The following is a 72,089-nucleotide window of genomic DNA, read 5'->3' on the forward strand; positions in this document are numbered from 1 at the left end:
ACTCTGAGGGAGATACAGGGAAAACAGTGATGGAACCAGCATTGGAAAGGCAAACCAGGGTTTAAATGATCGTGTGTGGTTGAATCCTGCTTTCATAAAGTAATCAAGGATAACATCCACCACAGTTTAAATTGTGTTTGAACTGAGTCACTGAGTCTACTAAATTTAATTCCTACAAATAAAACATAATGCTTATTCTAGAAATTCAAATGTCCTTCAGCATGGTTGCAGAGTTAATGATTCCCAAATATTGGAAATAATTTTTTCCAATGGATGTCTGCTTAGGAAAGGCCTGAAATATTTTAAAGTTATCAAAATGATAGGGACTATGACTCCATGGTAATGTATTTGTTCTGCATACAGAAAGTCCCAAGTTCCATCCCTAGAATCTCCAGTTAAAAGGTTCATGGGGTAGATGATGTGAAAAGCCTCTGCCTGAGAACCTGGAAGACAATACCGACCTTCATAGATTAATGGTCTAACTCAATGCAAGGCAGCTTCATATTTTCAGGGGGTTTTAATATAAAACTGGTGACTATTTTGTTTTTAAATTCTGTATATAATATGCTTCGTGAGATTATATTACAATATAATCATATTTGGTGTACAATTTGTGTTTTTTTTAATATTTAAGGCTCAAATATATCCCAGGATTTATTCTGAAAAAGTGGGAAACTGTGCTTGTCTCCCACCAGATGTCACACATGCAAGTTCAAACTACTGCTCACAATCCCCTGCAACCACAATTTCTGAAGTGCTGCTCTTCTCTAAGCCACATCAGATTCAGGCCAACTGCTGATTGCCATTGTAGACCCTTATTCCTCAGCCATTTGCAAAATTCAGCTTTGCGTTAACCACTTAATCCTTGCCTCTTAAGCATCTTCTTCAGCAGAGATATCCCTGTGATAGCTCATCAAAAGCAACAGAGAAAAAAAACAAAATGTAGATATGTGTTATGGCTTGTCTACATGGTTCCAGCTGAAATAAAATGTCACTGTAAATTGTACAAATCACTCTGAACAAATAACAGGCTTCATGCCTGGTGTAAAACATCCACAGATAAGATGCTAAGAGCATCAAATAGAGCTTTGGGACGTGGTTTTGTCCCCTTCATCTTTAAGCTTATAGCTCAATCCAATTACACAAAATTTAACTTCTGCCAGTGATTTGTGTTTCAGAGGCTGATTTGTTTGTACAAACTGGAAAAGAGTAAGCAAAACACACAAAAAAGCACAAGGAATTCGTCCAAAGAGCAGGCAAAATATACGATGTCTAATCAGGCACAGTTGCCTGCCCTTTGCTTAATACCTAAGAGATCTTCCTTGACCCATCATTAGATCAATAAAACAACACTCTAAAAATGCCATCTATATACCATCTTAGGGAAGATGTTCTTGATAGTTTCTTCTCTCCCCTCTAGCGATAGAACTCCCTGCTCAAGGGACTCAGCAGTGTTTAGAATCATAGCAAAACTGTTTTTTATCTGAGTACCAGCAGGAGTTAGGGCCAAAAGCCTAAAGTAGGTGGAAATCTCAGCATTTGTTTTACTTTAACTACAGCTGCATCAAACAGAAGCAGCTCGGCATTTTTAGAGCAAAAATGTTTTCAAGAAGCAGTAGGTGTTGTTTGAATCCCTTTCACTGCAATGTATTGGATATCTCTTTTCTTATCTCTTTTGTGTCAGTTCTGAACATGCTTGCAGCCCCAATGGGCTGCTATGCAACATCACTTTTCAAAACCTCTTTCCTTCCATAAAACAAGTATGTAATATAGCTAATCAGATTTGTCTATGGGATTAGATGAGATCACTAAGAACAAAAAAAATTCTGAGCAAGGGGAATTCATATGCAAAACTGAGAACAACAACATTCGATTTATATACCGCCCTTCAGAACAACTTAACACCAACTCAGAGTGGTTTACGAAGTATGTTATTATTATCCCTACAACAATCACCTGCGAGGTGGGTGGGACTGAGAGAGCTCCAGGGAGCTGTGAGACCCAAGATCACCCAGCTGGCTTCAAGTGGAGGAGGTTCTCCAGATTAGAGTCCAGTTGCTCTTAACCAGTACACCAAACTGGCTCTGTCTCTGAATAAACTTTGCTTATTCTGTCCACAAATAGTCAAATATAAATTGTTATGTGATCTCTCTTGTCTCTCAGTTGGGGGTGGGATTTTTCCTCCCTCAAATGGTTCTGTAATAGCAGTTGATTGAAGCTACAAAGACATTCACTCAGGAGCATCACCATCACCACATGAATGCCAAGGAGTGCCTTTGTAAAGATGCACTGCAAGTACTTTCAGTCCCTTTGAGGCTGCCCTAAAACACCACCAAAAGTGACACTCTTTTTGTAACTGCTGCAAAAGTAGAGAAAGTTTCAGCTCCACTTTACTTTTAACAGCTTCAATTAGTTTTAAATCTAATAAAGCTATTTCAAATTCAGTTTCTTTTTGGAAATTTGATAGCTAATCACGACACTTTGTGATGGGAATATAGTCCACAGCCTGCAAGGTGCTGTGCATAGAATAATGTGGGTCATTTATACTTGCGGGTTTTCTGTGCTAAACAGATCCTTTTGAACTGGGCAGAAGACACATGGGGACCTGGGAGCTTGGAATGGGACCCAGTATTAAAAATTCCATCTTTATCACTGTGTGTGCAAAGTGCTATCAAGTCACAGTTGACTTCTAGCAACTCCAAGGGGTTTTCAAGGCAAGAGATTAACAGAGGGGTTTTTGCCATTGCCTGCCTCTGTGTATACCACAGTATAGTGTGTTAATTGCTAGGCGCAAAGATCTTTGCTAACCGAACAAATGGCCAGCTTTGCAATTTCTATGGGGGGGGTCGATGAAAAGGCTTCAGACTTGTGGAAGAAGACTTCAAAATAAATACTTTAATAAAATAAATAAATAAAAATTAGTGGAGTGGTAGAATAGGGGTCAGATCCACCCCAATGTGTAGGACTACAAATAGGCTGTAGAATGACCTACATGTGGAAACGCATGCATGGATTGTCCTTGGTAGTTGTGCAGCTCCACTGCTTTTGGACTGAGTAACAGTAGCAAAGCTAACTATAAAAACCATACAGTATAACAAAATGCTATGCCCTTTCCATGTTTCATATTGATTTCAATATAAAATGCATCTAAACTCCTGCTTAGTCACTCCCAGCCATTGCTTTCTGACTCTAAACAAAATTATTCCTTTAGGGGAGATTTATTCACACCTTTTCAGAAGATAAAAGGAAATGACCATTTAAACTGGTGATACATTATAGCCTGAAATTAAATGAGTCACACATCATTTTCCCAGGAAGGTTTCCATGACAGCGACGAGACTTGAGGACTCAATCTTGCAAACATTTGAGTGCACAAATGACTGAAATCACTAACAGTACTATTAAATACAAAGGAGCAGGCCATGTTTTCCTTTTGGTATATTGGACTTTGTGTTTATTGAGTAGATGCAGCATAAAGCATCTCTAAATACTATAATGATACAATTTATATAGTTATTTAATGGTAGAATGTGAGCAAAAAAGTCATAAGAAAACACTTTTAAAAGAGACGTTGGCAGCCTTTGGGCAACTACTGAGAAAAGCAATCTCTCTTTATCCCCCTCCCCTCTAATATTATACTTTTATTCTGCTCTTCTTCCAAGGATCTCAAGCGTGGATGTGTCTCCTCCCTAATTTTATTTTTATGATCACCCTCTGAGGTAAGGTCTTTTCATATGGAGGTTTTTCCACAGTTTTGGTGCAAATCTATAGCACTTTTTCTCCAGGCGTCCTCACGCCCTCATTTTCCACTTGCTGTCCTTCTGTGGTTTCTTCATCATTTTGCCATGCTTCCTCCATTCAGATGAAAGGTGGTTTGAAAGCATGGAGAAACAATGAGAAAAACATGGAAAGACAGAAAATGGAAAACAAGGACATGAGGAAGCTCTGAGAAAAACAACTGCAGCTCAGCACCCGAACTGTAAGAACCTTCAATTTCAAAAGATGCATAGGTTACAATGAGACAGGGTGACTGGACCAAGGTCACCCGCTGAATACATTGCTGATTTGGATTCAAGGTCTCCCTGGCCCTACAGCAGGCCAAACTGTATTTTGCCTTCTCATATAGGGCTGCCAGGTCTCCCACTATGGCAGGAGATCTCCCACGACCAACTCCCACTTCCCACCAATACTTCATTGGCCAACAGGAAAAATTAATTTAAAAATCACTGTTGGAGTGATGGCATGACATTAATTCCGTAGAAAACCTGGAAGTGCCATCATACCACTCCACGAATTGCCAGAAATGCTACAGATTTCCCATGGTGTTTTTGACAATTTCTAGAGCAGCATGACATTGCTTCAGTTTTTTCTAAGGAATGATGTCACATTATCATGCCAATGGCTCCTCATCCAAAGTGCCTACCCCTTCCCAACTCCTGGCAGCATCCCCCAATACCCCCAGTTTCCTGGAATATAATGTTCTTTTATTTTAAATTTCTTTAACTTTAAACATAGAATACTTATTAATTCATTGCAATGGATCATAACTCAATGGCAGAATGCATTTTAATGAGTGTTACAAACACAGTCCTTTCTTAAAAGAAAAACATTCTGTGGCTACTCAAAGGATAATATAAATATTGATAGGTTAGAATTTAACAGTAGTTTTAATGGTATTAATAAGCGCTTAAACTGACACAGTTGCAGCTGTTATAATTATAAATGTTCAGTTTTATCTTGATTTTTTAAAATGTTGTATAGATATGCCACCAAGTGTATTTCTTTTGCTACAACAATCCTTTTGAAATTTGTTTTTAGAATTAATTACTTAAATTGCATTAAGACCTTGCTTGGACTTAGCCCTGGCTTTTATTTCCAACACATGTGCTGAGTTTTGGAAGAAAAAGTATCCTTGAGCATACACAAAGTGCCTTTCCTTTACCACTGAATAACTCCAGCCTCCTCTTGGTAATAAGAGCAGATTATTTCTGGGCAGAGACTTCAAATCCTGACTTTCTATCCCCAACTTCCAGCTATTTTTAAAACAAAGGTATATTTTTAAACAATTTACCAGATTATTGGAAATGGCAATTACATTTTTCATGTTGATGTCAATACATGTAATACTTGTGTAAAAGAAATTTGAAAAAAGTAATTTCCTTCCCCCTTCCCCATTTTACATTGCAAAAAGCTTCCATTTCAATTCTTGACTGACTTCCTCAATACGAGAGAGGCTGGATCTGGAAACAGCAAATATTAAGTGCATCTATTTTTCTTTTAACATTGAAACTTCAAGAAAGAACATTTATTTTGTGAAAGTTTATTTTCATGCCTCCATAAGTTATGTCACAAATAATTAAAATGGAAATGGGAATGGAGTTGTGCTGGTATAATCTTGAAGGATTCAAATTAGAGGAACATATATTAGAGGGCTCCATCCCAATTTGCTTCTAGGCCCAATTCAAGGTGCTGGCATTGACCTTTAAAGCCCTATATGGCTTGGGGTCAGCATACCTTAACAACCACTTTCTCGCATATGAACCTACCTGAAGATTCCGGTCATCTTCAGAGGCCCTGCTTTGGGTACCCCGACCATCAAAGACTAGATGGGTGGAAACCCCAAAAACAGCCTTCTCATTCGTGGTGTCAGAACTTTAGAACTCCCTTCCCAGGGAGAGTCATCTGTCTCTATTTTGTTTTATTTGGCGTAACCCCATAACTGTTATTGGTCTTCCTCTCTGTTATTGGTGTTATGTATCTGTACGCATTTTATTGAATCATTTTATATTATTTTAAATGTTTTCAATTTAAATTGTTAAAATACTGTTTTAATTTTTAAAATATTTCCCATCTTAGGGACCCTATTTGAGTACAAAAGCAGCATACAAATGCTTGTTGTAATAACAACAACAAGCTCTCATCACAGGGACCCCTGTTGTGACCCCCCCCCCCCAATTTGTCTCAGCAGGGGCCTAGAAATAAAAGAGGGAGTCTGCATTAAACCAGTACCAAATGGCAACGAGTCACTCCAATGACATAACAGAATGCAAGGCAGCTCCTCCATCAAACATGCAAAGCCTATCCCAAGAGAGAATAAACAGGAGGGCCATGGTACAGGAAGATTTCTGTTCTTCCCTGTTCATGTCAATCCCAGTCATAGTTCTATTTTTCCAAACCTATTCAAGGGAGCAGTTTTGGTACTTTTATGCAAACCAGGAAAACCTCTTCTCTACAATATTTAAAAAAACATTCCTTTTCAAACTTGCCCATCTCCAGTAAGATTGGATTTTTATCACTAGATGTCAGTTTATTACTCTCGCAATCACTCTCCCTCCTCATTTCTGGGAAAAGAGTATAAAATGTTATCCCTCAGCCCCAATTTTTGCAGCCAGTTTGGAACTCTTCCAGTTACTCCAAATTTACTGTTGGCCTCTTTCGGACCTCCTTTGCTGTGCTTTCTTTCCCCTGCCTGGTCAATTTCCAAGCTCTGACTCTGCTTCCCTGAAATCAAGGAATCTCTCCCCCCTCCCTTGTCATTCATGATAAGGCTTGTATGTCTTTGTTTCTTCCCTTTTAGTTTTCCCTTATAGACATGATGCTGTTAGAGAAAGGCGTTGGTGTTTTGTGTGTTTTTGAAAAAAAATCTCTTCCCCCCCCCTTTTTCATAAGAATCGTTTAATTTTGCTTCTTGACAATTCAATAAAAACCTTTTGTTTAAGAATGCTTATTCTCCCTCATTCTTTCTGGTACTGTGCTCAATATAGATCTCCATATACATTGGTTTAAGATCCTAAAACATTGTTTAAAATATCCTGCAATACACGTTTGTTCTGTGTCAGAACAAGAGATGTCTTTGCATGTTACAGGGACTTCAGGTGGATAGTGATTTGGGTAACATTTGGAAATATAATTTGTGCTATAAATACCTTGGCCATCCCAGTGATTCAATACTGTGTTGGAATTGTAGATTGGACACAAGTTTGGTAGTAGAGTATGAGCTTTTCTGAGTTACTTCTTCAGATACAGAGCTGTGACTCATGAAAGCTCACACCCTTCCACAAATTTTGTTAGTCTTATAGGTGCTACTGGACTCTTGCTTTTTTCTGCATTTAATTGGGAACCTCAATTGATGGGCAAAGATGGATTGATACAACACACAGCATCCTGGCTGCAGAATTGTACCAATTGAAGTTTCTGAACTATTTTCAAGGGCAGCCCCACATAGAGTACATTGCAATAATCTAACTAGATGTTACCAGGGCATGCACCATGGTGGCCAGATCTTTTCTGCAGATGACTAACCAGTCAAAGCTGGTAAAACATACTCCCAGTCAGAGCTGCCACCTGTTTATCCAGCTGTAGGGCCAGGACTAGCAGTACCCCCAAGCTACAGACTTGCTCCCTTAAGTCAAATGCAGCTCTGTCCAGAATACAAGTCACTTCAATTCCCGTGAGAACAGATCTAGATTTATAACTTACAGTGCCATCATAAGACATCATACCCTTATAAATCTATTGAAGTTAATGGTCTTAAAAGAGTGTAACTCTGCTTAGGGTGGCACTGAGAGCTTTGGAATTACTTTTTCCCTCCTGCCAAAATACCATTTTACCACCCTACCACAAAGAGCAAACAGCCAATTACAAAAGGAAAAAGTTCACCATGGTGGAAAGCAGCAAAAGAGAGCTAGAATGTTTCTAAAATAGCTTATTTTATTTTATTTACTTCATATCCTTGTACTTTTTGCATAAATTCCAGTGCAACATTCTGGCTACTTTATTATGGCATTTTTTATAGTAAATTTGTGCACCTGCTGATGAGACGGTCAGCTGTTTTGTCTGCTTTGTTACATAATCTACACTTGCTGTCATTTGTGGTCTTTTCAATTTTCACTTTCATAGAGTTCATGCTTAATGCTTGTTCTTGTGCAGCTAGTAAAGCTCACACCCTGGAAATCTAGTTGGTCTCTAAGGTGCCACTTGACCCGAATATCCTTTGTGTTAGCCGTTTCCAGTTACTCTTGGTATTTGGTTGCTGCTGTGAATTGATACTTACTAGGCACTGCAAAATGCACAATAGCCAAGAGAACCGGAATGGCTTCATAAGATAGGAGACCTGGCAACTATTAACAAAAGCCTAATACATTTTTTTTAAGTTAAAGAAAAATCTGTCTCCAATCCTGTTACATAACATAAGGTATTTGTCCTTGACTGGTATTAATCTGACATGGCTAATTTTGATGTAATTAATCTAATTGTTTTGAATTAGTAAGTGCTTTTTGATATTGATGAATATACCTAATTCTCAATGTGGCCCCATGTGTGGGTACTTCAATTCAGAGACTGGAACCATGAACAGAAAAATCAGATCTTTCTACAAGCCTGAGAAAAGTCCAAGGTTTGAAGAAAAATCTGAGATCTGGAAAAATAAAACACTGGGGGTTGACGACCTCCTCAAAATAATAGAAAGCCTGTAGCTTTAAGAATCTCAGCGGCTTTGTGGAGGTTTCTAGGCACTACAACAATATTAACAGTCTTCAAGTCTTAGTTTCTATCAGTAAAAGGAAGGGATAGAGGGCAGAGCTTCTCCAGGTTGATTTTAACCTTTGAGGGATGACTCATTGGGGCGAGGCCAGGAAACAACCACTCCAACTCACTGCCGTGTGACTTGGACAATGTACCAAAATCTGGAGACTCACTACTATTCAAGAGCAGCCACTGCATGAAAGCCAGTGTGGTGTACTGGTAAGAGCATCAGATTAGGATCTGCCAGGGTACTTGAAGGACTGCCTCCTGCCATATTGTCTAGCCCATGTGACTCACAAGCTGTTCTTTCTGTGTCGCCCCCTTCAGGGGTAAGGCGAATGGCAACCAGATATGGCCTTTTCATTAGAGGCACAAGGCTTGTGGAATGTCCTTCTACTTGAGACTCACCAGCACCTACAATGCTTTCTTTTACATGCCAGGCCTAAGCATTTCTATTCATCCAGCCTTTAAGTGGTCGATTTTTTTAAAAAAAAACAACAACGTTATTTTAGTCTGGAATCTTATTTTAAGCTAAGATCTGTTTTTATGGTGTATGTTTTTATGTTGAGCTGCGGTTCCCGAATGTTGGGTTTTAATTAACTTCTTTTATTTAAAAGAATTAGAGGATTTACTTAGGGGATTTCCCTAATGCTGGATTTTAATTAATATCTTATTATTAAATAGGAGGGAGGGGCTTTTAATGGGGATTCAAGATTCTCTGAACCAGCCAGCTAATAAGGTGTCATTTTTTTTAAAAAAAATACCAACAATTTGGAAAGAATGACCAAATTAAGTTCAAAAATGCAATCATAAGGAAAAAATACCAAACTTTAAAAGAAAGTTAAAATGTATATGGCAGGGTGTCATTTCATGTGGTGCTAGCATTCCTAAGATTCAATAACTTTTAGAAAGGTTTCTGAAATTGAATTATTCAGTGAGAGATTTCTGAAGTGCCACAAGCATTAATCTATTTTACAAGCATCTGGATTGTTGAAAAAGAACATCATTGCCAATATTCCTCTCAAAATGAATGTTGCTTATGGAGATAAATGTGCTTTTTCATATGTCATGAATCTGGCTATCAAATGGGAGTATGCCAGTGATGAGGTGGGCACAGCATCTGGAAGAGGGATCAAAAGCCAGAAGAGTTTGCTGTTCAAACAGGAATATTGGAAAGAAGTCAGAAGCCAGGATGACAAAGGGCTGGGTCGCTGATAGTGAACCTGTTGGAATACTGTTGGAATCTTCAAAACCAAAGCCTTGAAGATTCCAACACTTCACTTGGCTGGCAAGGTAAAAGAACTCATCCATGCAGAACATCTTCATGGACACTATTCCCTTTTGGCCAAGCACTAATTCACAGGCCTCCCCCGCATAGATGCATTTCAGAGCATTTGAGCTGGTTCATGTTTACAGGTATTTACAGGCAGATGCAAAAGCTCTCAGTTTAGCAATCCATCTAACTCCATATATGAAACCAATGCAAATGAATCCATAAAACCTGGGCAATTCTTAATCTTAACTATTTCAAGTGAAGACTGATTTGTATGTGTCTGAGGGAAAACTGAGGTGATCTGGTCACAGTGGGGCATAAGAAAGTCAATATCATGATCAGACAGGTTCCCTCAAGCTGTTGCTGGAGGATAGTAGCAGCTGAAGTCCATTTTTTAGTGGCTGCAAGTTCTGAATTGATTAAGTCACAGCTGGCCTACTTCAACCTGAGACAGCATTGCCGTGTGCTCTAGTTCTCAGGTGGGCAGAAAGTAGATTATATTTCACCAGGGTACTACTCAGCAAAAGTCAGTAAATCACATAATCCCTATTGCTTGCTGAAATTGTTGGGAAGAATAATGGACTAGATGGATCTTGGTCTGCTCCTGCAAAATACTTAAGTTCTTAAACTGGATTGGATACTTTGAGCTACTTTGTACAGACTACCAAACTGCAAAGAGGTTCTGTGTATTCTCTCTCTCACTTTTTGTTGTTGCAAATTTCAAAAATATCGATGTATTGTCGAAAATATCAGTGGAATATGGAGATTCTAATAAAAGAATAATCACCCCACAAAAGACTAGAATTAGCCAACACCTAATTGTCTCCATCCATTGAATTTTATGCATAAGTAGGAATGTGAAGTTGTTTGTACTGAAGGTGTCTGTACCAAAACCAACATGTCAGGTATTATTCAGCTGTACAGAATATAGCTGGTTCACCAAGGATATATTCATGTATACCAAATACTAGAATGCTGAATAAACCTGAATTATTTGGGTTTATTTGTGAATCGCTGCACCAGCATTTTTAAGATGGCTGGCTTTCCCTAATCTCTTCTCTTCTTTCCTGGGCTTTTTCCCCCGGGGGGGGCGGGGTGAGGTAGGAGGGAGGCAAAGTGAGTAGGTGATCAATGGTTGGAGGAGCTCTACTTGTATTGCCAATCAGGGATTCTTTGATGGGAGAGACTTTTTCAAATTTTTGCAAGGAGGCCGCGCTGTGAATGTTCTTTATCTCTAGAGGCTCTGAGAGTCTGTGCTTTTGGAATTTACTGCTGTGGATTACTGAAGTGCTGCCGCCTGCCTGTATAGAGGATTACCCAGCTTGAGGGACTGATCCCTGCCTGCCTGGAGGACCACCTAAGGATCTTCTACCTGGTTTGAGAATCTAGAGACTCATTGTTCCCCTTCCCCATTTTGAGGGGTAAGAGAGATTGGCCTGATGTTGAGTTGGAGGGGATAGAGTAAGGGTGAGGAAAAAGGCAAGTTTTATTAACTAAAGTTTATTTAATAACTGCTTTTGCTGTTCTTGGGGGAGTGCTTTTGCTTGTTAAGAGTATTACTTGCTGTTCTCGTGGGGATGATTTAGCTTTTTTTCTTGTTTTTGGTAAAGACAAGAGTCTTACAGGGGACTGCTTTTTACCCGTAAGAGGAGCGTTGTTCTGCACTGCTGTTGGTGCCACATTGGGGTACTTTCTTATGGGGCTGTCTTACTTCATAAACCTTTCATAAAGTTTTTGACTTAGGTTAGGTGTAGGCTTTGTTAAAAAACCACAAACTAATTATCATCTTAGGGACCAATAGAGTTTTGGCCTGTGTTTCTAGGCCACTCCTGTATCACTTGCAACTAGCTCTAGTCAGGTTCTATCATTCCACCTCTAAGCACATGTCCTAGGTATTTCTCATGGCTCATTGCTATTTGACACTTTGAGGCTTTTACAGTCAAACCAGCCTCCTTTATTCTTTGAAAGGCAATAGGCAGATGTTGGAGGTGTTCATTCCAGGGTTGGCTGAAGATGGCTACATCATCTATGTCAACTGTGTGAGGTATGTTAGCCGTGTGTATGCTTGACCCAGAGTCAGCAGCTAGCTTCCATTTTAAAGCAGGGATACAAACCTGGTACTCCCAGATCCTAGTCCAACCTAGTCTAATCACTGTATCACACCAGCCCTCACCTCCCCAGCTGATGCTAAATTCACTTTAGTTGAAACATGGAATCTGGCATAAAGTTGATTTACCATATCCATATGAATTTGTGACCTTTCAGAATTAAGTTAAGTGGTGTTTTGATTATCTTGTGTCCATGTTTAAATATTTTAAGAGGCAACTTCTAATTCTGTTTTCATCTGATGTCTACTTGAATTACATAAGTTACCTTGATCATAAATATAGGGCCATTTTTTCAATTGTAGGATTCTGGCATAACACTGAAATCTCTTAAAACAGGCATATGCTCCACAAAAGGGAAAGAGAGAAACATTTCCTTTACAATGAATACAAATCAGGGACATAGCCAATTATACCCAAGGTATTTTCTCTGATATAGAAATATCAGAATAGGATATGGTTGCCGTATCCTGGTGCGGTCTGGAGAAAAATGTCTTGCCTCTTAAATACAGACTTGCTGTGTGAGAATGGGTAGTTGAAGGTTTTCATTAGCATGGAGGTAAATAATATCACATGCCCTGACCTGGATAACCCAGGCAAGCCCAATCTCATCAGACCTCAGAAGTTAAGCAGAGTTGGCCTTGGTTAATAACTGGACCTCCGACAAAGACCAGGTTTGCAGAGGTAGGTAATGGCAAACCATGTCTGTTAATTTCTTGTCATGAAAACCCCATAATGGTCACCATATGTCAGCTATGACTTGACAGCACTCTCTACCACCAAATAACATAGTCAATACCATCCCATTTAGCCTCTGTTAAAGGGACAGAACATTTTTCTTCATGCCAGTTGACAACCTTAGACATAGCAATAATAGATTTAGAGGGTATATTCTGCAGAAGCCTGAAGTCCTGAAGTAAAAGGCAATGTCTGTTGATCACAAACGCTGCCATTCTAAGCATTCTTACTAGGGAGCTAAATGAAACGTTACTTCCAAGTAGACATGCTTAAGATTACACTAAAAGTCTCCCAGTACTTATTTCAGGCTGGCAATACAGAGTCTTCCTATTGCCTGTAAATTCCTGCATCTGTTATTTTTCCTAGTTCTCTTCTCAACTTGAAGAAGGCTGAGACCCAAGTGCATCTGGTTCATGGTAGACCTCAAGACTGCCACCCAGCCACAGGCCCTGAAGTTCTCTGTTGGGGGCCTGGAGTCACTGATACAATATGAGTCTCTGCTGTTATCACAGTACGCATCTATTGTATTCTAAACATAATGCGAAATGGGATTTTTAGTTGATGGTGTTCATTATTAGTAGGTATGTTTGCCAACTTTTAGCTCCAGAGTAAAGATTGTAATTTTGACAGTTGTAAATGAAGGCTTCTGATTTAGTGAGTTAACCTTCAAATGCAAGGCAGGTTTAAGGATTAGCAATTTGCTTGGATAAAGGAAAACGGAAAAATATAATTAATCACTTGCTTGTCCCCCCAACACTAGTTTACAAAACCATAGCGAAACTTTATTGAGATCAAAATTGAAGGGTGACAAGGTTAATATGTAGCTTTAGACCTCATGGTTTCATTAGCAAACACATTACAGGGCTGTAAAGCTGAGCTGACAGTAATGCTAGCCCCAAACAAAGTAAATAATTACTAGTTGGCAAATGAGGAAGCACTTGCAGAGTTTGTTTACATTTGGGTTTTTTGGAAAATTCACGTTGGCAACCAGTCAAATACAGTTTGATAGTAATTGTGACAATTGCTCGCAGATGCTGTTGGAAGAACAACAAAAGAATGGATTTATGGTTCTTCTCCCCTGCATTTCCCCCCTTTGTTGCCTCTTTCTTTTACCAGTTTGGATCAATAATAAACTCACAGCCACAAAGATAAGTGGGTTACATGGCAGATGGGCTTTGGAATGTTTAAAAATCTCAAGTTGCATTTTGTCTTTTAGCCATAGACCAAAAGACAGCCATAGACAGCTGTGTTCAAGCTGTGCTCATAAAATCGTTGCTCCCTCAAAAATGCCTGTGGGTCGCTGAGAGGGGATCATAGGCCTGCATGGGATTTTTCATGAGAAAAGCAGTGGTTCAATGCCTGTGCACTGTTAATAAACTTTATCAGATGCCAGAGATACAAAACTGTGACTAGGATCCATTCTTTTCTACACAAATCATTGTGAAGGGAACTTTTACGTGCTGCCTAGGATTCTGATAAAAAAGCAGCCCACCAAACTGGAAAATAATATGGTGTGATTAATCAAATGAAAAATCATCACCATCATACAAAAGGAAAAAGTCATATCTTTTTCCAAGCCCTCAAGTTTACCTATGACCTAAATGAAAATTTGTGCATAGCTCAATACTTGATTTTGAATTCCTATTTCCTCTTGAGGTAGAGTAGAATGTGTATACTGGAAGCCAGTTTTTTATTGCTAACATATTATTGCTAAATAACTGAATTACTGTCTGTTCAGTAACTGAAGACCAGTGATATCATTATATTTAACCTTGTCTCTGAAATATCTCTGTACCAGATTGCAACATTTTATAATTCCTCTAAAATGAATAGCACTCCAAATTTGTGAAACAAAAGAAAAAGTGAATACTTGGGGACACAGACACACTGCAAAAGAAACAAGGTTGCCCAAGAGTTTCATTTTTTAAAAAAAGACCCATCGAAGCCAAGGGGAGAAAATCTCCTGATTCCCTCTTCTCACTGCCACGAGCATCCTACTCACTCTGAAATTTCAGGGCAAGTTATACTCTGGGACTTGGGAAGGATGAGCTGCCAACATGGGAGGGATGCAAAGTTTTGAGGATTCTCTTTCAGCTCTGAACAGCCTTCTTATCATGCTCTGTAACGTGGGAGGGTGGAGAATGTCAGAATCAAAAGCCACGAAGCCCAGCTCTTTATTAATTCATTAGATTGTGTACCGCTGATCAAGCCCAGCTTTGCACAGCCACCATGAAGTGCAGCAGGGTAGCCATGGTGAATGCTCTCTGTGCCTGCGCCTGTGTGTGTATGCAGAAGGGGCAAGTTGTTCAACAGGCACTCTTTCCTCCCCCATTGCTGTTGCCACCTCCTCTCTTACTCCATCCTGCTTGTTAATTTCTCATATTGTGCAGTAATCTTAGGTACCATTCCTTGGATACTGTAGGACTTGCTCCTGAGTAAATCTGCCTATGATCGGGCTGTAGGTCACTCTGGAAGGAAGGGGCATCACAGCAAATCTGCAGCTATCTCATCTTTTTCCAGTCTCTGTTTGCCAGTTTAGAGTGTATAGTCTAGTTTAGAGTAACTTGCTCTGAAATTTCAGAGGAAGGGGGACGTGCTGGCACTAAAGGAGGGGGAATCAGAAGACTTTTCTCCCTTCAGTGGGTTGGATCTTTCTTTTTTTTTAAAATTAAGCCATTATACTGATACAGAGATATAAGAATGCACAAAAATAAAGGGGGGGGGGGCTGTGACACCACCGATGATGACAGCACCCTTGCTTGAAAAGCCTGATTATTTAAGACACATGTAGAACAAAATGACTCCACAGCTGTAAAAACACAAACGTGATAACAGATGTGTGGAAGAACCATACTCAAACCAATTCCAATCTTTGTGGATCAACTGCTACAAAAATCCAGAGTAAGTCAAGAATACAGTGAAACCGAATGGGAAGTCTGAAGGTGGAAACTGGATTAGCCAGATAAGGAGAAAAGAACTCAGACATTTATGACATTTCCTTCCTGACTTGATTTCCAATTAAAGTAACTTCAAGCGTCATATACAAGAGCTACCTAGATTGAAAGTCCTGTTACTGAGTGCCAGGTTAGAAAATGGCAAGTTATCTATCATCTAGGATTTGGTCATCATGGATTAATATGATGGACTACATTTTTAACTACTTCAGCTGCAGACATGACCAGACATGGTGGTTGGCTGATGGAGGCATTGCCTTTATGAATTGCCTTTATGATTTATGAATCCATAAATCCTGCCCAGATGGCCTGTTCCTTGATCATTGTGTGTTTATTCCCAGTGTTGATGTTTCAAAACAGTATTGGAATTATTTGGGTGTATCATCAACTCTGATGTTTGCTGAGATGGTCTAATGTTGATGTTGGAGGCCCCTGGGATAATATTTCTAAAACATCAACATCCATATTGAGGCTGTGCTACCTGGAGCTGCTGAGGATTTCATGGCTATCAAAATTAACTTTAAGATTACAGATATTGCTGGATTTGCTCTGGATTACATTTTTGGGCAAGTCAGAACAAAGATGAAAGAATTGTACATGATTTAGTGTTAAGTACTGATGATCCAGGAAGCCCAATCTCATCAGATCTCAGAAGCTAAGTAGGGTTGGCCCTGGTCAGTATCTGGGTGGAAGACCACTAAGGAAGGCCAGGTTCACTAGGCAGAGGCAGGCAATGGCAAAATACCTTTGAACATCTCTTGCCTTGAAAATCTTATGGGCTTGCCATAAGTCAGCTGTGACTTGACAGCATACACACCCAAAAAAGGTTTAATGAAGAAAAGCACATGATCCTCACAGGAATTGAGTGTCAATTCAATTACCTATCTACCAAAGAAAGATAGATCCAAACAGTTTTGTGACACATTTAGGGAATTTTCTACTGATACTGCTACCTGTTATGTTACATATTTGGGTGACCTCTAGGACTAGGAGGTGATATGGGTGGTATGTCTTCTCCTGCATGTTAAAGGATCATGTCATCCAGTTTCCTGGTTGTCTGAAAAACTAAGGAATGTAAAGATGCTGGGATGAAGGCTACAGCTATGAAAGAGGAAATGTCAAGCTTAATCTGATCAAACTGTAGCTAATTTTAGAACCTAGTCAGTGGCCATGATAAACAGCAAAATCACTTTTCTATCACCATTAGATTGGCACAGTGTTGTCCAGTAGTGCTATTTCAAGAAGTGAGAAGTTTCTTCCATCTAAATCCTAGGAAGCAGATTCTTAGAATCATGCTGTGGCCAATTTGCAAAATATTTAAACTTGCTCAGAGCTGACATCCACATTAACGACATAATTTCATGGAAGTTTTTGTGGATATCTTTCAGACAATGCAAACTGAAGATGTAGACAGAATACCTGATATTCTGAAACTCGATATCTGTCCTTCCTGGCTAGTAAGATATGCCAGGATTGATTTAGATCTATTAATATTCAATGTCATCAACGTATAATTAATAAAGGGATCAGTGCATTGGGCTTTAACAGAGGCAATTATAAGAATTCTTGAGGAAAAAATCAACTTTGAACTCAGACCAGTGCCTAGCATTCCATTCTTAAGTAAAATTCTGAAAAAGGTGGTGGCCTCTCAGCTACAGTTATTTCTTGGTGGTATTGATTATCTATACTTCACAATAGTACTCCAGTGTTTAAAGGTTGGATCTAATTATTGCACCATTAAACTGGCTTGGGCACCCTGGATCAGGGTCAGGCCAAGAGTCTGAGGTACCTTAGGCAAACTATGACTTTTGTACCCTCCATTCAATTAGGTTTTGTTTGTTTTTACTTCAGAACAGCTGAATGGGCCTGGTAGTCTGATTGGGGAATGGTGATGGATTTCGGATTTGAACTTTTTCTTATACCCTTTGTCCCTGATCTAGATTCCTCTTTCCCATAACTGTTATTAGCCCCATCCATAGAAAAACACATGTACAGTTGCTACAAGTCTAATAGCAGCTAAGGTGGTGTGATTGAAATATGGGAAATGGCATGAGAGAAAAAGGGATTCACATTGTTCTTAACTCCCAGAAATTTGAGATTTTAAAAAATGATTGGAGTTCCTAAGAAATATTACTGCCCAAACAACCACTCAAGTGGTTTTGAATCAGCATACTGATATGGTTACATGAAGATCAATCTTTCTTAAAAGAAGCAAAAATTTCATTCGAACAGAATGGAATCTACAGTTTTTGCATTTTTCTGTTTGTGATATGTAATGGCACAATATAGTGTAAAAAGAAAATGAGTTAGATCCTGTGATCTGTCAGAAGGAAATGCTATTGGCTACAGATATTTCTAACTTCCCTGCCTTCAGTAGTCCCATCTGAATCTGGGAGAATTGATTCCTACATCACAGGACTGCACTGAGGAGGTAGAAGAAGTGAACTTGAATTAGCAGAGTTTTGTCAATGGAAAAGGTAAGAGAGGGTGATTTTACTCCCTTCCCAGTACAGCCTACAATCCATGTGGCTATTAATCCATGAAGTCCTGCAAACCCACGTATCAACTTTCCCAGGATTGAATGGGACTGCTGGGGGGAGGGGCTGGAACACAGGAATGATCCCTAATCCTTGCACTTATGGATGGCAAGATCCAACCATACTATTCGATTCTGATTTGTTAACATGAATTAAGCATCTTCGTGCTCAAATAGGAACTACAAAAAATGCACTGAGACTTAGGCCCATATTACATGTGACAATACTTTCAAAATGTCAGACTCTCCCATTCAAATGTAAATCAGGAATGAAGATAACAAAGTGGGACAAAATAGCTGAAATCTTCCACTTCTGTGGTTTCTTCTCTCTTTCACGCTTTTCTCCCTAGCCAGGCTTACTACTAGTATCGGAAATGAATGGGATGGACTTTGGGACTGAGAGTGAAATAATGTGCTTTTGCTGGTTTACATGTGAGTCAATGGAGCTGTATTTAAGGATATGAACTTTTGCCATAGAAATACTGTAGTTCCTGGTTCATACAGTGCCTGCCTGCCATCAGTCTTTCCTTTTGAGGTCCACTGGTTGGTATGTGCTATTCTTTCAGCATTTATATTTGTAGTCTGTTGGGGAATTACAATGACACATGCCCTTTTCTTGGAGCTCTACAAATAGAGAGATGTACTAAAACCTGTATTTGGATTTCCAGCAAGTAAGAATCTGAATTACTGAAATTTTGATGGCTGACATTTTGAGAATCATTGCTATGCTTTATATATTCTCAAGAAGATTCCACACATGCCTGTTCCTTCTAGCTATAGGAAAGCAGGGTAGCTTTCCATGCAGCTGACTGACATTTGATTGACATAAGGCTATAAGGGGGTTCACTTGCCTTTTAAACTGCACAGTTGGAGCTGTCAGTTAAAGCTCTAGTCAGACATTATATTTTTCTGTGCAGCTATTGGCCAATGGCTTACTTTTTTTTTACCCATAAGACAATGTCATCATGTTAGGCTGAAGGAATTGATCAAAACAGGACCAGACCAGAGCAAAATCTTCTGACTATGGGTTCTTCTATCAGAAAGCCTCTGCATCATATCTGTATGAAGTGTGTGAAGTCATGTTATCTGGCATTTGTCAACTCTTGTCATCTGACAAAGTAGTGCAATGTAAGTTGAACAAATTGAGCCATACTCATCTACCCTAAACATCCAGCCTTGCAATTATCTGGTCGTCTGTATCAAGTAAAAATTTCTCCAGGTGATCAGACCCACTGTACTTTATATAAAGTGTTTCTTTTCTTCTTTTAGGCCAACAACTAATATGGATGCTAAGGATGTTGTGATGGGATAACCTTCATGTAGATATATTTACAAGACTGACAATCCTCAGCAAGTCTACCTTAAGTCTGAAATATATATGCCATGGTAGATAAAAATAACATGTCTACTATAAGGCAGCTAACAGTGCAAAGTTTTAAAAACAATAAAACAAAATAACAATAGGCCAATGTGTCCAAGCTAAAAACAGATGTAAGAATGCTGCAGTAAAAACAAGCAATAAACATTTCATGCATGATTAAAAGCATGAGTAAACATGATAGCCATCATCTGGTGCCTAAAAGACACATTAAGGTAGGTGTCAAGAAATCTTGATGACACTCCATAATGAAGATGTGACCACAGAAAAGCCTCCCCCACTATAAACTTTCTGTCTAAATTCTGAGAGTGGAGATACTCAGATAAGGGGCTATGGTAAGCCTTCAAGGGAAAAAGATTTCTTCCAATGAAGAAAAGCTTCTTCTGGAGGAGAAAAGTCTTTCTTTGAAGAAGGAAGGCGTGATGGACTGGTTCTGTCTCTCTCTAGGACAAGCAGCCAATGAGAGCTGGCAGAATGCTGGAGGTGGTGACAGTTGAAAACAGCTGGGATCTGTTAGAGCAGTTTGAAGAGAAGGATTATCTGAGTTTGAAGGAGCAGCGTGAATACAGCTGACTTCTGAGCACTGATACTTTTTATTATTGATTGCAGGAATCAAAAATTCAAAGATTAGAAATAATATATCTCTGTGTTTGGGTGAGACATAGTGAATTAAGGGAATTGAGTGCCTGTCTCATGAAATCCATGGGAAGGGGAAAGAGGGGACCCTGTGTGGGTTTGAGTTAGGACTCTCTGCATGATAATTAGGGATGAGATATGTGGCATATTGTGGCCGCCCAGAATTGCCTGTGAAGCCCAGAACCTCAAAAGCCCAGAACAATCACCTTCTTCTTCCTAAATGGTTGCAGACAGAATGGTAACATTACATTTTGGGATAATTTCTTTGGCATCAGTCTTCACTTAGCTATGGAACCAACATTCCTTTTTCTAATTTTCTTTCTAGTTTCAATATTTCTTCTTCCATTCAGGTACAGTTTTCTTTCTAAGCTGGTTTTTTTTGTCCCTTTGTCTTTTCCTTGCTCCAAACATCTTTTTCTTTAAAAACCTTAACCACTCTCATACATCTTCACTCAGTAGTCTGATAACAAGTAAAGCGGCAAAACTTTCAAAGCTGTGAAGGTGGTTTCAATGCTCTGCAGCTCAAGCAGGTGAGCTAGTTTCTGGTGGAGTATACTTACAGTGAAATTCTACGCAGAGTTGCTCCAGTCTAAACCCATTGACTTCTCTGCTTAGAGAGTAGAGTAACACTGCTAAGAATTTCACTGTTAGCAACTCCAGCAGAAGCTGAAGCATTTCCTGTTTCTCCATTTAAGTATGTTACAGATTCATTCCCCACCCCCTGGCACTCTTGTCTGCATGGTAATCAGTAACTCTTATCATCCTATCACTCTCATCACTCTGTGATCAGCCATGTTCTGTACCACTTTTACCACACCACCATTTACAGCAGGCCATCACTAAAAAATATAGTTATTTATGGGGGTGTCAGGTTCTAGGGCTGTCATGGCCTCCAGTTAGGGTTGCCAAAGCCCAAACCAGGGATGCTCCAGAGCACTTCCTTGTCATGCCGGGAATTGTGTCATTCCCAGCATGACAAGGAAGTGAAGGCCTCGGCATGGAACTGATTTGACATATTTGAACTGATTAGAAATAATAATAAATAATAAATAATAATCAAAATATTTATCAAATGAATAATAAATTTATTATTAATTTATGAATAATATAATATACATAATATTTATCAAATATTTGATAAAAATAAGTCCCCAACACTAGCTTGTGGGGCAATTTTTATCAAATCAGCCCTTCCCAGGAGCCATTGCTTCCTTGTCACTCTAGGAATGACATCATTCCCAGCCTGACAAGGAAGAGCTCTGTAGCTCACAGGAAAATGCTGCAGGGCTCCTGGGCCCATTCCCCACACCTTTCCCTCCCACTGGTCTGGTGAGAGATGGTGGGGGCAGAGGCTGGGAGCAGGGGATCCCCCCCCCATCCCAACCTCCAGTTCCTCATTCCCTAGGCCTTCATAGACCTCGGTCCAGAGAGTGGCTGGAGACACCTGGGGCCTAATCCTCTCTACTCAGCCTTCCCTCTGGTTGCTTGTTTTACCTTGGTTGCCAGGTAGTACCTGCCAACTGGCAAGAGGGTTCTGAGGAAGGCAGCATCCTGGGAGAAAAATTAAAAAGAAAAATAAGGCCTTGTATACTCACAGGAAGTTCTTATCATAGAGTTGGTTATTCCTAGATCTACCAAGAAACTATTGCAAGAACTTCAGTTTTACCATATAGAGTTTCCTAGAACTACCTGTTGTTACTTCTCGGTAGCAACCTAGGCTTGGCAGACCTAGTTTTATCTTAAAGTTTCAGGCAATGCCTAGACTGGGTTTTCCTGAAGTGATGTCATGACATCATGCTGATGGTGCCCCATCCCAAATCCACACCCTTGACTCCCACTGGGTCCAGCTGTCAGCTGGCAACCCTAGCTCTCCTTGTCTTGTTTCACTTATGTCTGCACAAGCAAGTTCAATCCTATCCTCAACAGCCAGCATCTGGGCTCTAAAAATGGCAGCACTGCTTTCATGCCCACCCCTTTCCCAAACTCCCACAAAGTTTGCCTCTCTTATATGAGGCCTTGGAAGGTGAGAGCTGTTAACAGTTGCCCCAAACTGGCTGAGCCGCTGGCTCTGTTACAGTGAATGCACAGTGAATGCACGTACAATCTTTCTACAATGTATACTTGATTGTACTTTATACATGTTCAGTAATTCTCAGGTTGCATTCAGTGCATGTACAGCTGACTTTGAAAATGAAACTTCACATTTATTTAGGTACAGATTCCTGGTTTCAATTGTAAAGTGAAGTTTCTTACAAACAGGTGTACAGATGTACATGCAAGCAGGGGCGGCACCAGGGTTTTCGGCGCTCACGACTGGCCGGCTGGGCGCACCGTGTGCATGTGCGCGCGCATGCTGGCATGTATGATGATGTCATGCGTGACATCCTCATGGGAGCGCACGCACCACCGCCCGCCCAATAGCTGCAGCGGGCGGCTGTGACGGTGCGCGGGTGGCCTCCGAGCTTTCCCGCTCGGTTGCCTGCACCACCACAGATGCCTGCATTTGCTGGTGGTGGCGGCACAGGGCGGGAGGGATAGGAGGTTACAGCTCTGTGGCATGCGCTCCCACCCCCGCGCCTCCTCCAGCGCTCCCTCCGGCACCCCGTGCCTGAGGCCACCGCCTACCTGGCCTCAATGGGCGCACCGGCCCTGCATGCAAGTTGTAACATATGAACAGGGCTAATGTCTAAAATCCCCACTGGCTTATAACAAAGAACCCCATAGGCTGGGCAATTAATAATCAGAGCAAAGTCAACAGCAGTCCTTCTACCATACTGCTTTTTGAGGGCTATGTAATTCCTTGCAACCCCTTCTTGCAATTAGGGATGCAAACATGTCCTCAGAAATGTACTCAAATGGGGTACAAACTGCAAACATTCTAGATGTAGGACCAAATGTTTAAAAACAACTTTACTGGAAATCTTGTGAATTATGAAATATTCTTATCCTGTCAATCCCACTGAGCATGACATACACTTCAGGATACCCTGAGTGCTTTACAACATTTCCTGTTTGAAAAAGTTCACAACACACACACTAGGAATGGCCAGCACATGACTGGCAACTGATGGGATACTAATTGGCTGGGTCAGGGTGAATCTCATTGCCAATGTCATGATGTCATCCATGATGTACTGATGTCAGTTCCAGGTGCATCAGCATATTGGGATGCTGCTCATTGCCCCCTCTTTTTTTCTCCCACCGACAAGTTGAATGGTGACAAGAAAGGCCCACAGACAGCATGGGATCTGCAGCCACCAATGGAAACTTGCCATCCCTACCACTCACCACTCAAATATAAAATCCTTCTTTCCAAGCATGAAGGAAGTCTAGGAAATCAGTTCTTCAGGAAGGTATGAGAGCAATCCTAAGTAGGTCTACCTAGAATTAAATCCCATTTTATTATGGCTTACTCCCAGGAAAGTGTGCTTAGGATTGCTGTTTCTCAAACATTTTATTCATGAAAAGAATTGCAAATATATTGGAGGGGGGACCAAACTGAACAGGAAAATTGATGTAAATTCAGCTTTTAAGAAAAAAAACAAAAGAATCTTTTAACAAAGAAAATAAAGATGGTGCTATTGTGGGGAACATATTAGGTATGCAATATTGTGCAATATTGATTACCATATTTTAATCAATGTGTGCATGCTTTAAACAGAGTGGCTTTGATAGGCCCTATGGGAACCTTTTTGCTTTCAGTTCAAAGGTTAGTAACCTAAGCTCCTGAAACAGGTGAAGAGGTGATAACATAATTATGATGCTGAATTAGATTCTCCAGAGGCATGTCAAAAAAGTTAAGGACAGCAGGGCACGACATATAGATTAGCTTATTTATATATCTATTTAAATAAACAATGGTTGATTTGCACTGTCTTATTTTAGCAGGAATATACTATAAGCACTTTAAAAATTAAAGACTATATACAATTCTAGAGCACTATCAATGCAATCCTACAGAGAGTTACCCCAATTTAAGCCCATTGAAATCAATGCTCTTAGACTGAAGTAACTCTGTGTAGAGCTTGTACTATAAAATAACATTAGTTCAGGCTTTAATTTTATAAAACATTTATATCCTTGTCATCTACAGACTCAGAGAAGTTAACAATTAATCTGAAAAACAATTTTACAATGATTTGCAAAAAATTCCCAAATCTGCCTAATCTAAAATTCTTATGAGTTTTCAACGTGGCCCAATATATGAATATTTAAATCTGGAAACTGGAACCACGGACAAACAAGACCAAAGGTTCTTCAAACCTGAGAAAAATCCCAGGTTTGCAGAAAAATCTGAAATCTGAAAAAAAACCCTCCAAAATAAAAGGACTGCTGAAAATGACCTCTGTAGTGGTTGCTAGGCAACCACAATAATATTACCAGTATTCAAATATATGCGATTAAAAGGCAGGGCATGGCTCTTTCCCAGGGCTATTTTTGTCATTTTGGGAGGACTCAATGGGGCCAGACCCAGAAGCAACAACTGGGCAATTTGTATGACTCATTTGGGTCTGACTGCTTGCTACTTTATCAACAGCAGGCACACTATGAAGCCAGTATGATGCAGTGGTTATAATTTCAGACTAGGATATGAGAGACACAGGTTTGAATCCCTACTCTGCAGTGGAAGCTCTCTGGGTGAATTGATTAACTTGATTGATTGATTCAACTTTTAGACTGCTCTCCCCACGAACAGGCCAATTACATACTCTCAGCCTAACCTACCTCACAGTGTTGTTGTGAGAATAAAATGGAGTAGAAGATAATGATGTATGCTGCTTTGGTTTCCCATTGTGAAGAAAGGTTAGATATAAATGAAGTAAATAAATAATAAATACAAATGAAGAGTGGAGGGCAGATAAAAGATCATTTGGTTAGTGAGTAGGAAGGAAGCGGGGAAAGGTGAGGATATTAGGACAGCCAGATGAGAAAGAGCAGATGGTGTGGGGAGGAAATGTGGAGAAACTGATGAAACTCCACAAGTCTTTGCAGGTTCCCCACTTCTCAATATCTTATTATCTACATGGCCCCTTCTATTGATACTTAAATCCAAAGGCTAGAGCCATATACAGACAAGACAGAAACCTGAGAAAAGCCCCAGGCTTACAAAAAAAACCCTGACATCTTTTTAAAAAATCATTGGGTGGTTCCATATGGGTGAGAAATGGGCCAGATCTACCCACAGGAAATAGTGAGGTGATTATTTCCTGTAGGTATGTGAAATTCAGCAGCAAATCTAGCAAAGAAGTACATTTTTTTCATTAGACAGTTAACTGACCTCTAATAATAACATAGTAATAACAGTCGACTTATATACTGCCCTTCAGGACAACTTAACACCCACACAGAGCCATTTACAACAATCACCCTGTGAGGTGAGGTGAGGCTGAGAGAGCACTGAAAGAACTGTGACTGACCCAATGTCACCCAGCTGGCTTCAACTTGGAGGAGTGGGGAATCAAATCCAGTTCTCCAGATTAATGTCCTGCCACTCTTAACCACTACACCAAACTGTAGTGATTTTTTATGGATGATAGACCCAGTCTCCAAAACCAGGTCTACCTAATGAGCTGTTAGCATCTCCCATCCCTTTAATTTTTAAAGGGTTATTTATTTTCTATGGGAGTAATAATAATAACTGTGCTTTTATGCCATTCTTCTAGACATATTAATGTCTCACTCAGAGTGGTGAACAAGTTAGTATTATTATTATCCCTACAATACAGCTGGGGAGCTGGGGCTGAGAGAAGTGGCTTACCCAAGTCCACCTACTAAGCTCATGGCAGTAGTGTGATTCAAACCAGTAGAATGCTGATTCGCAGCCAAACCACTTAACCGCTGCGATACTTCAGCTCTATAGTAGACCTGATTTTGGATAACAACAAGTATCCTCCAAATCCAAATCACAAATTTAATACAAAATCTTTTGAGATGCACACCACTACTCCAGAGATAAGGGCAGCAATGGTGGAGAAAGACAACTATATATGGATGGAGATATTCTGATCATTAAAAAGGTTATACTTATATATTTAAGATTAATAGTTTTATATTTTGTATTTTTAGTTTTATAATAGTTTTATATTTTTTATATTTTTGTGTTTGGTGGGGTGAAATTAGTACCACTGTCCTAAACTGTAGCTTAGTTTGCAAATAAATCTGCTGGTTTGCTTCCCAGTCCATTTTTGACATTCACAATCTAGATCAAACACAATACTTTTTCCTCTTAGAGAAACCCCAATAATTATTTGGTCCAAGTTTCTAGGCATGAACATGATGTTACCCCAGAATCCCTACAAGTGCAAGACCATAATATGCCAAGGGTATAGGAACAATTCATCTTGAAAAAGACCAAAATCAATGTAGTCTCATGATGGTCTTTGCCCCCTTGCCTAAGAGCTTGTCTTGTGACTGCAGGAGATCACTCTAATACTAGACTAGAGATGGGTACAAACTGGGAAAAATCCAAACCATGTGGTTCGTGGTTCATCACATTTCACGAACCATGAACTTTCACGAATTTGCCCCAGTTCACAAACTGGTTCATTTGGTTCATGAAAACATCACTTTCAGGGAAGCTGGGAAGTGGAGGGGATGAAGCAGCAGCTTCCCTGCCACTTTGTTTCCAAAGAACTTGGGTTTTTTCCCTCTTTTTCAAAGCCTGAAACATGCCTGGGAGGGAGGGGAAAGGAGCCATTTAATCCTTTCCTGGCTTTTAAAGCCAGGAGGAATGTGCAGTAACATTACAATGTTGCAATGTTACAATGTTACTACATTACAACCCTTTCTTGCCTTTGGGGGAAAAAAAGAGTGTGTGTGCATACCCCAAAGGAGGAAGGGAAAGACCAGCCATTTAACCCTTTCCTGGCTTTTAAAACCAGCAGGGAATAAGCAAACTCCTGCAAACATGGGAAGCAGAACAAATAAGTTCCAGTGCGAAAAGGACCTCAGCTGATGGGAGGGGGATGCCCCTCCTCTCAGCAGAAAAAAGCAGCAGGCCCTTTGAAAGCAGCAACGCTTTTCTTGCTGCTAAGTAAAGTGTTGCTGCTTTCAAATGCCTCCTATCACCTGAAAAGCTTCTGGGTGAACACCTCTACTGTAGGAAGCCTATCTCCAGTTGCCTAGGAAACTGACTGATGGTGCCGGCTGTCTACAGTGACGAAATGAAAAATGAACCGGCCTAAAGTTCATTGTGATTAGTCAGAAATGGGCTCTGATGAACCACCAGTTAGCAAACCACGAACTGGCCTGGTTCGTGATGAACTTTGGTTCGTATTTTGGTTTGTGCGCATTTCTATACTAGACTACTAGAATGGCAGGCCCTTATGAGTCATTAGCAAACACTCCAGAAAATTTACAAATTCCCAGATATGTAAATAATTTTCTCTCCTCCACAACTACCAGATATGTTTATTGACTTGACTCCATGTGATTTATCTATTATAGACAATGGGCATTAATAGGATTTAGTGATGCTCCTATTCCTTTAAATGTATGGGTTTTAATCTTCATATTCTACTGTATTATTGGTTTTTAATGTTTGTATTCCTATTTTAATACTGCATTACCAGTTTTAATGTTTGTATTTATATTATTCTAAAATTGAACTGGGGGGAAGTTTGGGAAGTAGGTGTAGACTCCGATTTGGGCCAAAGAAAGGAGTCTTCTAAGACTTTCCCTACCTAGTCAAACAGGGAGGTAGCACTGGAGAGTGAAGAGATCCCTAGTCGGGTGTGGTTAGATTCTGTCAAAAACTGAAGGAAAGCACAGGTGTTTGAAGAGAAGAGATTTGGGGTACTAGAAAGTGGGTACCAGCATTCTTAAACCCCAAAGAGAAAGAGGATACTAAAAGAAAGAGTGCTTGAGTGTTTGGGGGAAACACAGGAACGAAAGCCTCTATACATAAGAATTTAAGAATTTGTGAAGAGCATAAAAACTAAAGTATGCACATGTACTGTTTTTACCTCAGAGATTTCTATATTGAATTACCTCAGAAATTTTCAACCCCCAATTTCACCTTAGCTTTTATCTCTAAAATAAATAAAGTTACTTTTAGAATTTTAAAAATGCCTCTAGTGTCATTTCTGCTGTTTAAAGACAAAGAAGAGGAAGAAAGGACATTAGTTAAATAAATAAATAAATAAAAATACCAAGAAATCACATGGATTCAATGGATATATATATATATCTTCCCGTGTAGCAAATTAGGTTCGTTTCCCACTCCAGAACTGATCTAAACCATGGAATTAAAGTATCTCTCCTCCATTTTCTAACTGTTCCCAAGCCAACTCCCCCCTCATAATAAGATTATTCCCTTCCTCTTGGTTACTGATAGTTCCTTTCCTCTACTTTTCTGCCCCCCACCCATAGCCTCACTCATTTGTTCTCTGTTGGGGAAACTGTACACAAATATACATGTGGGTTCTATTTGAAACACAGGTAACACACATCTAGATAATGTGGTTACTACAAATGGGATTTTTTAAGAAAAGTGTTGTGCTTGAAACTGCATTTTCCAATTGCTCTTCTCTCTGTGTCTTCTTTCTATCCTTTTATGGTAGACAATAAAATTGACCTTGCTAATTAGGTCTCTGTTATTTCCTAAAAATCACTCCAGCTATGCCCTTGTATGTACACAGACTTAGGATCACTAAACAAGGGTTAGAAAAATGCATGTGCAAGAGTTACCTATGATTTCCAGGGAACATTGCCTATGTGTAAGCTGCAGGCATGCTTTTTTTAAATAAAATAAATTAGAGGAAATTACTAAGAAAGTGTCAATGAACTATAAACTTGTTTCTCTCTCTCTCTCAAAGTAATGATCACCTTCTGAGCTCCTAATCTATTTACTGGTAGCACCAGAGATTTACAGAATTTATTTCAAAGTTTACATGAAAATAATGCAATCAATGAACAAAAATACTCTTATTTTCTTCTTTTCCTGTAGGAAGAGAAATGGACATTCAAAGATTTCTCTTTTCCTTGAGCAATGTGTGTAAATATATTTGAGCTATATTAAAATAGCATTTGATATAGGCTACTATTTTTGAAACAAAGTTGTCATTCTACTCCTCTTGAATTGCTCATAAATTCAGGTTTGAATAAAGAGATCAGATTACATTAAATGCATTTTTGGTATCTCTGACTTTCTGCAATGAATTAAAACTGGCTGATCATGTCTCTAGTGCATTTCATTTTCCGTTGATTCATGTACTGCAATATAACCTTCAGAATTCCCTTATGCCAACAAACTGACTAAGATATACTGAGTGCAAGAGGAGATTAAGGTAGCTATAAGATTGAAAACTATATCATAGCATCAAATAATGCAGTAGAGATATCATGAATGTGTAAACAAAACCTGTTAATACAGAAATAACTTTTGGTATAATCCAATATTGAATTCAAGGGAGAAGTTTGTTATGAAATGACTCTGTACAAAGGAAAAAATGTAATATCGATGTACTATTTGAGATTCATTCCTTTTTACTATAACACAAAGCATTTGAATTCCTTTACTTTGGTTTTTTTAAAAGTTTTTCATAAACTGAAGTAAATCGGGTAAATTAAGAGGTAGGAAAATAGGAGGATCTTTAAAAGCTGCTACATTTCCCCCTTTTAAAATAATTAAGCCATTTATAGAAATAACTCTTCATATTTTCCTATACAGGAGCTTTTTGTCCTGTGTTGTGAAATCCAATCCATCTTTAAAGGCTTTTTCAAGCTGGCAAAAATGCATTACTAAGCTGGGAGCTTCTATTGTTTCAGAGGTAGCTATGGCTCTGGATGAATGCTTTCAACAGAAGTTAAAAGAGATAATGAGTCTTTAATGATACAAAATCAGAGCCTTGTGTGCTTACTGAAGCCTGACACAAGCTCTAGCTCTCAACCAGCAAGAAGAGCTTAGACTATCTCCAAGTTTTCTAAGCTCAAAATACCCACAAAAGTGCTTTCTTGTAGAAGTCTCTATCTCCCAAGATACTATCAGTAGTAGATGCCTGTGATGCTCAACTGTTAAATGACATGAAGCATCAAATAGCGGTGGTGAAAGTAAACCTAATTTTGAAGGTTTTTTTCCCTCTGCAAATCTCTTAATGGATTGAAGGTAGATATCATTTTCCAAGTAGATTTCCGATGTATCGCTTTGTGCCCTGCTTCTCTAACCCATATGTTTTTCTTGTCAATCTCACTTATTCTTTCATATCCCTCACCTAATATATACAACTGGAACTTCCACATATGAAGTTTTAGAGTAGCATCAGTGGGCCAATATTAAACATTCATAATTATCAATACAGTTAACAACATTAGATTTATTTAAAACAAAAATATATTTCTATAAATCTATGGTTTAATATCTTGAAACCCCTTTCACTACAAACACTGATAATTTACTATATTAAATGAAAAATGGGAATCTTGAGGCATTAAGGGAACATTAGGTGCTGAATAATGTAAACGGAAGACAAATGGCAACCACCAATATTCTTGGTATTGTAAGAAGATTAGCACATGATTCCTTCAAAGGAAAGCATCTTTGAAACTCATACATTCAATAGTAGAAATTTATTTGTTGCCAGAAGGAAAGATTGAAGGACTTTGTCCTATGGAAAAAGCTATTAATGGCTAATATAGTTTAGGAGTGTGTATGAATTTCAGTGGATATTGTGCCTTTGAATAAGCTGTTTGTCCTGAATGGAATCATGACTGAGAGCAGAACCACAAGTGACAAAAGGCACAGATTGGACACTTGTCAGCTTCCCTCAAGTTTTGATGGGAAATGTAGGCATCCTTGTCTTGCAGCTTGGCTCTCTGTCTGCTGTCCAATGGACTTTTCAACTGTCACTTGTCCAACATTCCACCAAGCTACCTACATTTCCCATCAAAACTTGAGGGAAGCTGACAAGTGTCCAATCTGTGCCTTTTGTCACTTGTGGTTCTGCTCAAAGGCTTACAGTTGAAACGGAGGAATAATCTGGAGCTACCAGTTAACTGAAAACAGAACATAACAGAACTTTAGAACTGAATGCATTTTATAACAAAGTTCTGACTACTGAAGTTCAAGACTGAAGACAATTTAAAATAGACATTTGAATTTGCAAGTTATTTGCCTAAAATCAATATGGACCTTATTTTGTGTGGGGCTATGGTAAATATTGGATATAGAACACTTTATATTTCATTGTAATAATTTGTCAACGTGGCTTAAAATTATTATAATTGTATGCTTGTTTAGGAGATATTGTATAAAACACTGTTGGTTGAAACTGCAACAGAAAGGGATAATCAGCAAAAAATTACCCCTACCCATCCACCTGCAGAAATCTTCCATGATGTCAAAACCCATCTGTGGCTAAAACAAGTGCATTTGTTGGTGGATGCTGAAGAGTCCTGTCTGCTTTGATGAGTACTTACAGAGACAGACCCTTCAAGTAGGATTTTTTTGAGTATCAAATAAGTGCCATTGACTTGTACCTGAAAGATTACTTTACTCCCAGTAGTTCTAGTAGATATTGTGGTCACAATTAACATGTTTTCCATATACTTATGGAAAACACATCTGTATTAAGCCTGTTTCTCTTCATACAGGGTTTTTAGCCCATTTTTGCTTCTGAAAGCAAATGGATTTAAGGTTTCATATACCTTAAGGATAAAACAGTGTCCTCCCACAGTTAATGAAGTCTTAATCCAGTTCTGATCCAGGGTTTTTTTGTGTATTTTTTAATCTTTTAAATGCATGAAACCTTCTAAAAAATCCATTTGTCTTTAGAAGCCAAAGCAGGTTTAAAGATCCTGTATGAAAGGGCCTGTATGACAGAGATCTTAGTAAAAGCATTTTAGGAATTGTATCTAAATTATAGCAAGTAAATTCTTGTATTTCTGACTTCAAACCATAGAGTATGTATGACTAGATAGTCAAGCCACATGTACACATGAATTTCAGTTTACTGACATTCATGCCAGCAAAGTCCAAAATCAGCCATATCAATGAAGGTAATATGATGAAAACTTAAGTATCCAAAACAAAATGTCAAACATGTGCTGTATGTAGATTGTGCAAAGATATATGAATGAAATCCCAGACCCTGAACTATGGTTTTTCCGTAAAAGTTACTTTTTTGTAGCAGTCCAGTCTTAGGCAGAGTTACTCCAGTTTATGCCAATTGATTCACTGGGCTAAGACAAGAGCAACTCTGCAAAGGATTGCACTCAGAGTTTCTCAGTGTATAATCTAAACTGTTTTACTCTTCACCACAGATCAGAACAAAATTGAGCATAAAATTGTAAATATATCATAGAATCATAGGGTTGGAAGGTACCTCCAGGGTCATCTAGTCCAACCCCATGCACAGTGCAGGAAATTCACAACTACTCCTCCGCCCCCAACACACACACACAGTGACCTCTGCTCTATGCCCAGAAAATGGCAAAACACCATCAGGATCCCTAGTCAAACTGGCATGACTGAATATTTCTAAACATATTTATTTCCTGGATATCTATGTCAGTAATCCATTTTATCTTTCATCTAGACAGCAACACCCAACCATACCTGATTGGCAGGACCGTCTCTCAAAAGCCATTGACGAGATCACTCCCCATCGCCCTTTCCTTCCCTGTGTTAGACTGGCTCCTTGGTATACAAAGGAGCTACATCACATGAAATGGGAACTGAGATGGCTAGAGCGATTGTGGTGACGGAATCGTAGTAAAGAGGCAAGATCATCTTATAGAGCATTTATGAAGGCCCATGAGGTGGCTGTGAAGGTGATGAAGAGAGAGTACTTTGCCGCCTTCATAGTGTCTGCAAGTTCACACCTGGCAAAATTGTTTCAAGTTGTTTGGTCTCTAGTCTCTCTCTCGCAAGGAGACTGCCAAATTAGGAATTTGGCCATTAGCTGCAAGGCATTTGGGAGCTTCTTTGCAGATAAAATCTTGTCTCTCTGCTGCGATCTGCCAGCCATGGTTGATACAGTGAGGGAATTGGAGGCCCCTTGGCCATCTTCCAGCCTGATTTTAGATCACTTCAGCCTGGTCTCCCATGAGGACGTGGACAGGATCCTGCGGCTGGTTAGGCCCACTATGTGTTCCCTGGACCCCTGCCTGTCGTGGCTGGTGAAAGCCAGTGCCGATAGGTTGGGGGCCCAATTGGAGGATATTATTAATTCATCATTAAGCTCTGGAGTTTTTCCCAGGGCGTTGAAGGAAGTCGTGGTGAGGCCTCTCTTTAAAAAGCCATCTTTGGACCCCACAGACCCGTCCAGTTACCGTCTAGTATCGAACTTCCCGTTCCTGGGAAAAGGGATTGAGCAGGTGGTGGTGGAACAGCTGCAGGCTTTCCTGGAAGAGACTTCTGTCCTGGACCCATACCAGTCTGGTTTCTGTCCTGGGCACGAGACGGAGACAGTGCTGGTCGCCTTCACAGACGATCTCTGCAGACACCTGGATCGAGGCCGGTCAGCGCTGCTGATATTGCTATATCTCTCAGCGGCATTCAACATGGTCGACCATGAGTTGTTGGCCCACCATCTTGCCCATGTGAGGATACGAGGGACGGCCTTGCAGTGGCTTGTCTCTTTTCTCCATGGTCAGGGATAGAGGGCAGTGCTGGGTGAGAGGGTGTCCACATGCCAGTTACTGGTATGTGGCATTCTGCAGGGATACGCTCCCCCCTGTTGTTCAATCTTTATATGCACCCCCTCATCCAGCTGGTGTGGAGTTTCGGACTGGGTTGTCACCAGTATGCGGATGACACCCAGTTGTATCTGTTTGTATGTAATAGATTTTATTAGGTTTTTTTTTAAAGAAGAAAAAACTTTTTAGTATCAGGTTCGTGTACGAGATAATCATTATACATCCAAAATTTCAAGAAATTTGCAATACAAAGATCAATCCATAGGAAAAAAACCTGAGTAACCAACTACCCCCCTCCCCCCCCCATTTATACAATACACAGTCCATTTAGATCTCTCCAAGCATCTTTTAAATTCCTTGCTCTTTTACCCAACTACTCAATTCCTTTTCTCATTTCTTACAATTATTTATGTTCTAAGTGAGCAGATTCTTAAGACACATTTCAATCCTTTATTTCTTAAGACTAGGGTACTAAGCCCATAGCCCATCCGGAGACAGAGCTAAAACAAACAAACAAACAAACACACACACACATCTTTATATTCTATTATTAGTCCCATTATTTGTGTATATCATTGACTAAATAGTTTCTTAAAGGAGAAAGGTGTACAAAAAGATTTTTGTAACAGCCTACCCTCCGTCTTTCATATCTCAAAACCTAAAGCCATTTGAAGATTTGTACTTGTAATTTCATTACAAAAGGCAAAAGAAAGTATATAGGTAGACTTAACTTAACCAATAGTTTGAGTTTTGAAATTTAACAAATGTACAAAGTTCCCTCTACCTCCCTAGTGTTTCCCCTATTAATCCTAGAAGATAGTTTGTCTCAACCTCTTTCTTATACTTTTATTTAAAGGAAAGAAATCCAAAAAGGAAGATAAAGGGTGAGAAGGAAAATAGAAGACTACAAAGACTCATTTGCCACACTCCCTCTAGTCCAGTAACTAAACATAAACATTATCTAATGTGTTAGAAAAGCATAGAGGATTGTATTAGGTCTATATTAAACCTCATGAAACAGAGGGAGGCATATTAAACCTAGTTTCTTCCCAGATTCTCTAAGTTTTTTGTTAAAGCAATTTAAGTAGCATTTAGAACATGGACATATAAAAATCACAATATATCCCATATACCATCCTTATTTGCAAAAGCCCCTAACAACTCTATTAACCCACCCTTTTAATCTCACTTCAGTTTAAAGCTCTATGCCATATAAACAGTAAAGAAGAGAGAGGGGAAGAAAAGATAAAGAAACAAGGATCGCACTTTGTTTCATTTTCTTTCTTCTTCTTTCTCCCTCTGGAATAGTATTGAAACTCTTTCTTTCCAATGATCAGCCATAGCTGGCTCTTTTTGCCTTCTAACCATTCATGTGAGGTGCCGTTAAATACATTATAATGTCCCTGTTTATCTTTCTTCATCTTTGTGATATGTTTCTTGATTGGAGTATGTTGTATGCTTTGTACTTCATGCAGAAGCAGTACGCTAAAACTCTTCCTCACAGCTTCCTATTCACCATGCTCCTTCCACTTCTGCGCTTTCTGTACTTTCACAGAAGAAGATTGATTTTCTCTTCCATTTTGTTGGGAATATTTTTCACAGTTCCACTCTGATTTTCTTTTAGGTAATTCTGTCCCATCAAAATTCTGTTCTAACTTGGCATCTAACACAGTGCTCATGCCTGTTTTTATTCCAAGTGTTTCATCTGCTTTTCTTAATACACAATTCATCAGTTTAGAAATCTTTTGCAGCTTTAAAAGTATCTCTTCAGAAAACGCCATTTTGTCCACTCACTTACAAATGTCCAATCACAGACCTTTTAAATCTGGTAAAAAACTCCTTTGCTCTTACTATTTGTAGTTATAAAGTTTTTTTGCTCCTCAGCTCTCCATCCCAGGAAACCTCTCCTTAAGCTTCACTTCTTGAGTGTCAGTTTCCTAGTCCATGAGGCAGCCGCCTCTCCGGGGGATAATAAAAAAACCCTCATCAAGCTGTTTAGCCGTCGTAAAACAATAAACAATACTCTTACTTGGAGAGACGCCAGGTAAAATCCAGTTGTCTTTCAGTTGTCCTTGCATCTATCTTCGGCATACCTTCGGGACCGCCTCTCCCCATATGTTCCCCAGAGGTCGCTTCAATCAGCCACTAAGAACTTGCTGATGGTCCCTGGCCCCAGGGAGGTCTGCCTGGCCTCTACCAGAGCCAGGGCCTTTTTGGTTCTGGCTCCGACCTGGTGGAACTCTCTGTCTGAGGAAACTAGGGCCCGGCAGGATTTGTTATCTTTCCGCTGGGCCTGCAAGACAGAGATGTTCCACCAGGCATTTGGTGGGGGTAGGCTGTCCCCTCGCCGGCCATACCACTGAAGACCTTCCACCACCCATGCAGGAAAATGCTGTATTTTAATATTTTATACCCGCCAATTTTAATTGTTTTGATATAATGTTTTAATGTTTTTATAATGTTTTTACTGTTTTAAACTGTTGTTAAACTGCCCTGAACCCATCTGATGGGGAGGGCAGTCTAGAAATGTAATTAAATAAATAAATAAATATCTTGTCAGGAATCCTTGCTTTGTTTTCGCTTGTTTCAAAGTCTCGGCGTTCATAGCTTATGAGCCATTAAGGCTTCTTCCTCGGTCCTTACCTTCGAGCTGGTGTGGGGGCTCCAACAGGGGGTTTCCAGTCCCTGTGAGCTCCTCAACCTTGCTCTGGCCTACCCCCCCTCTCCATGGGGGAGTCTTGGGGGCCTGAGTCCTCGGGTCCCAGGGGATCGGGAAGATCATGGTACTGAACTCATAAACTCAGCCGCCGTGACAACATCATGCCATTCTGGAAGTCATCCCCCAGTTGTATCTGTTGATGGATGGCCGACCTGGCTCTACCCCAGATGCCCTTCTGAGAGCTTTGGAGGCCGTGTCTGATTGGGTGAAGCAGAGCAGACTGAAGTTGAACCTTGTGAAGACAGAGGTCCTGTACTTGGGCCGTGGGGTGTTGGATGCAAGGTTCCATCTCCCAGCTTTTGGGGGGACCCCGTTGGTGCTCATCTCATTGGTTATGAGTCTTGGCGTGATCTTGGATTCCTCCTTGTCTATGGAGGCCCAAGTCACGTCTGTTACCCGGACTGCTTTTTTCCATCTGCGACAAGCCAGGCAACATGCCCCCTATCTCTCAGCCCAGAACCTAACAACAGTGATTTATGCAATGGTCACCTCCAGGCTGGACTACTGTAACTCACTCTACACAGGGCTTTCCTTGGGTCTGACCCGGAAACTATAGCGGGCCCAGAACATGGCTGCTCTTATCCTGATGGGTGTTCCATACAGGACACATATTACACCAATTTTACAGCAGCTTCACTGGCTCCTCCTGGAATTCCGTATCCGTTTCAAGGTGTTGGTTTTTAACCTTGAAAGCCCTAAATGGATTGGAACCAGCATACCTGAGGAACCGTCTCTCCCAGTATGTGCCCCAGAGAGCACTTCGTTCCGCAGGTAAGAACTTACTGGTGATCCCTAGCCCTAGGGAGGCTTGTTTGGCCTCGATCAGGGCCAGGGACTTTTCGGTTCTGGCCCCAGCCTGGTGGAACTCTCTGTCTGAGGACACCTGGGTCCGCTAGGATCTTGCATCATTTTGGGCGGCCTGCAAGATGGAGATGTTCTGCCAGGCTTACAGTTAAGACCAGCATCAGGACCATCATTGAGCATCCTACCGGTCTCCAGTATTCGAGTACAGCTCATCTGTCTCTCTACCTCCTCTTCATATGCTGGGGGCAGGAATGTGTAGCCAACCATCTGAGGGTTTTGTGTATATATGATTTTAATTGCTGAATTTTATTGTAAAATTTGCTATGTAATTGTATTTTATGACTGTTGTACCCCATCCTGAGCCCGCTTGTGGGGAGGGTGGGTTAAACACCGAACAAACTAAAACTAAACCTGTCTTTTAGCCATTTGTAGCTTGGTCTTTTACATATCCTAAAAACCTCTAGATAAACTTCCCAATTTCTTTTTCCTCTGTTTAACTTAGAGATATATAAATTGGAAATTCTGTCCTACCTGTATTCAATAATGGTTCTTCACTTATCGTTAATCTGAATCAATCAAGTTTTTTTAACAATTTTCTTCTAAAATGTTGGTATACAGTGGGGGAATGACTATGGCTCAGTGGCAGAACATTTATTTTATATTCAGAAGATCTGATGTTCAATCAACATCTCAATGCAAAAGGATCAAAATAGCACTCTCCCTTCTGAAGTCTTTCTGAGTTAATGCCAAGGCAAGGTCCTGCCAAGATTCTTTAATTGAGGTAAGTTTTTTTTTCTTGAAGTAGGCATTTATATTTATTACTGAGCTAGAAGAAGGATTTAGGTAAGCAATTTGTTTCCGTCTGCTTGTACATCCTAATAGCATGCCTTAATTGTGTTTTCATATTTGAGCATTTACTGTCAAATCAGTTGTTCTTAAATTGCCCTCTTCTATTTGATATTCTTATTAGAAATAGTTATATTTCATTTGGTAGTAGAGTGGCAGCAGTTACTCAGTCAGAAGCATTTCCCCCAATGTGCAGTAATTAATCTTCAAATAATGAAATTGTAGGAAAGAATTGTAGAAAAGATAGAACTTGCAGTTGATTGAGGTAGATTCCATTGATAGCAGTATCTTAGAGTAGAAAGAATGAGTCCCAGTCTAAAGAATTACTTTCCCTATTACCACAGCTACCTAGCACAGCATTGAGGCTTTATATGGGTGTGTGGAGGAGGCCTTCATGGCATGAGCTCTGAAAAATACATCCTTCATTTTGGAAGTTCATGAGGCAAGAAGGAAGAATCTCCCAAAGGAAACAGAGAGAGAGGAGGAATCAGGATGGAGGCATTTCCACCTTAGACAGCAGCTTACATATAGAAAAGAGCAAGAGTCCAGTAGCACCTATAAGACAAACAACATTTGTGGTAGGGTATGAGCTTTTGTGAGCTTTGAAGAAGCTGAAGAAGTGAGCTGTGGCTCACAAAAGCTCATACAGTACCACAAATTTTGTTAGTCTTATAGGTGCTACTGGACTCTTGCTCTTTTCTCCTGCTACAGATAGACTAACGTGGCTACCCATCTTAGCTTAGATCCAGAGGAGTTAGCATAGAGATACATGCAGTGTCCTCCAATGTCCAAGGCATGCTGACTCGCCTATTCCATCAATTCTAATGTTCTTAATCAGGCACATGCTTAAGGGTTTAATGAACTCACCATATAGTGCCAGGGCAGTCTCAATGTCTTGTGCTACAAGAACTTTTTCCTTGAACTCAAGGAGTGGGTCACTGTCCAGCACCTATTGTCATTCATTTTGGAGTGTATAGGTCTGTTTCAAACATATGCCCATGCAGACCTCTAAGCAAAGTAGAATGAGTGACTAGTTCTGCCTGATCATCCTGAGTTTAATGTTCCTACCATTAGCAGAATTTCTGTACTGGATGCAGCCCCTCAAAGGATTCACCCTTGGCTGATATTGCTCCTTATATCATTGCACCAGGGCTAGAAAAGGGGCCAGTCCCAGGTGGGCCAGTCTTAGGTGTTGATAGGGTGGGGAAGGAAAGGGCTGATGTGGTTGCAAAACTCTCTTGTCTGAAAGCCAGGATAGTGATAATTATTTTCAACCGGTTGAACTCAGTCCTCACTATGTTGGACCATCTTATTAGTGTAGGCATGAAATCTAATTGCAGCAACTCTTTATCAGAGAGGCCATTAATACCATCCCATTCTCCTGTTGGCTCCTCTACTGAACAGTAATTGCAAGAGCCTTCTGGTGTGTTAACTACTAGCCAGTTGGTGTTACAGTCCCATCAGAGTCATCTAAATGTCTTATTGGATGGTAGGATCCCCGTCTGGAACTCCAAATTTGGCATAGTACAGTTTTTAAAGACCCATTTAAATGTCAAAGGCTCATCTATCTCCCTGAGGTCAGTTGAAACTTTAAACAGCACCTTTAGGGCAAGAAGATGACTTCTATCCTTTGATGGCCCATTTATTCCAACTGTGATTATGCAATGGAAAAACACTCTAATTTCCAGGAGGATTTTCTCTTCTTGAGTTTTTAACATCTTACATTCCCCTTTCTTTAGCTGAGGGCTTCCAAAGGCAAAATCTGAAGCTATGCTTAATAGTGGGTCCAGTGGTGCAGCCAATCCTTCAGAGTGTGACCTTATTAGTTGGGATGAACCACCAACTTGGAGTCTAAAACTGAGGATTCACCACCTACCCACTGATTTACCAGCCTACCTATTGATTTAATTAATTCCTTCAAAGCTCTCCCAACAGTGGAGCAAAAGTCTATTACCGAAAGGCTGTAGCAATTGAGAATTCTTGGATATGAAGGATGACAGCCATGTTCCTATACCCCTCATTCCCAGTGTTACTGTAGCTTGCACAGAGATCCCTTTATTGGTCCAAACATCAGAACAGTCCTCAAAGCCACTAGATGTGACTCTTAGGGCCAAGCTACAAGTGACGAATGACACTTGAATGGCAAGTGTTTTTCTCCCTGTTCACTTGCCCTCCACTCGATCCACTTGCTGTTCAAGTGTCATTCGTCACTTGTAGCTTGGCCCTCAGTGACAATATACATGACCCATATAAAAGAGTATGTTCTTGTTCACCCTAAAAAAACCTCTGGACCCTCTGTGGAAAGGTTTTTCAATTGGTATTTAGAGGACCATGAGATTGGTACACTGGGACCTCACCCACTAGGCCTCACATGGCCCTCTGATTTGGCCTCAGTGCCCATCTGTAAAAATGGATTCATCCTAGTGGATTCTAATGGGAACATGGGCAAAACAGAGAAACTAAACTGATATCCAGGGACCCAGAGTGTGCATTATTTAAAATACATTTTATGGAATGTGGCAGGATCAAAGTAGCAGGCAATATGGAAAATGTCAGCCTGAGCCTCTGGGGAGCTACTCCTATTCAGAGTAGACTGTTAGGGCTGCCATCCTTCTGCTACTGTTCAGCTGGCTGGTGGGGAGACAAAATGGGTGGGAAATTCCAGGGGATCCAATGCATTGATATCACTCCGTGTGAGGCTGGAAGTGGCACCAGCCTGTCATTGGGGGATGCCATGAATGCTCCTGCATTTGGAAAAACCCCTATAGTTAAACCAGTAAGCCCCTGCTGCTAATTGTCAGGCTGTAACTGGCAACCCTATTAGACCATTGATCTGGGATAAGGTGGCTTCACATGTTCATTAATATGAAGAACTGAGAGCTTATCTTAAAATAAGTTGCTCACAGTCACCAAGGGTTGTGTCAGGGCTGTGTTGTTGCTCCCCATCTTTCTTTTCAATCTTTTTTTATGTGACCTCTTCCAGAAATTTGCACCTACCGATTTTCATGCCTCCAAGTTGGCCAGTCATCCAATATCTATTCTCTTATATGCAGAGTTGCAGACTAGCAACAGAGCCCATTGTGTGAACAAATACAACAGGCTCTAGAAAATGGATTCAGCAGGCCCCCTCTTGGCAGCAAGTGGCCTCCCAGACCATGCCTCTTGGTCAGGCCCTGCCATCGCCCCTGGGGGCCTTGCCCTCCCAAGGACCTGCAGCAGCTGCAGAGGTGGCAGGAGGCTGCTTCTGCTAAGTTTGGCGTGGAAAGTTGTCTTGAGCAGCTCCTCTGCTAGGAGAAGAGGCACTCAGATGTGCTCTTTCCCTCTCTCATCTCTCCAGTCCACCCCAGCCCACACTGTAATGAGTGGCTGCTCCTGGCAGGGTCAGTGGCCTGAGGATGGGCCTAATGTTCTCCTCTAGCTTTTCTTCCCCAGCGCTATTATTGTTCAGATAGGCAGAACGAAACACAACCATGTGCAAATCTTGTTAGGAGCCCTTTATCCCAGCGTAGACCCCTGGCCAGCCCAGCTTTTTCTCGTTCTTCTTTTTCACTTCCTTTCCCTGTCTTTGATTCATTAGTTTAAAGCAGACTGTTAAAGACTGCAGTTGCATTTGACCTCCCATTGTACATCCTGACCAAACAAAATAGATGTGCAGCGCCTTGTGCATTTTCTGACTGTGCTTTCAGAGGGGGGAATGGCAAGGTTTGTTGCTGGAGACGGGAGAGAAGTGGAAGTGCCAAGATGAGGAGCTGCAAAGATTAACACAGAGAGAGACATGCAGCTGCGCCCACCTGCACTTACCGAGGCACTTACCCTCTGCTCCCCTCCTTCTCCAGCTGGCTCCCTCCCTCCCTCATTACCCCTCCCTCTGCCTTTGGGCACAGTGGTAAGAGCCCTTCTTCTTACATAGTCCCCCGATGGTTGGCAGAGCTGACAGTGATGGCCAGGGTGCTGCCATAGCAATGCAACAACAACCTGGCAGGCCAATAGTAAAGTGAAAAAAAATGTTTCAGCACTGCACTCACTGTGGATTTAGGGGAAATACTATGAGACTGTGGTCATTAGGGTGATGGTGGCCAAATCTCTGAATCTGCTTGGCATGGCAGTAGTTACACTACTCTGCACCTCTGCATGCCAGCCCGTGTCTGTATGTGTGCGTGTGAGTGAGTGCAATGTGCCAGTGGGTGGGTAGGTAGGTGTGAGTGCACGGGTTTGGATGAGGGGCTCTATGTGGATGCGTGCAGGGTGCATAAGCCCTCTGTTCCTCCCCTCCTCCTCTGTTCTCTCTTCTGCAGTTTCCCCTCCTCAGTCCCCTTCTCACTCCTCCTCATTCTCCTCATCTCCTGCCTGGCTTGCTCGGTGCTCTGAGCCAGCATCCTGTCCATTTCTTGCTGGCCCCACCCCCATCTGCCAGGTGTTCCAATCTCCTGTACAGCTTTATTTCTTCCTGCCAAACATCCCCAGCAACCCGCACCACCACTGTCTGTTGCTGCTCCTGGTCAATGGTGGTGGCAGTTCCAGAGCTGGAGGAGGTAGTGGTGGGAGCCTTTGGAGGGCCACCACACCATGCCACACCATGCCTCCCTGCCATTTCTGTGGCCCTTCTGAGGCATGGAGTAGACTGCAGGCAGCCCTCTCAAGACTGCAGAGGTAAAGGGTAATCCTCCCATTGTGGCCTTCTCGCCACCAGCATGCTGCACTGCACCAAGCCTCCCCATTGCCTCCGTGGCAGCACAGACCTCCCAAGGCTGCACACTTGGCTGCAGCATCACACAGGGCCCTCTCACCATCTCCGTAGCGTGGCATAACGGCCCTCCCCACTGCCACCATGGTGGCAAAGCCACTCACCAGGTTGCAGTGCCGCACCACCTCTGCGGCCCCTCAGAAGCCTGGAACAGGCAGCAGGGAGACTTGGGGCCAAGCTACACATGACGAATGACACTTGAATGGCAAGTGTATTTCTCCCTGTTCACTTGCCCTCCACTCAATCCACTTGCCGTTCAAGTGTCATTCGTCATGTGTAGCTTGGCCCTTGGTGCTGCCCTACCAGAGCTCCGCAGCAGCTGAAACTGCCAACAACTGACTTATTCTGGGGCAGGTGCACCCGCAGACCCCTCAGTGTGCCTGCGCCAGGATAAGAAGTGAGTCATTGGCAACATGGTTAACCTTTTATATCTTAGGATGATGTTGTCTTACTATTGCTTTCAGTAGTTGATATGCACTTTAAAAATAATTGCCAAATATTGAATCCCTAAGTCTTAATGATCAAAAATCAAAGATAATAGTTTTCTCTAAGGCCAGAATAGTGAGCCCTATGATGTGGTTGCTTGATGATCACCCACTTGCTTGCTCAATTATCTGGACTTCTATTTCCATTCATGTCATTCTTGGGTCTCATATTATAAGACCCAACTGGCCTTGGCCAGTTTTAGGACAAGTAGTGCGGCTATTCAGAGGATCATTTTATTCCTTGGTGGGCATCATATTCCCTCTGCCTTACAAGTATTTAAAGCATAAGCTATTGCTCAGCTACTTTACAGAACCCCAATTTGGATTCAAGTTATCAATTCTTTTACAGAGCACATTCAATCTACCTTTCTACATGGCCTCTTTAGAGCTCCTCGATGCATAGCCTCATTGGTCTTGTGTGACTAGTGGCAGCTATGAAGTAAATTTCAACCATAGCCTGGACCACAGCAATTAAGTTTAGGTTGTCTCTCATTCTATCTGACTTCCTTCCAACGATGATGAGCTGGCTTCAATCTGACTCCTACTCCAGCTCATGAAGCCAAAGAATAAACAAGAAAATTGCTAAACTGGGTCTTTCTATTACATAGTAACAGTAACAGTAACAGAAAGGCTTGAAGACCTAGCCTGGCAAATATTAGTGGTAGACGCTAGGCGAGTTTGCTCATCTATTTTTCTAGGCTTTCTGCCTTCATTTCCTTTTGCTTATAATACATCTTTAGCTGATCTTATTTCTGCTTATCTTATGCTGTTCTCCTTAGCCTTTTTTAATGTGCTCCCCTTAGTAGCATTAACAGGAAGATTCAGGAGAACTCTTTGTGAACATAGGCTGTGTCCATGTGGTGCTCAAGTTGTGGAATCTATTACACGCTTTTTGTTTTCCTGTCAGTTGTATGCTGAACAAAGAATGAATATATTATTTCTGCTTATGGCTACCATTCCAGGTGGTAGTGGACTACCAGCTGGTAACTCTCCCATTGGAGTCTGACAAGAAGACAACAAACACTGTGGCTAAATATATCGCATAGGCCCTAAAACATTATGAATAAGTCCTGAATCCTCCTTGATCCATCAGATTCTATGGACTTTAATTGAAATCTCAGCTACTATAAAGCTTTTAATTTACATTGTGTTAATACTTTAACCTGAATCGTATTTATATTTTGCATGTTTTTATTGGTCCCTGCCTAAGCAAGTCCAACAAGCCACTGTGCTTTATGGATTATTTTACTGTGAATAAAATATTTCAAAATAAGTTGCCTTGATTGGCTTTTCATATATTTTATGACTTTAAAAGCATTTATTTCTCTATATCCCTAAGCTCATATCTTTTCCCAGTCCTGGAGATGATTTTAGCTTTGGAGAAGATTATCTTCTATGGAGCAATTATTGGGTTTCAATTCCTTTCGATCTGGGACTAGCAGGATATGTTGAAGAACTATAGAGATCTAGGGAACCTTTTGCCATTTAGAGTGCAATCCTAAGCACCTTTCGAAACCCATTGACTGAAGGTTATAATTCTACTTTGGATGGCACAGTCAGTTTCTTAGACTCCAGCCAGTATGTCTAGACTAACATTTTAGAGGAAAAATCTTTTTTTAAAAAAGTTTGACAGCAAAATGAAGCAATATCAAATTCTTAAGTGACAATTTGCTAGGATTGAATGGTTAATGATTTGAATTCAGTCCCATCCCAGATATCTTGAAATCAGCCTTGAAAGCTACTATTTTTATCCAATCTTGGCCTGAATTTGTGAGATGAGAAAGTGTCTCAAGCCAAACAAGCCACCTTTTCAAGGCAGAACAGATTGGTTTTACACAACTCCAATGTTTATTTCATTTATATTAACGTGTCCCACAATATGCAGTCAGCTGGTGAAATTCCTTGTTCTTGACTAGATCTCAGAATTTTATTATGTATACTTCCCTGTGCATAGGCAGTTGTCATGGAGTGACAGCCCATGGTGAAATGATGTTCGGATGTTTTATGAATATCCTATGTTTTACTTCTTAGACTCATAAAGGGCCTCAAGTGTAGGTATCAGTTATATGGCAGTAAGAGAAAAATGCCATGCAGCCGTAGTAACTCTCTCTGGTGTCCTCAAAACTGTTTTTCATTACATTCATTCTCTTTAGTTCCTAGTTGTACAGTCCCAGAGAGGGAAGTATTTGCCCCTAAGTAGCCATAGCTTCCATTCTTTAACTACTGTTTCTTCCTTTGTATTTATGAACAAGATCTCATTCAAACAACATCATCAGCCACCAACAATTTCACTTTGAATGGCTGAGCTATAATTTACCTTTCAGGCAGTCTGATCCTATGGCACTCAGCTGCTGCAGTTGTAGAAAAGCCAATGGCTTGCCCCAGTATAAATGCTGCAATAATTTTGTTCCTGCCAAGTGTTCCGGTGTAGTAAGGTGTTCCCAAAGGACTTTCAGTGGATGCTGGCACTGAAGACCACCAACTTTCATGGATCCAGAATGCTGAACAGATGCTGTGGAAAACCGTCAAGCCTAACTGTCTTTCCACTCCTTCCAGTCCTAAATAAATACTCTTGTGCTACTTTACTGGATGATGGAGATTCCAACACAAATAAATCTTAGTTTATGCAGTCAGGGGAAGCTTTGTATCAAATTCTATATGCTGCTAAGCCAGTATAATGGCTGATAGCTAATGTTGCAGTTCCAGCTTGGGAAATTACTGGAGATTTGAGGATGGATCCTTGGAAAGGGTTCAGTTTGGGGTGGAGAGGGACCTCATCTGGGTATAATGTAGGCATTCCAGTTGCCTACCAGGGGTGGGCAATCTTCCAGGAGTTTGACCCCCCCCCTTGCAAACCCCCTTGAGATTGCTGCCACCAGCAGACAACCAGGAAAAGCATGCACCAGGTGCAACTATGTCACTTCCTGAAGAGACATCATTGCACCGGCTGTGAGCATGCTCTGGCAATTCACTGGGGCCAATTTTAGCCCCAAATGGGCTGAATTTGCCCTGTGCAGAGAGCAAGAGCACACCCATGGTCAGCACAATGACATCACTTCCTGAAAGTAATGGCATCACATGCACACGAAGCACGCACATGAGGAAAAATATCCCAGAAAGATCAACGTAAGTGCTGGGTCTCCCCCTGACGCCCACCAGGAGGGTATAGGGACTTGGCAACCCTAGCATAATGCCATAGATTTTACCCTCTAAAGCAGCTCTTTTGTCAGCTGGAGATCATATATAATTCTGAGAGATCTTCAGGTATCACCTGGAGGATGGTAATGCTACTGATAACATTAAGCATGTGTTTGCTTTTATCATCTTGCAAGGGCAACATTTGTTTTTGCTAAGAAGTTCTAAGAAGTCTATTAAGAGCCATTAAGGCCCCTTCAGAAAAACAAAGATGACATGGGACTGGATTGGCTCTGGCATCAGTTGTCCAGTGTACAGGGAAAAGGCTTTGAGGAGGTGTAGAAGCAATCTCCTCCATCCCCTCTACAGGCATTTTGCTGCATGCTGTTACCCACTCACCCTCTCTAGGAACTACATGGGATTAGCTGATCACTTTGGAGCCAAGTAGGAATTTGTGGGGGTTCTCTATGATTGGCCTTTTAGGGTTCCTTTTCTCCTGCTCCATGCTGCTTTTAGAGGTATCATGCTATGAAGAAGGGTCATTCCTGAAAAACCTATAAATCATCATATGGAGGGGTGAGTTTTGGAAGGAATGCCCTCAGTGCAGAGCAGAACCAACTAAAATCCTTGTAGTTGTACAGCTGAGTGCATAGGATGATAATCTTGGCATCTCTCAGCACATTTCATATGCAGGTGAGGATGAGCAAAGTCAGAAATGGTTTGCTGTCTGTGATTGGAACCAGGAGGGGGGTGTTGCCCAAATTAAGGTAGCCATGAATAGCTTCTAAGTGCAGCTCACCCATGTAAAATAGTTTTTAGTTATTGATGTTGATCAGCCAATAAACTAGTTGAACTATTGGTGATATGTGTCTTATTTGAGTAAGGAACCTGGGACAACATTGCAAACCTGAGTTCCCTGTTAAGACAAGCAACAGAAACTGCAGGTTGTGCCAATTAACAAGTGGCATGTGCATTATATGAAAGTTACTCTAAAGAAGATAATGGATGGTTCATATAAAACTAAAGATATGCCTACTGCAAAGCAATGGTTTGATACGGTGTGGGAGATTCTGATAGCAGACAAAATATCATCACAAATGAAAGAAATTAACAGACCTTTTTCATTGGATGGCTACTTTCTCTAGGATATGTTAAACATTTGAATGAGAATACTCACAAAAAAACAAAATTTAATGTACAGTATAATTTATCTTCATGGTGAAGCAGAAGGTAATATTGATTAGACCTATTTTTAAGATAAGATGCTTTGTAGTCAGATACAAGGCCTCATAAGACCTCATTACGGGGCACCTCCATTCATTGTCCAAGTAGACTTGCCAGCTTCCAGGTAAGGCCTGGATATGTCCTGAAATTACAACTGATTTTTCACACACATCAGATTCCTTAGAGAAAATGGCTGCTTTGGAGAGTGGACTCCATGGCATTACATTCTCACTGAGGTCCCTCCACTCCCAAAATGCCATCCTCCCCAGAGTCCACACTAGAGATGGGCACGAACAGGAAAAAAAACCCAAACAAGATGTTCATTGTTCGTTACCATCCACGAACAGGGATTCACCAATATTGACGAACATGACCTGTTCATGAACAAGTTCATAGTTGGAGGTTCGTCCAACCCCCTTGGGACTTAGCTGAACTTGAGCCGGGAAAGGTATGATCCATGGGTCTCCCCCTTTAATGTCATTTTCTCTTCACAGTGGAAAAAACTGGACAGTTTGCTGGAAACTACTTTGAGGGGTTACAAACTGACCTTCCCAATATCCAATACCCACCACATTTGCAGGAGACATAGTCGTCACTGTCCTCTGAAGACCCCACAAGTTTCAGAGAGATTGCACCCTGGGAAAGGCATGATCCATGGGTCTCCCCCTTTAATGTCACTTTCTCTTCACAGTGGCAAAAACTGGACTGTCTGCTGGAAGCTACTTTGAGGGGTTACAAGCCAGAAAGAAAGCCAGAAGGAGTTCAGACAGAGTTCAGACAGTCCATGCCTATGCTGCCAGGGGAATTAATTGAAAGGTGCCAGACTGTCTGACTTTACGAACGGCTGACAAACACCACAAAGAGGGCTTGAAACGAACACGTTTGCCGGGAATGGGGCCTCATGAACAGCTTGCTCGCTAACAGCAGATTGCGCTGTTCGTGGCTTTTTTTTGTTCATATTGCTGTTCGTGCCCATCTCTAGTCCACACCCAATTCTCCAGGAATTTCCCAAGCCAGAATTGGCAACCCTATAAATTAGTGATGGTAGCTGGGAAACAAACAACTCGAAATAATTCATTACAAGCTATTTCCAGATCATGGCTGGCATCCATTACCCCAAATCAAATAACTCCAAAAATATTACACATGTAATACTGTATTGAGACTTCAATTTAGATTTTCACCTCAGGAACACAGTCATGAAGCTCATTCCCATACTGTTACCCTATATGGTTTTGTTTCGCTTTGCTTGTTTTTTTCTTCCAGGATATAGCAAATGAGTCTTCACATGATACTTCTGATGAGAAAAGGGCACTTTGTATGAGTCTCAGGAACTGACATTGTCAAAAACAAACCTGGAATCTTTTACTGAGCAAATAATCATATTGTTACAAACATAATACAAATAAGACTGGGTACTGATGTTTGGAATAAAATGAATCATTTTCAAAATGAATGTGAAATATTCTGCAAGGAGACAAGAGCAGCAGTTGATGAAATTTTGTTCTTGATTTGAGGCTTTTAAAAAATAACCATGAATTGAAGAAATGGCAGGAAGATTTTGCAAGAGGATTGTATTTTAATGCAAATCAAAACAATTCATGATTCCAGAACTTTGCCAAAGGCAAATTTCTTCCTCAGTGGATCTACCCCAGTCACTAAAAGGCCATATGGTACATTTTAAATGTGCAGTAGTACTTCTATACCCCACAGCCCTTTCAAAACCAGTTCCATGGGAGCAGCATGACTTTGGCTGTTGAAAACATGGGAAGAAACATGGGAAGAAACCGTGCATTTGTGCATGTCAATGGGTCTTTTTGGACGGGTTGAAAATGGGCTTTACTTTATATGCCTATTTTTCTTTATGTCATATTTAAAGTTTTTAAATTTTGTTTTTATCGATTTTAACTGTTCACCGCCCAGAGCCCCTGGGGATGGGCGGTATATAAATTGAATAAATAAAAAAATAAATAAATTAACTTCACATGATTAATTAAATATATATATTGATAGTATATAAGCACTAGGGATGTGTGCAGAAAAAACTTCTCTTTCAGTTTTGAATCTGGGGTTTCTGAACAACTATGTACTTATTGGTTTTTTCCAGGTGGAGCATTGCCAGTTCAGATCAAATCTGTTTGTTTTTCATTATCATGAGTTTCGGCCCCATTCTTTGCAACGAGACCTTTAAGGCTCTTTGGGGCCAAACATTGCACTGAACACAGTCCTCCCTCTAAATCGTCAACACACGCAACAATGGGGATTAGTCATTAGAGATCCTGAAGAATGCTTAAAGAAGGTTTCTAGGTGAGTGTTGGCTGTGCACATGCTGACTGTTCTCTTCAAAGGGCGTGGGTGGGAAAATGAGGATCTGGGGCAGTTATTCTTGCTCTTAACCACAACAACAATTAATATCCCTCCCTCTAAATCATTAATTTGCCCATTTTTTCCTCATTTACACTGTGCACATGCACAACAGGCCTTGAAGAAGGCAGGTGTCAGCAGGCAGAAAACTGGCCAGCAAAGCAGTGATGGGGTGGTGCTCAAGCAGAAGAACTCTCTGACCAGTGCAGTGAAGTGACATTAAAAACAATCCTGCTTTCTATTCCTTTTTTTCTTTTTCTATAGTGCCAATAAATTATCATCTTTGTATCCTGCTGTTGCCTTTTGCTGCCATGTTTCCTTGTGCTTTGCAGTTTTGTTCCCATCATAAGGGGCAAATCCAAATCCTTCTTTTTGATGTTCTGTGTTCCACTGCAAAATGGGATGTTCTCACATTAATCATCAACAATCTTCTCCATTGCCTAAGTGCAGGCAGGCAGGCAGGCAGGCAGAATGTTTGTTTGAGTGCCCCTTCCTGCCCCCCCCAAACTTATGTTTTTTCCCATAAATTGTTCTTCTGCTGTGGGGAGAGGCAGGATTGTTGTTGAAAAAGGAGAGTAGGCCAATGGCTCACAGGGCCCTGATTTGAGTTTGATGTTGAAAATTTGATTTTTTTAAAATAATGATTTGGCAGATGCTGGATGGGAAGATAATGCAGTAGGATGGGGAACCTGAAGAGAAAACTAGACTGGTTGATGCGTAGGGGGGAACTGTGAAGAAGCTGGAGTTTCATTGGGATATATGTTTGCCATTTGACTCAGAAAAAGAGGGAGCCCCAAAGACTATGGAAACAATTACAAACAGATCTCAGATATAAGTACCATATTATTTAGTAGTGCTTACTCCCTGGGAAGTGTCTTTAGAATAGTAGTAGGGTGCACAGAGCTAAACATACTGGAAATACACCCCAAAATTGCTTGTTCAGGTTGTTAAAGCAGCTTCCAAAAAAGTGAAACAAATTTGAAAAATGCCACTGTAATGCCTTCCCACAACCAAAAAGTTTATGTGTTTTGGTTTGGTTTTTACTGCACTGCAGCAGCACAGGCAGGCAATGGGCCTGCAGTGGCAGGCAGCAGGAGCTGTATCTGTTTTTCTTAACAGCAACCAACCAATTGAATCTCAAATTGAGAGACTAAGCCCAAGTGTAGTGTAACTCCGTTGGCAGAAAGGGGAGTGTGCATATTGTGCATTCTTTCTTTTTCCAAGCAATGGCATTGGCATTGAGTGGCTCCAATTCACAAAAGGGTTTCTTTGAGCTGAGGAAGGGAGCAGCAGACGGCACGGTTCTGTTGGCATCACCTTACCAATTCTATGCAAGGAAAGGTCAGCAAGCAAACAACATTCATGCAAGTATGCACATGTGGGGCTCAGGGGGGTGTCCTCTGGTCTCTGAGTTCCCAGCTGTCTCAAAGAATCATGTTATGAAGATTATGGTGAAAATTGGAAATGATAAAGAAGTAGTAAAGGAGAACCCAGGCATGTGTGTTCCAGGTTGCCCATTCAGTGGCCTTCTACTGGTTGGGAGGCCAGGCCTCTGATTAAACTATTAACCCAGTGTTAAATGAGCAGAGATAGCAGAGCTGTACACTATGCATAGTTCCATGCAGACACTCAAGTCTTTCCAGATCAGTATTCCACATCGACTGGTCTGGTTAAAGACCAAGCTTCCTTCATTTTCTTTATTGAGACTGAGGCTTTGGCTTCAGTTTAACTTTTTCTCCTTCACTATTCAACTCTGTGTTAATGGTTTTAGTTGAAAATGGAGACTCAGAAACTTGCTCAGTCTCTCACATTTATTGGTAAACAATAGAGAAAAGAGAGAGGTCATCCCCCAATCCTGCAATATTCCATTAACAAAACCAAAGGTACCCTTCTCTCACTCCCAATCTCTGTGGTGGACTGCTTTAGGAGGAAACACTGACATAGGAGGCTATGAATGAAACATAACATTGATTCTCGTGTTGATGGCATGGCAGCACCCACCAACATTTCTCTGCCAGTGGGCTCTGTCACATTTGGGGTATATCATAAAACAAAATTATGGCTCAGTGTCAAGTCAAAATAGATTGAGGGCCAAACACAAAGGATCATGGTAATGTAGTATGCATGGTCCACTCTGGTCGAAAACACAGTCACATTACAGCAACAATGGATACTCAAAGGCAGAGGGCATCGAATTAAGTGCCAGTCACTCTTCAAGCAGTTCTCTTCTCTGTGACAGCAGGTCCACTATGACAAAAAGATCTGATGCTGAGATTAAGGACTTTATGGAAACACTTTGCTCTTAATTTAGAAGCCTGGAAAGAGCTGCACAGAGCTCTTTCTTGACTTTTCTATTCCAGAGTTCAAATCAGGACAGATATTGGTCAGATCCATCTGCATTGACTCTGGCAGACAGCTCCTCCTGAGCATCAAAAGGAAGGACTTGCCCCTTATCATGGGAACAAAACTACAAAGCACAGGGAAATAAGGTATCAACAAGCAACAGCAGATGGCAAAGGTAATTTATTAGCACTATCATAAAGCAGGGTTTTTTTTCTTATTTCACTATGCTGCACTGTTTGGTAATCAAGCACTCTTCTGATTGGGTTCTGGCCCACCGCCACCACTTTGTCAGCAAGTTTTCCGCCATTGTTTGCACCCACTGACATTTGCCTACTTTAGGGTCCATTGTTGAGTGCGTGTGTTTTGTGTTTGAGGAAAAACTTGTTGGCTTAATGGGTTTTTGGAGTAGGAGGGGGGATTAACAAGGCGAGTTTTGGTTAATTATGAATAGAGTCTTGTTTCCCCAACCCCCACCTTGAAAATAACAGTGTGTACATGTGCAGCCACCCAACACTCACCTTGATGGCTTTCCTCAAGCATTCTTCATGATCCATAAACACCAAGCCCTATTCGATATACTGTCAAAGGCTTTCATGGACGGAGAACAATGGTTGTTGTGGATTTTCCGGGCTGTATAGCCGTGGTCTTGGCATTGTAGTTCCTGGCATTTTGCCAGCAGCTGAGGCTGGCATTTTCAGAGGTGTAGCACCAAAGGACAGAGATGTCTCAGTGTCACTGCAAAGTCATAATTCTTAAATACATAATATACTCACTGGTCACCAAACCAATTCACACACATCACTCAGTTGGCAAAGGACGGAATCATACCGTGAGGATTTCTGGGCTCTTTACACCTAAATACTTCTCACTTAAAGAAACACTTCTCATTTAAAGGAACAGTCACCTCACATGCATTTAAGACAATCTACAGATGCTAAATACTACAAAGTGCAAGATACAAATATAAAAAACATTAAAATATACAAACAAAATATTGTTATAATATCATTAAATACAATCATCACAATCACAAATAACAGGAATAGTCAATTTTGTTATTCAAGCTGTCAGGAACCAAACTATTTAGTTTGTATATCCACTGCATCTCTAACTGCAATAATTTCCTAGTTTGGTCAATCTGTGCTGATGCTTCCACGGTGCATAAAACCGATACTTTTAGCTCTCTGATGTTATGATGGTTTTCCCAGAAATGTTCCACAAGAGGTGCTTCAGTTACTTTGTTTCTTATACGGGAGATATGTTCCTGTATTCTAGTCTTTAACTATCGGGTAGTGCTCCCTACATAGATTAAAGGGCAACCACACTGGATGAGATACACCACGTTTGATGTCTTGCATGTGGAAAAATTCGTAGAGAACAATGTCCTCCCTATAACTGGATCTTTTATTTCTGTTAATTTCATGATTAGATGACATACATTACAGTTGTGTTGCTTTCCTTGAAGCCAGCTAAGAGTTCCTTTAGATCTGATGACTGAGCAATGCTCCAGATATAAGGGATATAATCAATCAACTCTGGAAGACTTCTATCATAGGCTGCAATCTAGAGGTGTGCACTGAAAAAGATTCTCTTTCCATTTTGAATCTGGGCTTTTGGAAAAAATTCCATTGTTATTGGTTTGTTCTATGTGGGTCAGCGCTGGCTTGAATCTAATCATTTTAGGTTATTGTTATCATGAGTTTTGGTCCATTGTGGTCGCAAGGTGGGTGTTACACACACATGCTGTTCTTTTGAAGAGGGCTTGAGGAAATGAGGCTCCAGAGCAGCTGTTTTTGCATGTAATGGCACCAAAATCGCACATAACACAGTCCTCTCTCCAAATCATCAACCCACCAAATTTGAGCACACATACAGCAATAGGGCTTGGTGGTTGTTGTGGGTTTTCTGGGCTGTATAGCTGTGGTCTTGGCATTGTAGTTCCTGACGTTTCGCCAGCAGCTGTGGCTGGCATCTTCAGAGGTATAGCACCAAAAGACAGAGATCTCTCAGTGTCACAGTGACACTGAGAGATCTCTGTCCTTTGGTGCTACACCTCTGAAGATGCCAGCCACAGCTGCTGGCGAAATGTCAGGAACTACAATGCCAAGACCACAGCTATACAGCCCGGAAAATCCACAACATCCATCGTTCTCCGTCCGTGAAAGCCTTCGACAATATATCGAACATGATGGTCTATGCCACTGAATCTGTCAATGAAAGAAAAAATTGTTAACTGTATGGTTCTCACCAGTTGGACTCTATTATATGAACTTTTGACTTTACCTGTTGAATATTATAACGCTGTATTTAATTGCATAATAATTGCCTTTGCACTTTGCACATTTAAAAACTGATAAAAATCATTTCATATAACCTTGACATTGTATTTCCCCCCCGGGTTGTATATAGATAATCTAATACCATATGGGCAGCAACCTAAAAAAGGGCCTTCTTAGGGTAATGGCTAGGCATGGGCACGAAGGGGAAAAAACCCCAAACGAGCTGTTCGTTGTTGGTTGCCATCCATGAACAATGAACAACGAACAGTAACGAACATGACCCTGTTCACAAACATGTTCATTGTTTGTTGTTTGTGGCCCCTTAAAGATCCCTTTAAACTATCAGCTGGCAGGCGGCAGGGGGAATTCCCCCCTGCCGCCTGCCAGCTGATAGTTTAAAGGGCCCTTTCCTGCCACGTGCAAGGGGCAGGGCACATTAAACACCCCACAAACTGACCTTCCCAATCTCCAATACCCACCAAATTTGCGGGGGACATAGTCCTCACTGTCCTCTGAAGACCCCCCAAGTTTCAGAGAGATTGCACCCCGGGAAAGGCATGATCCATGGGTCCTTCCCTTTGTTGTCATTTTCTGTTCACAGTGGCAAAAACGGGACTCTCTGCTGGAAGCAAATTTGAGGGGTTACAAATTGACCTTCCCAATATCCAATACCCACGAAATTTGCAGGGGACATAGTCCTCACTGTCCTCCGAAGACTCCCCAAGTTTCAGAGAGATTGCACCCCGGGAAAGGCATCATCATCATCATCATCATCATCATCATCATCATCATCATCATTATTATTATTATATTTCTAACTTGCCCTCCCCACAAGCGGGCTCAGGGCGAGGTACAGCAGTTATAAAAATATAATACGAATTTTAAAAAAATTCAAAAAACAACAGTTCATCATAAAATCAACAACAGATACTAACTGTCCCAAGATGGGGTCAATTCCAGATTCCTGCCCATCAACATACAGGGGGAGGGAAGCGGACAGATAATGTACTGCAACCTTTATGTGGGTCGGCAAACGAATGGGCAGAAGCACCTGGGCTGAAGCAAGAGCACATGGTGGAGAGCTGCTGCTAGAAGGTAAGGGTTTTTTGTCTTTCTGCCTTTTGCCTTTCCTAGCTACTGTATGAAAAGCTGAGGGTGAGTGGGTTCTGTGTAGCTTGCTAGAGAGTGGTTCTAGTTAAGTTCTGTGTGGGGCTGTTGGGGGCTGAGTGAATTGCTGTTGTTCGCTGCTGGCTGCTGTTGCTCTTGGTTACAAGCCCCACCCCCTACTGTCCTGGGGCCCTGCTGGTCTAGGCAGGAAGTGACCTTTTGAAACAAAAGGCTCCTCCTCACCAGAGGCGCGAGCCTTTGGTGAGAGACAAAGGGCTCTTGGCCTGTGGCTCTTAGCCTGGGGGACCCGAAACTCTGCTGAGAGTACTCTGGGTATATATTTGGAAGGCAATCATGTCTACTGAAGCCCCCTTCATAGTCACCTGCATGGAGTGTGCCATGTTTGTTTTCCTCTCAGAAGAGAAGACGGAGTTCATTTGCCAGAAGTGTAAGCTGGTCAGACTTTTGGAAGAAAAAGTTCGGAGCCTGGAGGAGAGGATCACCACCCTTCAGGAGATCAAGAAAGGGGAAGATTATATTGACAAGAGCCTGGGGAATCTGCACAGCCAAGAAGAGAAAAGTCAAGGAGAAGAAGCAAGAGTCGATCTCCCTTCTGAGCCTCCTCTCAGATCTACGGTACAAACCCAAAGACATCAACAAAGAAGATGCTCTGGTCCACTTGAGCTCAAGAATCATTTTGAAGTGCTAGAGACAGTGACGGAGATGAGAGTGGAAGGAGAACCACAAAGACCTGGAAGAGGGTGTGCAGAGGAGATGAGAGTGGAAGGAGAACCACAAAGACCTGGAAGAGGGTGTGCAGAGGACATGGGGCCACAAGGAGGTGGGGGGGAAAGGAAGTTGGTAGTCGTCGGGGACTCTCTGCTCAGGGGTATGGAACGTCATGTCTGTGGGCCAGATCCCCTATTCCAAGAGATGTGTTGCTTGCTGGGGGCCAGAATTCAGGATATTACCGACTGACTGCCGAAACTCATCAAGCCTGCTGATAAGTATCCGTTTGTGCTGATTCATGTGGGAATGAACGACATGGCTGCGAATACTGTCGCAAGAATTAAAGAGGATTATGAAGCTCTTGGAAGGCAGTTGAAGACACTGGGGGCTCAGGTGGTATTCTCTTACATCCTTCCAGTCATAGGAAGAGGAACGCACAGGGAGCGGACCATACTTGAGGTGAATCATTGGCTGAGATGGTGGTGCCAGCAGAAGCGCTTTTTTGCCTCTGTTTTCTCCCTGAAGAACTCAGGCACATCTAGAGATAGTAGAAAATGTGGCAGGATGCATGAGTGGCTAATTGACATTGACAGAGAGGTTGTGGAGAGGCATCTGGCTGCACTGGATGAATACAAATCCCCTGGGCCGGATGGGGTGCACCCAAGAGTGCTGAAAGAACTTTCTAGAGAACTTGCAGAACCCCTGTCCATCATCTTCAAGGTCTCCTGGAGGACTGGGGATGTGCCACAAGGTTGGAGAAGAGCAAATGTTATCCCAATCATTAAGAAAGGGAAGAAGGATGACCCGGGAAACTACAGGCCGCTCAGTCTGACTTCTGTTGCTGGGAAGATATTAGAAAAGATTTTAAAGGGATCAATCTGTAAGCATATGAAGGACCACTCAGTGATCCGGGGAAGTCAGCATGGTTTTGTCCCTAACAGATCTTGCCAGACCAACCTGGTTTCCTTCTTTGATCGAGTGACCAGCTTACTGGATCGGGGGAATTCTGTTGTGATTTATCTGGATTTCAGTAAAGCTTTTGATAAGGTCCCCCATGACATTCTGATGGGCAAACTGGAAGACTGTGGAGTGGACTATAGGACAGTTCGGTGGATAGGGAACTGGTTAGAGGACCGCACCCAAAGAGTGGTGGTCAACGGCGTTTCATCAGATTGCAGGGAGGTGTCCAGTGGGGTGCCGCAGGGCTCGGTTTTGGGCCCGGTACTTTTCAATATTTTTATCAATGATCTGGATGAAGGAGTGGAAGGGCTGCTCATTAAATTTGTTGATGATACCAAATTGGGAGCGGTAGCAAACACCCAAGAAGATAGAATTAAAATTCAACAAGACCTGAATACTCTGGAGAAGTGGGCAGCTGCAAATAGGATGCAATTCAACAAAGACAAGTGCATAGTATTACATCTGGGCCACAAAAATGGGAAGCACAAATACTGGATGGGGGATACATTTCTGGGCAGTAGTATATGTGAAAGGGATCTTGGGGTAAGAGTTGACTGTAAACTAAATACAGCCCCTGGGGATGGACGGTATATAAATTGAAAAAATAAATAAATAAATAAATAAATAAATAAATAAATAAATAAATAAATAAATAAATATGAGCAGTCAGTGTGATGCGGTGGCAAAAAAGGCTAACTCAGTCTTGCGTTGTATCAAAAGGGCCATAGCATCGAAATTGCAGGAGGTCATAGCCCCTCTCTATACTGCCTTGGTCAGGCCACACCTGGAGTATTGTGTGCAGTTTTGGAGGCCTCAATTCAAAAAGGATGTGGCCAAAATCGAGAGGGTGCAGAGGAGAGTGACGAGAATGATCAGGAGTCTGGGGACTGAGCCCTACAAGGAAAGGCTGAGGGCCTTGGGAATGTTTAGTTTGGAGAAGAGAAGGTTGAGGGGGGACATGATTACTCTCCTTAAATATTTGAAAGTCTGTCATTTGGAGGAGGGCAAGGAGCTGTTCCAGTTGGCAGCTGAGGGCAGGACCCAAAGCAATGGGCTTAAATTACATGCACAAAGGTACCGGCTGGACATTAGGAAAAACTTTTTCATGGTCAGAGTAGTTCAAAAGTGGAATCAGCTGCCTAGGGAGGTGGTGAGCTCCCCCTCACTGGCAGTTCTCAAGAAGAGGCTGGATGAATATTTGTTAGAGATGCTTTAGGCTGATCCTGCACTGGGCAGGGGGTTATACTAGATGGTCTGTATGGCCCCTTCCAACTCTATGATTCTATGACTACATAACCCTGTGCTGTACTCATATGTTGGGCAGCTGGCCGGTGGACACTATATAACCCCACACTTAGTGGGAGGCTGGTGGGAGGCTCAGTGAGGAACCCATGCTGTCCTCAACCATATGCCTGGTGGAAAATCTCTGTCTTACAGGCCCACCAAAATGATAGAAGATCCTGATGGGCCTGGGTGTCTTCAGACAGAGAGTTCCACCAGGCTGGGGCCAGGACCAAAAAGGCCCTGGCCCTGGTTGAGGCCAACCGAGCCTCCTTGGGGCCAGGGACCACCAGCAGATGCTTTCCAGCTGATCGGAGCATTCTCTGGGGCACATACGGGGAGAGGTGGTCCCTTAGGTATGCTGGTCCCAGTCCATTTAGGGCTTTATAGGTCAAAACTAGCTCCTTGAACCGAATACGGAATTCCACGGGGAGCCAGTGGAGCTGCTACAGAATTGGTGTAATATGTGTCCAAGAACACCCATCAAAGCACATGCAGCAGCATTTTGGAACCGCTGTAGTCTCCAGATCAAACCCAAGGGCAGCCCTGCGTAGAGCGAGTTACAGTAATCCAACCTGGAGGTGACTGTTGCATGGATCAATGCCGTTAGGTCCCGGGCTGGGAGATAGGGGGCTAGCCGCCTGGCCTGCCAAAGATGGAAAAAAGCAGCCTGGGCAACCGTCGCAATCTGAGCCTCCATAGATAAGGAGGAATCCAGGATCACACCCAAACTCCTGACTGATGGTATGGGCACAAGTGGTGCCCCCCAAAAGGCTGGGAGATGGATCGCCTCCTCCAACAGCCCATGGCCCAAGTACAGGACCTCCGTCTTCGCGGGATTCAACTTCAGCCTGCTCTGTGCCACCCATCCAGACACGGCCTCCAAAGCTCTCAACAGGGCATCAGGGGCAGAGTCAGGTCGATTGTCCATCAGCAGATACAACTGGGTGTCATCCGCATATTGATTGCAACCCAGTCCAAACCTCCACACTAGCTGGGTGAGGGGGCACATATAAAGATTGAACAACAGAGTATCGCCCCCTGAGGGACACCACACACCAAAGGCTGGCGTATGGACAATCTCTCCCCCAGCACCACCCTCTGTCCCCGACTATGGAGAAAAGAAACAAACCACTGCAAAGCCGTCCCTCGAATCCCCACATTGGCGAGGCGGTGGGCCAACAACTCATGGTCGACCATGTCAAACGCCGCTGAAAAGTCTAACAAACTCAGCAGCACTGACCCGCCATGATCCAAGTGCCTATTGAGGTCATCCATGAGGGCAACCAACGCTGTCTCCATCCCATGGCCTGGATGGAAACTGGACTGGTATGGGTCCAGGACAGAGGTATCTTCCAGGAAAACCTGCAGCTGTTCCACCACTGCCCGCTCAATCACCTTTCCCAGAAATGGGAGGATCGATACTGGGCGGTAACTGAAAGGGTTAATGGAGTTCAAGGATGGTTTTTTCAGAAGAGGCCTCACTACAGCTTCCTTCAACGCTCTTGGAAAAACCCTGGAGCTCAATGAAGAATTCATAATATCCTCCAATTGGGCCCCCAACACGTCACCACTGGCTTTCACCAGCCACGACGGGCAAGGGTCTAGGGATCACGTAGTGGGCCTGACCAGCCGCAGGATCCTGTCCACTTCCTACAGGGTGACCAGGCTGAAGTAATCCAAAGTTGGACTGGAAGATGGCCAAGGGGTCTCCAGTTCCCTTACTGTATCAATTGTGGCAGGTAGGTTGCGGCGGAGAGACAAGATTTTGTCTGCAAAAAAGCTCCCAAAAGCCTCACAGATGATGGCCGAATTTCTAATTTGATAGTCCCCCTGCGAAAGGGAAATCAAGGAGCGGACTACATGAAACAATTTTGCTGGGTGTGAGCTTGCAGATGCTATGGAGGCGGCAAAGTACTCCTTCGTCACCTTCACAGCCACCTCATAGGCCTTCATAAATGCTCTATAAGATGTTCTCGCCTCTTTGCCCCGATTCCGCTGCCACACTCGCTGTAGCTGTCTCAGTTCCTGCATCTGACATAGCTCCTCTGTGTACCAGGGAGCCAGTTTGACACGGGAACAGAGATGGCGATGGGGAGCGATTTTGTCAATGGCTTCTGAGAGACGGCCATGCCAATCCCCCACCAGCTTATCTAATGAACTGCCAGGAGGCATCAGTTCCCACAGAGCATTCTGGAAACCAATTGGATCCATAAGTCTCCACAGGCAAGCATAAATTAGCTCGCTGCCTATGCAGGAAGGGGGTGGCATACCCAGATGAGCCCTCAGGACATGGTGGTCCAACCACAGCACCGCTTTAATAGCATCCAGGTCCACCTGAATCCCCGCCCCAAAGATCAGATCCAGCATGTGGCCCGCTTGTTGCGTAGGAGCTGAAAGAAATTGAGAGAGTCCCAGTGCTGCCATGGAAGACACCAGGTCCGCAGCCTGGGAAGAGGTGGCATCATCAATATGGACATTGAAATTACCCAAGACCAACAGCCTAGGGTGCTCTAATGCCCACCCCAATACCTCCTCTAACAAGCTTGACAGGGTAGCTACTGGTGCGCTAGGCAGTCGGCACACCAAGTAGATAGCCAAAGTCTCCTCAGCATCCCACACCAGACCAACACAATCAATGCCAGTGATCTTAAGAGTGGGGAGTGTCCTGAAGGAGAAAGACTCTCAAATAAGTATTGCCGCTCCCTCCCTGGCCATCCATCCTGGCCTGGTGAAGGACCAAGAAATTGGAGGGGGGTAGTTCTTTCAAGGCAACTGTTTCACCTTCCCTCACCCAGGTCTCGTTCACACATGCCAGGTCCACTCCCTCCGCTGCAATAAAATCCTGCAATGTTTTGGTCTTATTATTGATGGACCTGGCATTGCACAACACCAGTGCCAGAGGGAGGCTATATCTCCTATCCCCACTACCAGCATGCCTTGGGATGGGATGCAGGTTGGAAGGACACCGAGCCCTATCATGTCTCCGTGGCCTTCCCTTCCAGCCCCACATCCCACTGCCATACCTCCCTCAACCCCGGAGTACTGGGATTCCCAGCCCCACCCCGGTCTCCCCCCTCATATCCACCGCCCTCCACAATCCCCACCCCACAAATTAACATACCACGATAACAACACCAAATCAGAGTGGCTACCCACAATTCAACCATTGTTGCCTCCACCCCCCAATTACAGATAAAATTAATCATGTGGAATAAACACAAAAATATAGCATCAATATAGCATCAATATCAATATCAAAATATAGCATGATCCATGGGTCCTTCCCCTTGTTAACATTCTCTCTTCACAGTGGCAAAAACGGGACTCTCTGGTGGAAGCTACTTTGAGGGGTTATAAACTGATCTTCCCAATGTTCAATACCCACCAAATTTGCAGGGGACAGAGTCCTCACTGTCCTCCAAAGACCCCCCAAGTTTCAGAGAGATTTCACCCCAGGAAAGGCATGATTCATGGGTCCTTCCCTTCGTTGTCATTTTCTCTTCACAGTGGCAAAAACAGGACGCTCTGCTGGAAGTACTTTGAAGGGTTAAAGCCAGAAGGAAAGCCAGAAGGAGTTCAGACAGACTTCAGTCCCTGCCATTGCCAGGGGAATTGATTGAAAGGCCCCAGACTGTCTGGCTTGATGAACAGCTGATGAAGGAAACAAGCGAAGCTTGCAACGATCACTTGTTCGTTTAGAACGGAGCCTCCTGAACGGGTTCTTCACGAACAGACGAACAGGTTGTTCGTGGGTTTTTTCCATTCATAATGCTGTTTGTGCCCATGTCTAGTCATGGCACCAAAACTTAAAACTACCTCCTGAGGAAGAATTTGTTTTATCAGGTGGTTACACAGCAATGACAGCCTGGTATGAAAAAATGCATTGAAACATCACATTACAGAGCTGAATGCTCTTTCCTGTGTAAATGTATTAAATTGGTAGTCTACAGAGAAACTTTCCTAAAACACAGTTTGGAGAAGACAGCCCTTCTAGGTTTACATATCTGATCCCTTGAGGGAGGTACAAGGACAACCTGATCATTCCCTTTTGCCTGAATTTAATTTGTTGAATGTTTTCAGTTTGTAAAGAAAAATGATCTTTCGAGATAATATGAAGTGCAGTGTTCATAGTCTTCATAGAAGCATCAGCTGCTGCTAACAGACCCCCCCCCCCCACACACACACACCGCATTAACTATAATAGGGACTGCACTGGAGGAAGTTGTTTTGAAGACTTTGACCATAATGCATTACTAGAGCTTTTATCTTTGCATAAGGAGGTTTTAAATAGTTGAAGCGCTTAATGAATTTATTTTAATAGATTTCTATATTCAAGGGTTTATGTGTGTGTTATTTAAAAAAAACTTTCTGGTTAAATGGATCCATTCAAGGTAGACAGGATAATCGTATTTCTGTGTGGTTTTCAACTGCAAAAGAAAAATAACTTCTTGTTAAGGAATGCAGTAAGGATGAAGGCACAGAAATGTTGCCATTGAGCCAGAGCGAGTTACAACAAAATAGAGCAGACTTTTAAGTAGACATGGGCACGAACTGGGAAAAAAAAGAACCACGTGATTCGTGGTTCATTGCATTTCCACAAACCAGGAACCACGAACTTTATGACCCTTTCCCAGTTCACAAATCGGGTTCATAGTTTGCGGTTCGTGGAATTTCACTATCACACACCTCAAGCCAGCCCATCAGCTGAAGCTGCTGCAGTGTGTATGAACCTGACAGGCCTGTTGGCAGGAGAATGGGGCTGTCAGCTTTACTCACCCTGTGCTGGCTTCAGCCCATCAGCTGAACCCGGTGCAGGTCTGTGAAACTGACAGCCCCCATTCTCCTGCCACCCAGGGCAGAAGGAGAACAGGGGCTGAGAGCTTCACTCACCCCGCACTGGCTTCAGCCCATGGGCTGAAGCCGGCACCGGGTCTGTCAAACTGACAGCCCCTGTTCTCTTTCTGCCAAGGGTGGCAGGAAAATGGGGGCTCCCTCAGCGGAAATAGAACAGAGGCTGTTAGTTTCACAGACCCTGTGCCAGGTTCAGCCCATGGGATGAACCTGCTGCGGGGTGTGTGAAAGTGACAGCCCCTTTCTCCTGCTGCTTTCTGGTGGCAGAAAAATGGGGCTTTCAGTTTCACACACCCCTCAGTGGTGCCAGCCTGTCTGGGCTCACCAACCACTCACAAAACACATGGACTGGGGCCTAAAAAGTTGTGGGGTTCATTAACACGCGGCCCCATGAACTGTGTTTTAATGAACCATGAACCAGTCTGATTCATGCATTTTTTTTGTTTGTATTGCGATTTGTGCCCCCCTCTACTTTTAAGCAGGCTATTTCAAATCAACATGTTAAACTCAGGTCTTTGTTTTGGCTCTTTCTTACCTCCTTTCTATGCCACACAACCCCACCCCCATTGCCTGAACTTCCCCTTCCCTGGATTCCTTGTCAAATATGCCCAGCTCCTGACACTGTGTACAAGTTTCCAAGTCGTTCCCCTTTGCCCTCTTACTCTTCCACTAATCTATTTTCCCCCTTCTTCTTAAGAAGTCCCTTCTTAAAAGTTTAGTGTTTTTCTTAATTCCCTCAACTTGCCTCCTGAATGTTCTGTACCTTAGCTTTCATACTTCTTGTACATCCTTCCAAGCACTGGTTGTCCTCTGCAAAATAGGGATGCCAGCTGCAGCTGGCTAACCCCAGGAGCAACTGGAGGGCTGGGATAGGGGCACTAGCATTGTCCTGGCATGTGGCATCACTTCCAGTGTCAAACTGGAAGAGATGAGACACCAGATTAAGATGTATCCATCCCCTTCAGGAATCAGTGGTCACATCAGCAGAAGAAAATTGACTGTTTCAATAGTGACGGGAGTAGAGGAATTCTTGAAGGTTAGCTACTGGGCAGCAGCAATAATGGAGGGTGACACTGGCAGAGGCTCTTTCACAGACAATGGCAGTGTCACTTCAGCTAACCCTGGTTAGTACTCTGCAGAAGAAAGCAACGGTAAACTACTTCTGCTAATCTCTTACCTTGAAAACCCTATGACGAAAACATCTAAAATGAAAGAAGATACAGTGCTGGAAGACAGGACCTACAGGTTGGATGGCACCCAATTGGCTACTGGGGAAGAGCCAAGGACAAATACAAACAGAGCTATGTTTAATGATGGGATTGGATTAAAGCTGAAAGGATGTCGAGTTGTGGATGTGAGCAGATGCAAAAGGAATGTCCAAAGCTGTGTATCACGCATAATAGGAACATGGAACATGAGAAGCAGGAAGCCAGGTAATTTAGGAATTATAAAACAAGAAATGGAATGTTTAAACATGGCAATCCTGGGTGTGAGTAATCTAATATGAACCAACTCAGGATATTTTCAGTCAGCAGCCCCAAAGTGTTTTACTGAAGAAATGATTAACTCAAAAGAAATGGTGTTGCTGTAATAGTGAAGTGAGACATAGCACAAGCAGTCAAGGCAAAGTCTGACCAATTAATACCAATCAGACTTCATGGATACCATATTAACATAATCATCATTCAAGTTTATGCCCCAACTACAGATGCTGAGGAGGAAGAAATGGAAAATTTTTATGCAAGTGTCCAAGAAGAAATTGATCATACACCTAAACAAGATATGCTGATAATCATAGGTGACTGAAACACAAAAGTAGAAGACAAAGCAGAATCAAACATTGTTGAAAAATTTGGGCTAGGATCATGAAATGAAGCAGGAGAGCAACTCATAGAATTTTGTGAAGCCAACAACCTGTTCATTGCTAACATATGCTTCAGGCAACCAAAAAGATGATTGCATATGTGGAACCAAATATGCAATACAGGAACCAAATAGATTACATAATTGGAAGCAGAAGCTGGAGAAACTCTCTGCTAAAACAAGACCAGAAGCTGATTGTGATACAGATCATCAGTTACTAATATCAAGAATTAGAGTAAAGCTGAAGGGAAACACTATAAGAATCAGTGTGCCGAAATGTAATCTAAATAATATTCCTGAAGAATTTAAAGACCATGTAAAGAACAGATTTGCAATACTAAGTTTAATTGATTGTGAGCCAGAAGAACTATGGGCTGAAATCAGAGATATTATCAAGGAAGAATGAGCAAAGACTATTCCTGTAGTGAAAAGAAAGGGGAAGCCTAAATGACGACTGAGGAAACTGGATGACTGAGGAAACTACTAAAGACAGATGAAAAGCTATTTTTGACCTTAAAAGCCTTATATGATTTGGGATCACCATTAGAGATGGGCACGATCTGCATTACGATCAAAAAACCCCCACAATAATGGTGTTTGCGCAATCGGGACCTGGTGGATCGTTGTCTTCCATGGCAAACGATCCAGCGGCTGGGAGGGAGCTGGACCGGGCCTGGACGGGGTGATCGTGATAGGATTGGGAAGCTAGACATTCAGGCGCCAACAATCTATTCCCCTGGCAACGGAGGCAGGGGAATGCCTGAGCTCTGTTTGAAACTTGATAATATTTCCCCTAGCGAGGAAAAGCAAACAGTTGTGAGTGAAAAGGTGGCTTCCTGAGAAAAATATAAGCAAAGTGATTTGGAGAGGAAGGGGTTAAGACTTAAGAGAGAGAGAAAACAAGAGAGCCGCTTTGAGCGTGGCTATCAGCAGAAGCTGTTTTGCGCTCCTCTCCTGAGTTCATTCAGTGCATTGAGTTAACAACACTAAGAAGAGATCTCTCCTCCTGATTGAGTTCATTCAGTGCATTTTGGAAGACTGGCTGCTTGCATTTAAAATCGGGTGGGGAGGATTCTATCCCTGCTTTTTTTAAAAAGCTGGCTGAAACTTGTTGACGGGGTGTCTCTCTCTCTCTCTCTCTCTCTCTATTTGGAGAGGCAAGGACAGGTTAAAAACTCTCCCACTGCTCTAAGTGCGTGTGTGTGTGTGTGAGAGAGAGAGAGAGAAAACGTCCCCTCCGTGAGGGGAGGCGGCTCGTCGTCGGGTTAAAAACTCCCCCCCTCTGCTCTAAGTGTGTGTGTGTGTGTGTGTGTGTGTGTGTGTGTGTGTGTGTGTGTGTGTGTGTGTGTGTGTGAAAACATCCCCTCCCTGAGGGGAGGCGGCTCGTCGCCGGATTAAAAACTTTTTTCCCCTCTGCTCTAAGTGTGTGTGGGGGGCGCCCCTCTGCTTTGGCCTCCCCGATCCCAGATCCCAGATCGGAAACGGGACTTGATCGGAGTGAATTGGAGATCTGGGGTCGTCACCAGCGCAGATCCACGATTAGCTTGATCGGTATTTTTTTTTTGGATCATGCCCATGTCTAATCACCATACCTGAAGAACCACCTACTCCCATATGAACCACTGAGGTCATCTCTGGAAGACCTGCTTCGGACATCTCTACTTTCTGAGGTTCAGCAGGTGGCAACCTTGGAGAGGGCATTGCTCATTGTGACACCAAAACTCTAGAACTTTCTCCTCAGGGAGACTCATCTGTTAACCATGACTTAATTAAACTATAGTTAGTTTGTGTAAATAAGAGCCATTCCTCAAGGGTGCTTGATTACCTGCCAGTTAAGCTCACATCATGGGTAGATATCACAGTAGCTGGACATTTTATGGATGTTTGTCTCCATCCAAATGTCTGGTTTTGGAGAAAAGGCGATTATGCATGCTTGATTTCAAATTTTTTAATCATAGAAAAGGGGGACAAACCAGAGGGGGACAAACCAGAGAGTTAGAAAGATAGAACGGTTAGGGCATCTGTTTACTGTTTACTCCTCTACTGCCCTTTATTATCTTTTTATGTGTAGATTGCTCATCTCAGGACTTCCTCCTCATGACAGTCTTCTCTTCCTCCCTTTGTCACATATCTCTTCTTGTGAGGAGTTCCTCCCTAAATCCACCGTGACCCTGCCTCCATAGATAGTGGCAATCGAGGCCCCTCCCTGTGATGTCACTGACTCCTCCCTGTGATGTTACTGGGCCCCAGTTCTTTTAAGGACCTAGCATAGCAATGCCTTTGCCCCACTCCCACCCCCAAGAAACTGGAAAGTCTATGCCCCTGCCTCATATCATCTAATTGGATTGGGGCCATGGCACTAGTGCAATCATGCAAAATTACTCCAGTCTAAACCTATTGATTTCCATAGGCTTGGACTGGAATAACTTCAGAGGTTTACACTCTCAATCCTTCCCCTATAATTTCCCCAAATTTGAACTAGATTGTCTCCCCCAAATTTGCTATTTTCATGGTAGGAGAAAATATTCAGATATCCCTCGTTGCCTGTGGCATAGGTACCACAATTGCTTTTAGCTTGGGGGGAAAAAACACTATGGGATTCCTGATAACATATCTCCCAATTCACATCTAGAATGACTATTTTCCAATTCAAACTTCAAATTTACTCCCAACTATTTCTCACTTAGCTCTAAGGCATTTCCTTCCAATGGCAGGGAAGAACGACTCGCTGGCCCTGAAGGAATATTTTTCTTTTGTGCAGTACCTAATTAAGCTTTTAGCAAATATCAATTGATCTCAGAATATTAGAAATCAGCTTAACAAAGGATAGTCCTGCATCTGTGATGTGGGTTTTCAGTTAAGCCTTTGTGTGATGATCACCAGTTCATTTCCACAACTCTAATGATTTATACAATTCGGTGCAACCCTGACTTTGATGGAAAATAGCATATAATAATGAACAGTTAAAAATGATATTTTTTGAAGTGTTGCATTTGTAAAAGAGTTTATAAAATATCCCAATGAAAGTTGTGTCTATAACGTACTTTATTCTAAGTCATCTAGTGCCATCCAGTAAAGATCTGACTGTATCCAGGTAGATGTTGAAATGCGATTTGAAAATGTTTTCTTGTATTTATGTGACTTGTCTATCCAGAACTCACAGTACAATTATTAAAACTGCCTAAGATCTTTCGTTGTGGATTCATGTTTCTCCATGTGTAGCAGCTGTAAACCACAAGTGAAGTTTCTAATGTTAGACAAGGTGCAGCCATTAGTTCCGCTAAAAAGCTCTAACCACCAGTGCTCATTGATTTCTAGTTTCATATATCTTTAATGAGGAGATTAAATACTTGTTTAGAAAGCCAAGCCTGGCTTAAGTGGTGTTTGCTTATACAGCATTTACAGCTGGAGACATCCCTAATATTTCCCATCAGTGATAAGAAGGGGAAAGGACTTTAAACATTCCCACCCACCCCAACACACACCAAATACAAATTCTGTTAGGTCTGCAAAGTCTAGAAATATTTTGTAGTGCAAGACAGCATTAAAGGAATAAATGTTGCACAAAAAAGCAGTTTGCTGAAACTGATTTATCATTTGGGTGTTCCTGTCTCATTCTGCATAGGTATGTCACCTAGGGGTTTGAGAATGGATCATGTACAAAGATCAAATGAACAGCTGAAGTGAACAGGATCCGAGACAAAATGGAGTATCCTGTGCTAATACAAATTTAAGAGCATTTTGAACAGTAGGCCAGCCATATTCTTTAAACACCTCACAGTGCAGAACATGGTGGTTGTTCCCTTATCACAGCACACAGTAAGAAAGTAATACATTAAGTTACCAGTGACTGAAAAACTGATGGCTTGGATCCTATGACCACATTCCACATGTGCTTTGCTCTGGCTGCAGCACAGCCCACTTCATCACTAGTACATCCATTTGTGCAAGGCTAATTGAAAACCATTGTCCTCGCATAAGTGGAATGACTAGTAGCAGAGGAAAGGAGCTGTGCAGTGGCCATAGAGAAGAGAACGCAGAACATGAACCTAGGATCCCAGCAGACATCTCTGGGTATGGACACAGTTTTGACCTACTTCCACGAAGGCCAGAAGAAACCCCACAGACATGGCAAAGAAAAACTTTCCTGAAAGAAAGTGGTCACCACAGATAAGTTTTTTTATTGAATTTATTAGGCCACTCACAAATGGCCTGTGGCAGGTAACAATATGTTTCAAAGCAGGACTAGATCTGGTCAGTGACAGGGCTGGAGATTTTCTAATAAATTCTCTTTAATTCCGTGATGGAAGATGGAGGGAGGATAAAAATGAATAACATAATTTTATTGCTTTTAAAATGGGATTTCTTATTTAATTCAGGTTTGGGGTTTTTTTGTGAAACATCTGTCTAGAATGTGAGGTGCTCTGTAGTTACTGACTTCCCATCCTCTAGTTTAATTATTTTTTCAATCACATTTCTAATGTTTAAATCCAGGTGACTTGGGCCACAATTTCCCAGAAAGTATTTGAATATTTTCAAATATTTTCAAATTCCTACTAGATCTAAATGTTTCTGCCCGACACTATCATCTCATTCTCACAAAGAGACCTTCAAGCATTGTCTTCCTCTCTGTGAATGGATTTAGAAATTTTCCAGATATATTTGGATGGAAATTTTAAACTGCACTTCAATATATATATATATATTCAATATATATAATTATATTATGGAATCCTAAAAACAAAAAGTTACCACAACAGAAGTTCTCATCTTTAAAAAAACAAAAAATCATTTACCCTACATAACAACAACTGCAAGGAAGGATATATAGCAGAAAATTGACAGGGGAGGGGATGAATCTTAGAAATCAGCATGCCTCTAAATTGATACCTTGTAAACACTATATAGTATTGGAAAACCACTGCTGGGGGTAAATGAAATGAATTCACTGGGGCATCTAATCCTATTTCTAGAACATTTAAACTGTTTCAATGCACTGGAAAGCAAACAAACTTCAAAGTGATCATTATACCCCTGATACCAGTGCTTGTGTGGCTGAAATCTTTATGAGATTAACCCCCCACAGTGAAAAGAGTTGAACACGGTCAAAGCCACTTTCCAAGTGTCAGGAGGATACCAGCTTGAATGCCCGATGGTAGCAAGAGAGGCTGCTAATGTTTAATATTAAAGTAGTTCAACACGCAGGTGGAACTGACTGATGGCTGACTCAGGGGCTCATTTGATACCAAAAGAGCCTCTTTCACCTCTGAATTCTGCACCCCATTAATTCACTAGAAGCTGATCCAGCAGAGAAAATTAGATGATTTAATTACAGCTCAGACCAGAAATATGCTGTCATTATCTGTGATGTAGTCTTGCTCTATACATCTCAAAACAATTCTAAAACACAGAATTAAAACATTATAGGCTGGCTGTAGGACTCCCCACCCCTTTTTAAATACAATTTTGTAATTCAAAACTACGTGACACAGCACAGGTAAAACAGCAGACTGGTGCCAAATTCTCTCCCCACAATCATCGATGGTGCGCTCAAGGAAGGTGCCAGATAATTTGTGACAATGCATTGCCTATATATCCTAGATGCTGTTTACTAGGGGACAACCTTGGGTCAGGTTCTCACAAGATCACATAGTGCTGAAATATAGTGGGAGACATATTTGGTGAATACATTTGCTTCCCACCACAAAATATGTCCCTGTTTGCATCTCCTTACTAAAGTGTGCAAAACCTCAAGGTGGAAAGAAGAAACATATCCCCATGGCCAAGGAAACTAGACTATGATCCCATTCATCTGTTTGTTTGCTTGCTTCATTTATATCCCACCTTTCTCCCCAATGGAGATCCCAAATCCTAGTCCAACATTCTATCCACTACACCACATTGGCTCTCATGCAAAGTTTATTAGTACAGACAAAATGTGGATGGTGATTACTTTTGAATTGTGGATGGATGGCATCCACATTCATATGCAAATCCAGACTTTCATTCTACTCAAGATCTGAAGAGTAGTGTATAACAGTGAAATCTGAAGTGGAGTTATACTATTATACAGGCTTAGAAAGATGTAACTCTGTTTAGGATTGAACTGTAACAGTGTAATCCTAGATGGTAATCCTAAACAGTATCATTCCCTTTTAAACAGACTTTAATCCACACTGCATTACAGTGCCATCCTAACAGGGTTACACCTGAATCCATTGAAATCTGTGGATCCATTGAAGTCTGTGGATTTAGGACATAATTCCGTTTAGAATTCCTGTGTAAAATTACACTGCTATAGTGCAATCTTAAGTAGAGTTATACCTTTCTAACCCCATAGAATGGTATAACTCGGCTTAGGAATTGCATTATTCTTCATTGCATGACTCTTCATGGTATAACTCTGCTTAGGAATTGCATTATTCTTCATTGCATGACTCTTCATGAAAATCTTGACATCCAGGTCTGGAGGGCAATGAAAACACGTGTGCAGCAACAGTCAGCATGGGTTCTCCTTTCCCTTATTCAGAATGAGAGCAACGAGAAGGCTTTGTTTGTCCTGATCCTGATGTGA

The sequence above is a fragment of the Eublepharis macularius genome, chromosome 2 (genome assembly GCF_028583425.1).
Source record: "Eublepharis macularius isolate TG4126 chromosome 2, MPM_Emac_v1.0, whole genome shotgun sequence".
Classification (NCBI taxonomy): Eukaryota; Metazoa; Chordata; class Lepidosauria; order Squamata; family Eublepharidae; genus Eublepharis; species Eublepharis macularius.